The 71922-nt window shown below is 34.0% G+C and overlaps 6 protein-coding genes, 1 long non-coding RNA gene and 2 other non-coding genes across 10 annotated transcripts in view; 5 read left to right on the top strand and 4 right to left on the bottom strand.

Annotated features, from left to right (window-relative positions):
* LOC147409202 (PI-PLC X domain-containing protein At5g67130-like) overlaps positions 1-2826 on the bottom strand; it is a 4252-nt gene extending 1426 nt beyond the window's left edge. The window contains exons 1-6 of the mRNA XM_086426394.1: positions 2698-2826; positions 2538-2615; positions 2332-2454; positions 2085-2222; positions 296-394; positions 1-213 (exon numbers count right to left, since the gene is read on the bottom strand). The exon at positions 1-213 is cut by the window's left edge and continues 91 nt beyond it. Coding sequence (XP_086282520.1) covers positions 1-213; positions 296-394; positions 2085-2222; positions 2332-2454; positions 2538-2615; positions 2698-2703 — 657 coding nt within the window. The 5' untranslated portion in view covers positions 2704-2826. The remainder of the gene's footprint in view (positions 214-295; positions 395-2084; positions 2223-2331; positions 2455-2537; positions 2616-2697) is intronic.
* Positions 2827-13095: 10269 nt separating this feature from the next.
* On the top strand, positions 13096-14578 carry LOC147409201 (uncharacterized). The gene is made up of 3 exons (XM_086426380.1): positions 13096-13676; positions 13821-14006; positions 14112-14578. The coding sequence occupies exons 1-3, from the start codon at positions 13227-13229 to the stop codon at positions 14394-14396; spliced, it is 921 nt and encodes a 306-aa protein (XP_086282506.1). The 5' UTR covers positions 13096-13226; the 3' UTR covers positions 14397-14578.
* A 2969-nt stretch (positions 14579-17547) lies between these two features.
* On the bottom strand, positions 17548-19046 carry LOC147409200 (mitogen-activated protein kinase kinase kinase 20-like). Its single transcript, XM_086426369.1, has one exon. The coding sequence runs from the start codon at positions 18876-18878 to the stop codon at positions 17736-17738; it is 1143 nt and encodes a 380-aa protein (XP_086282495.1). The 5' UTR covers positions 18879-19046; the 3' UTR covers positions 17548-17735.
* A 4614-nt stretch (positions 19047-23660) lies between these two features.
* On the bottom strand, positions 23661-28085 carry LOC147409199 (uncharacterized). The gene is made up of 2 exons (XM_086426362.1): positions 27708-28085; positions 23661-24302 (listed from the first exon to the last, which is right to left on the bottom strand). The coding sequence occupies exons 1-2, from the start codon at positions 27946-27948 to the stop codon at positions 23983-23985; spliced, it is 561 nt and encodes a 186-aa protein (XP_086282488.1). The 5' UTR covers positions 27949-28085; the 3' UTR covers positions 23661-23982.
* A 1919-nt stretch (positions 28086-30004) lies between these two features.
* Positions 30005-31647, top strand: LOC147409198 (BOI-related E3 ubiquitin-protein ligase 1-like). 2 transcript variants are annotated; one of them, XM_086426353.1, is made up of 4 exons: positions 30005-30177; positions 30329-30426; positions 30521-30831; positions 31030-31647. In XM_086426353.1, the coding sequence occupies exons 1-4, from the start codon at positions 30062-30064 to the stop codon at positions 31555-31557; spliced, it is 1053 nt and encodes a 350-aa protein (XP_086282479.1). In that variant the 5' UTR covers positions 30005-30061; the 3' UTR covers positions 31558-31647. The 2 variants fall into 2 exon arrangements, with proteins under 2 accessions (XP_086282479.1, XP_086282473.1); XM_086426347.1 differs by having other exon boundaries at positions 30007-30177; positions 30512-30831.
* A 7020-nt stretch (positions 31648-38667) lies between these two features.
* LOC147409197 (U6 spliceosomal RNA) lies at positions 38668-38775 on the top strand. The gene has a single exon (XR_015175710.1). It is a non-coding gene; the product is annotated as a U6 spliceosomal RNA (small nuclear RNA).
* An 11937-nt stretch (positions 38776-50712) lies between these two features.
* On the top strand, positions 50713-52346 carry LOC147409196 (heat stress transcription factor B-4-like). The gene is made up of 2 exons (XM_086459168.1): positions 50713-51252; positions 51399-52346. Exons 1-2 carry the CDS (start codon positions 51004-51006, stop codon positions 52200-52202), a joined length of 1053 nt encoding a protein of 350 aa, XP_086315294.1. The 5' UTR covers positions 50713-51003; the 3' UTR covers positions 52203-52346.
* A 4445-nt stretch (positions 52347-56791) lies between these two features.
* TRNAR-UCU (transfer RNA arginine (anticodon UCU)) lies at positions 56792-56864 on the bottom strand. Its single transcript has one exon. It is a non-coding gene; the product is annotated as a tRNA-Arg (tRNA).
* LOC147409194 (uncharacterized) lies at positions 56854-69372 on the top strand. The gene is made up of 2 exons (XR_015172942.1): positions 56854-57131; positions 69030-69372. It is a non-coding gene; the product is annotated as an uncharacterized LOC147409194 (long non-coding RNA).
* The last annotated feature ends 2550 nt before the right edge of the window (positions 69373-71922 follow it).

Here is a 71922-nt window from a genome sequence, read left to right as displayed (position 1 = left end):
CTTCTGAGCCATATCATCAACTGTGGGCCAGTCTTCACCATTTTTGGGCATCCGAGACACTGGAAACCAGTATTTCCTTAGGCCAGCAGCGTTGAAGACATTGGTCAAGCCCTGTGGAGATGTTACATAGTCCTCAATGATGATTGTGACGATCTCTGAAGGGTTTGCTTCGAGAAACACTTGAATCTCTTTCAAAACGTTAATCGCAGGTTGCTGTTAATCAAGTGAACTTGTCAGATTCAAGAACATTATGTAGATAATAGAATTAATTGAATAATGAAGGACAAACACTTACAAATGCAGTAAAGTTGTAGCATTTGCCACCGAAGGAGTGACACAACCAGATGTCATTGTTGAAGTCATACATATCGAGCATCAAACCTCTAACACCATTCTGCACACAGAAATGCACTTCTCAACAGAAAGTATTTAATTTAATAAAATTACATCTAACAGGTTAATTATTTCGAAATAGATTTGAAGTTCATCATCATTATTGCCTAATCCCAAACATAGTCACCAAGTCGGGATACAGGTTTAAAACAGCAAGAGAAAATTTTGGAAAAAATGAGAACAAAACGGGAAAATCTTGATAAATATATATAAAAAAATGTAATGCATATAATACATTTAGACATTTATTCTAAGTTTTCAATATATTTTTGAGCAAAAATAAAGAAACACTATTGACTATCTATGCATGATAACATGTATCCACACATAGCTATATAATAGAGTTCGCTCGTGCCTATGGCACCGAAATCCTCTTTGGGGGGTAAGCCTTAAGGGGGTAAAAGCAGATAAAAAAAATGGAGGGATATTATTAAAAAAAATTGAGGTCAGGGGAAAAAAAATGGAAAATAATAAAGTGAATTAAAGAGGTGATAAAATAAAATGAGAGAGAGTGAAAAGGAAAGATAAAAAGTATAATGTAGGTCAACGGGACATTTGTCCTTCCACAAAATTGTATTTAAAGGGACGTTTATCCCACTTCACTCAAAACACAAAACTGTAGCAACTTAGTTGTGTTTTATTATATTGATTTTACGATGCTTAAAACAAGTTTAACCATCAACGAATCTTTTGAACAGAATAAGACACTTTAAAAAAAAATTAAAAAATCATAACATCAACACATTATCATCAAATCCCATATTAACTAATATTAACTAATATTTATGAATAAAAAACAACCATAAAGCTATAGAAATAAATCATAGGCCTATAAAATCATAGGCCACGCACCGCTCCACGTAGTGGGGTATAGCCTGAGTGCGGGGCGTAGGGACTAGTCTGGTGCGCGCAAGCTGGCCCGGATACCCTTCGTTATAAAAAAAATAAATAATAAATAAATAAATAGAACTCTAAAAAGTGGGGCAAGTCGTCATGTTCAAAAAGTGGATTTGAAGATCATAGGTGTCTCAGATCTGGAAAGTGGCATCACAGGCCCACCGATGTCTATTACTGCTAGAGATGGTTTATACTTTATTATTTGCGAAATCAAAAAGACTAAAATAACCTTTTCTTTATAAATGAATTACATAAATAGAAACGCTCAATATAATAATAAATAATATAATAAATGTGCAATAACATTGGTAGGTATTAGGTAAGCTTTAATGCTTGGATTATAAGCTACCCATATCAGCCGCTCCTGAGAAGCGAAAGTTTTAACTTTGATTGATTTGAAAGTTTTAGCAAACTTCCCCAAAAAGAAATGCTGGAAAGAGTAATAAGTTTATTTTTCTTATTTGATTATTAAAATACCCTTAGTTTCTTCTTTAATCACTGAAGTTATTCCCATTTTCTAATGTTTTTTTTTCTCTTAGTTCTAGAAAGAGACAAAGATTCACCACCCTGCATTCAATTTGGGTTTTTCTTTCAATAAAAAGGCTACAATACCCTTTCCCCAGAAAAGGTCAATAAAGTACATTTCTTTTCCCAGAACGAGGATATTTTCGTAATTTTACCAGTGAAGAAAACTGGGAAACTAAAATTAAACCGTCCCGGTTGGTTCCGAATCCGTTCAGCACCTAAAACCAACTATTAGTTTGTGCAAGAAATTAAGGAAATCTGAACCTTACGTTGAGCTGACTAGTGATGGAATCTTGCTGGTTTGTAGGAGCGACTATAACAGATCCCGTCTGCGACTTCTGACCCAAAAGAGCAAACGCGTTGTGTGTCGTCAGCCATGAATACCGATTGAAGGGTAGCCCTTTTACCTAATCCAACAAACACAAAATCGATTTTAGAGAAAGAAAAAAAAAAAAAAAATCAGACTCGTAGATCAAAAAGAGACTTTGCCAGGAATGATTTTGTTATGTTTGATACCTTTGATGTGGGATTGATTGGTTGGATTCGAGTACATCTCGGTCGAACATTTCCGTTTGCGACACAAGTTTCGCAATGCAAACCTTGGTCGCAGTTTCTGTCTGCAGCACAGGTTTGTCCTTCCTGGTAAGGAGTAGAACATTTTAGAAAATCGAAACATATCTGGAAAAAGGTTTTTGTTTCTTTGATTTTGGAGAGAGAAAAACCTTGAGAGCAGAAGAGGTGTAGAGATGGGTTGCGAACAACAGAGATGCAATGAAGATATTTCGAATGAAGTATGTTCTCTGCAAGTAAATAATAGAGACAGAGAGAGTTATTATTAGAGTTTTGAGTTGAAGATGAAAAGAGAAGATGAGAATTACATACCTTCATTTCTTCTGATTGACGATATTCTATGTCGCTCTCTCGCGTTGTCTGAGTTTTGTAAGGGCTTTTAAGTTTTAAGTACCCCTTTTCAAGGAAAGGAAATGATAAGGAAACACGGAAAAAAACGCCGTGTTTCCTCGATCTCCGTTATATTTTATTTTATTATTTTGGGGACCAACATAAACTTAGTTGGATCTGGGCTGTCAATTTGACCCGCTAACCCGATTCGACTCAAAATATTTTAGCTCAATAAATTTTGGTCAATCCATGACCTAACCATACTTGGGTTGACTTGATTTGGTCCACTTCCATATTGCATATATGTAATATGATTTTATTAAAATAAAAAACTAATATTCATCATAAAATAATAAGTTAACTAGATTTCTAACTATCTTTCACTTGTGAGGGAGATTGAACCTTTATTTTGATAAATAAATAAACATCAAATGAAGGGTAAGTGGGTGGTTCAATGGCAATTTCGGATCTAATATCAAGCGATGAGAGTTCGTAAATTGTAAGTTCGATATCTAGTATGAATAATATTTTCTTAAGAGCCACCTATGGGAGCACACCCTCACTTACCCGCATGTGATGTGCTGGAGTTGCCAATGCTCGGACATAAGTTTGGATAAAAAATAACATCAAATGATTTTAACCAACTTCCAAAAATACATGAATTTCATATTTTTTATAAAATCCAAAATACCACCTAAACAAAATCCGAGTTTCTTAGGATCGGGCTTGGACTTGGACTTAGTCGAGTTGAACCCAGTGGGGGATTTGGGCAGATCTAAGTTACTGTCCACTTCTTTAAGGCTAGGTAGGGATCATCAAAGCTCACCCTGAGCCCATCCATACGACAGTCCTAGGCGGGATTGTGACTGCGGACGATTACATCTTTTTTTTTTCTTTCAAGAATGGTGATATTTTGTCAAAAGGGCAGTTGACAACCGCGTATTTGATTAGTTCTCAATTTGGAATGTGTCAAAAATATTTACTTTGACTAGTGATACAAAGGTGTGTTTGATTGCATAGAAAATATTAGTTGGCAAATGATTTTCTAAGCGAATGATTCTATTGTTTGGGCACAATATAAAAAAATTCATGAAAAATTAATTTTGTTGTTTGAATTATATAAAAAATTTGTTATTTTAATTTATCTTTTTTAATAATTATACAAAAAATAATGATAAAATCATCTTTTTGAGAAAGATTTAAATTATTACACACCAATTTCTTAAATTATTAGAGAACTATTATTGGCACCTTATGTTTTAATTATTCCACTCTAATTACTTAATTAAAGATTAAAATACATTCTTCAAACATTACAAAGGTTTGGCTCAAATTATAATCTCAACACTATAACACTCATTCAAACAATTTTAGTAGTTGCTTACAATTACGATTAGGCTCATATAAGATCCTAAAAAAAAAAAAAAAAAAAGAAGATCAAATCTAAGAAATAATGAGATAGTCTCTTTTGGCACCTCAACTTTTACTTATTATTTTCTTTTTTATTTGTTGTGTAATTAATAAAATTTGGGGTGCCAATAGCAGCTCTCTAACTTTATTTATAAAATAAATATTGATATAATTTAAAATTAATTATTCAATAAAAATTTTATAAAAAAAAAAAAGCAGATTGATTTAGATAATTTTAAATTTTTTGATAAATATAATTAATTTTAAAATTTTAAATATTTATTTTATAAATAAAATTATGATTTTGTTTGATTTCATTTTTTTGTATGCTTTTTCATTTTGTTAAATTTATTTATAAAAAAATATTAATTTTATTTGATTTGTCATGTGCTATCAAATCATTTTCCAAGGGGGAGGGGGTAAGAAAATAATTAACTATTGATGAAGGAAAATTAGGGGTGTTGGCAAATCATTTTCATGGCAAATTTAGAGTTTTTTACGTGTCAAACACTAGAAATTGTCATTTTTCATAGAATTTTAATTTTCTCTGAATTTTCCGTGCAATCAAACATACCCTAAATATTTTTTATTTTACCTAAGGAAAATTTATTTTCATGGGTTTTGTTAACATGTATCCTAAGGGCACGCATTAAATTACATTAAATACACCTGAAAATTAATTTTTGTACCAATAATACCTTGAAAAAAGAAAAAAAAAATCTTTCCTTTACCAAAAATATCCACAAATGTTTATTCCCAACATGTATTTATTGCAGCTCAACTTGTACCCTTAAGGGCACACCTTAACAAAACCCTATTTTTATTTAAGAAATCAAATTAGATGACAAGTCAAAATTCAAACAAACCTAAGCTGTACACAATGGAAAAAACCTTTTTAGTGGTCATCCTGCGACAAAATTTCAGTAGAACCCTCTTTGTTGGATTACACATGGCATTTTTGAGGAGGTATTCCAAATATCAACAAAATTTGAAGCAGCGGCCTAGCCTCTTCAAAGTTGGACTAGTAAACAATGGGTGAATGCATATGACACAAAAGGTGAATTATTAAATACTCAAATGATTTGTGAATATGAGCGTATTGGAGAAACAAATGAGAACTTGGTGGATTCACTCAATTTAACAATTCATTAAAAATTGTGAACTAATTAACCGTAGTAAATAATTCACGTACTAAACAAAATGAACAATAATTAGTAAAATTATCAATCTAACACGATTCATCCCTTCACTGGTCATCTTGTACTAATTCATGAGATCAATGATGGTTGTTTTCCAATTGTTCATTCCTCATTCTTCATCCATCGAACATGGTTTTCCATTTTTAAATTTTATTTTCGCAAATGATTTTAAATTTGTCTTTGAAATACTTGTATACCCAATTATTTTTTAAATTATATACTTTACATGATTTTAAATTTCTCTCTCAAATGCTTGTATTATAAGATATTTGAACATTTTTCCAGGAATAAAAGTCCTTCACTAACTTTTTATTTCATAAGTCCGCATCGTTGAAGAAGTCTTCCTTTTCTTTCTTCTTTTTTTCATTGGAGAAGTTTCCCCATTCAATCATATTTTTTCCATTTTTGACCAAGTGGGAACCATGTTACCGTGAGGCCTTTTTCAACCACTCTCATGTGAGAATGATTCTTGTTTTTTATTTTTTATTTTTTATTATAGATATTATATTATTAAAAGCATTACAGGTCTGAAGGTGTAATTGTTTAGTGGGCAGTTTGTGTGACAAAGCAAGATTAGTGGACTGATCATGTTATTTTATTTAATTACTATTTTTTGGAGCTACACTTCTAAACTCTTTTCAAAAGAATGTTTGATTTTTCTTGGGACTTACACAAATGAAGCAATAAGGATTAGAAAGACTATGGGTACATATGCCTAACCAAGCACCCCAACCTAATCATGTTGGAGAAGAATCACATGAGCTCCCAACCCACTATGTGACCACACTCAAGTTCACTATGATTTCACATCCTTACTTGTAATCTTTGTAGATTTAATCGAAGAATATGTTATTATGAGAATTATCACAATGAATCCTAGGACTGGCAATGATTCGAAATATATCCAATGTTTGAATTGGTTTGATTAGAAAAAAAATATGAAAAATTGATTTTGGATCTATCCCAATCCATTCTAAAAAAAATTCGGTCCAAACATTTTTTTTAATAATCTTTTTATTATTCTTAGTTTCATATAAATACATATAGATAAAACCTTTTAATCTATTTGATTTCCTTCTATATTTGTAATTGGAAAGTAGTTTTTTAAAATCTTATAAAATTTTAAATTTTTTGAATATTGATCATTTGAAAATAAGGTATGTGTTTGGATTGGATTCGGTTCACATATTTATTAATTCGTTTAGATCGGATCGAATACATGTTTAAAATTTTTCTAATCGATATTGAAATGGTATTGATTCGGTACTTGACAGATCCGCTGCTAGCCCTAATGAATTTAGGTAAATTTTTTGGTTTTAGTCTTCTAAACACCTACTTTGATGTATATTAATGTTGGGGTGATATTGGATTTATTGCGATTCTCACATTTCTGACGTAGAGGTGCACACATAACCGTAAATGCTTTTACTCATATCTTGAGGAAACACATCTATGGTTATGTTTGCACCCCAAGTTAGAAATGTGAGAATCGCAGTAAATCCCAATGTCACCCCAACACAACTCTTTCATGTATTAATTGTTGTGAATTTAAAGATTCTTATTTCAATATAATTAAGAAAATAGTAAAGAAAAATAAAAAACAAATCAAAGAACACAACTATTTACATGATTCAACAACGATGTCTACATCCACTGATAAATCCAATCTTTTTCAATAAAAAATAAAAAAGAGTAGTACAAGAAAACTCAAACCCCAAATCAAACCTTGGAACCCTTGTGCACCTCTCTTCGTGTCTTTATAGAAGAAGAAAACCCCTATCTATCTAAAACATTGCATAACTTTATTATTTATAGGACTCCTACATAGGAAACTTATGCTGACCATTAGATATATTAAAGCCTAATCTAACGACTAAGATAAATGATACAAATAAATAACAATAATATATCTAAATTTCTGAGAATTAATTGATTGATTTTGATTTTAAATTCAGCAACTTATCAAATCCTAACCATCAAGAAATATTTGCAATTTTCACCTGAGTTCATAGCTTGGGTAATTCTTCATCTGAAACTTTCTTTCGTTCCCATACCAATGTGGTATCTACCAATTGCACAGGAAAAAACTTTGTAGCGGCACGTTCAAAATTTTGGTAAAACCATCTTCTTTAGATTACACGTGGTGTCTCCAAGGAGGTCTCCCAAATATTAATGAAAATGTAGGGGTGTGAAATAAAATACAGAAAAAACACGTGTCATGCTGTAAAAGGGTTCTATCAAAATTTTGAAACGGTCTGCTGGCTTTAAAGTCAGACTCAAATGCACAAAGCAATAATATATATCCATAAATAGAACAACTTGAAGAATTTTCAAATTAGATGACAAGTCAAAATTCAAACAAACCTAAGCTGTACACAATGGAAAAAACCTTTTTAGTGGTCATCTTGCGACAAAATTTCAGTAGAACCCTCTCTGTTGGATTACACATGGCATTTTTGAGGAGGTATTCCAAATATCAACAAAATTTGAAGCTGCGTAGCCTCTTCAAAGTTGGACTAGTAAACAATGGATGAATGCATATGACACAAAAGGTGAATTATTAAATACTCAAATGATTTGTGAATATGAGTGTATTGGAGAAATAAATGAGAACTTGGTCGATTCGCTCAATTTAACAATTCATTAAAAATTGTGAACTAATTAATTGTAGAAAATAATTCACGTACTAAACAAAATGAACAATAATTAGTAAAATTATCAATCTAACACGATTCATCCCTTCACTGGTCATCTTGTAGTAATTCATCAAATCAATGATAGTTGTTTTCCAATTGTTCATTCCTCATTCTTCATCCATCGAACATGGTTTTTCCATTTTTAAATTTTATTTTTGCAAATGATTTTAAATTTCTCTCTCAAATGCTTGTATCATAAGTGAAACTTCTTATTAATATTCGAACATTTTTCCAGGAATAAAAGTCCTTCACTAACTTTTTATTTCATAAGTCTGCATCGTTGAAGAAGTCTTCCTTTTCTTTCTTCTTTTTTTCATTGAAGAAGTTTCCCCATTCTATCATATTTTTTCCATTTTTTACCAAGTGGGAACCATGTTACCGTGAGGCCTTTTTCAACCACTCTCATGTGAGAATGATTCTTGTTTTTTTTTGTTTTGTTTTTTTATTTTTATTTTTTATTATAGATATTATATTTTTAAAAGCATTACAGGTCTGGCAGTTTGTGTGACAAAGCAAGATTAGTGGACTGATCATGTTATTTTATTTAATTACTATTTTTTGGAGCTACACTTCTAAACTCTTTTCAAAAGAATGTTTGATCTTTCTTGGGACTTACACAAATGAAGCAATAAGTATTAGAAAGACTATGGGTACATATGCCTAACCAAGCACCCCAACCTAATCATGTTGGAGAAGAATCACATGAGCTCCCAACCCACTATGTGACCACACTCAAGTCCACTATGATTTCACATCCTTACTTGTAATCTTTGTAGATTTAATCGAAGAATATGTTATTATGAGAATTATCACAATGAATCCTAGGACTGGCAATGATTCGAAATATATCCAATGTTTGAATTGGTTCGATTAGAAAAAAAAATATGAAAAATTGATTTTGGATCTATCCCAATCCATTCTAAAAAAAATTCGGTCCAAACATTTTTTTTAATAATCTTTTTATTATTCTTAGTTTCATATAAATACATATAGATAAAACCTTTTAATCTATTTGATTTCCTTCTATATTTGTAATTGGAAAGTAGTTTTTTAAAATCTTATAAAATTTTAAATTTTTTGAATATTGATCATTTGAAAATAAGGTATGTGTTTGGATTGGATTCGGTTCACATATTTATTAATTCGTTTAGATCGGATCGAATACATGTTTAAAATTTTTCTAATTGATATTGAAATGGTATTGATTCGGTACTTGACAGATCCGCTGCTAGCCCTAATGAATTTAGGTAAATTTTTTGGTTTTAGTCTTCTAAACACCTAATTTGATGTATACTAATGTTGAGGTGATATTGGATTTATTGCCATTCTCACATTTCTAACATGGAAGTGCACACATAACCGTAAATGCTTTTACTCATATCTTGGGGAAACACATCTATGGTTATGTTTGCACCCTAAGTTAGAAATGTGAGAATTGCAGTAAATCCCAATGTCACCCCAACACAACTCTTTCATGTATTAATTGTTGTGAATTTGGAGATTATTATTTCAATATAATTAAGAAAATAGTAAAAAAATAAAAAACACAAATCAAAGAACACAACTATTTACATGATTCAACAACGATGTCTACATCCATTGATAAATCCAATCTTTTTCAATAAAAAATAAAAAAGAGTAGTACAAGAAAACTCAAACCTTGGAACCCTTGTGCACCTCTCTTCGTGTCTTTCTAGAAGAAGAAAACCCCTATCTATCTAAAACATTACATAACTTTATTATTTATCGGACTCCTACATAGGAAACTTATGCTGACCATTAGATATATTAAAGCCTAATCTAACGACTAAGATAAATGATACAAATAAATAACAATAATATATCTAAATTTCTGAGAATTAATTGATCAATTTTGATTTTAAATTCAGCAACTTATCAAATCCTAACCATCAAGAAATATTTGAAATTTTCACCTGAGTTCATAGCTTGGGTAATTCTTCATCTGAAACTTTCTTTCGTTCCCATACCAATGTGGTATCTACCAATTGCATAGGAAAAAACTTTGTAGCGGCACGTTCAAAATTTTGGTAAAACCATCTTTTTTAGATTACACGTGGTGTCTCCAAGGAGGTCTCCCAAATATTAATGAAAATGTAGGGGTGTGAAATAAAATACAGAAAAAACACGTGTCATGCTGTAAAAGGGTTCTATCAAAATTTTGAAGCGGTCTGCTGGCTTTAAAGTCAGACTCAAATGCACAAAGCAATAATATATATCCATAAATAGAACAACTTGAAGAATTTTCACAAGTTCTTCGGACTTGTTGTTTCTCTCTTCCAAAGAGGTTGTCCCTTAAATATAGGTTTTCAGAGGCACTCAATATTGCTCCTTATTCCTAGCAAATCTTCACTTTTAGATTACCTTCAATTTTAACTGGGCTAATTTTTAGTGTTCTTTCTAGGTCCCTCCTTTTAAGGGGTTTGGTAATATTTTTCCATTTTAACCCTAGAGAGGTATCTATTTTAACTCTTAATTGGGGGAGATTTTATCACAAAGAAGCAGAGTTTGAAGCTAGGCCTAGGGTAATATTATCCCAACATGATTAAGCACATCTCATGATTAAAGGTGGCTTCTCACTGTGCCTAGAAGACTTGCAATACTTGTTATTTCAAATTTTAATTTGAGTGTTGGAGGACAAATTCACAACTATATATCAATTTATTCTCCCAAACTAAAGGAATGAACAAGAGAGTACGTAATTATTAATGAATATTCAAAGAATAATATTTGCTTCGAGAATTAAACAATTAGATATCGGATTCTAGATTGAAATAAACTAAATGCAGACAATTTTAATAACCCAAATAAAGATCAACCCATATCGAATCGACTTCACACCTTTCTATGTTGTCCTTCATCATGATATAGCCCTCACCGAAATCACCTTGAGGCATCTCGTAGCATTTAAGAAACAGTTTTAGTGCTTGTTGAAAGATCAAAGTGTATTATTATGTAAATAAGGATAAGAAGAAAGGGACACCTATTGCCTGGAAAAAAGACTTCTTGAAATAATGAGCTTTTATCGTTACATATATATTTTATTTATGATAAAAAAAACTCAAAAGATATAAGTACTTTATTTTATATATTAATTTGTATGCATGATGGGTCTTTTTGTGTGTTTTTTTAATGTAAGTGAATTTTTATAATATGAAAAATTTATTAATAGTTGACCCCTTGTTTAATTATATTAATTAATAATAAGTAACGGATTGATGTGTCTGATTTGGTTTTAAGCACTGTGATCTAAACATAGTCTTAACATCTAGTAGTATATATGTTTCATTTATATAAGTCTAACGGACAACTAGACCAGATTTTATTTTAATTTAGGTGAGACTTGGCTTCGGTTTTAAGTTGTTCCTGAAACGCTTCAAATCTAGAATAGACTTGTATATGTTACCAAACACCCTCTCGTGGAAGCAGCAACATGTCCTACTACCACATGGGTTCACATGCTGCCTTCCCATATCTAAACAAACACGAGAGTCGACACACCTGGTCTCTGTCCTGTTACAGTACAATTACAGACGTGTGTTTGTGGGTCCCTGCGTTTTCATTTGCCTCGTAAAACAACTATCATTTATCCCCTTTGGATCAAACTAATTGCCCCAACCTTCTCATTATTTAATGTAGAAGAAGTAATCCATGTTAGTCATAACCAAATGAAAACTATCTTCGACTTTTATAGAAGGAGCATAGTAAATTTATGAGCCGTGATAATTTGATGCCCCCTCTGTTACATACACCTCCACCATAGAATCGTAGATCATTTGCCTCGATATTCACAAGAAAAAGATTTATGATTTTATGTATCCTAATGCAAATGATCTACGATTTGGGAGGGGAGGGGAGGGGAGGGGAGGGGGGGGGGGTAATAGGCGTTGTAAAATCATTATTTTAAATTTATATATATATATATATATATAGGGGGGGGTAATAGGCGTTGTAAAATCATTATTTTAAATTATATATATATATATATATATATATATAAGGGAAAGCTAACGTCCAAGATCTAATTGAGACATTAGCATTATCTAATACTTTTTTTTTTCAATAATACCCTTTATCATTTTATTTTTTAGTGAAAAAAAATAATGATATATTTATCTTTTATACTATAAATATTTATTTACATAATAAATGCTATGAACATTTTAATATTTTAAATTAAATATTTTTTTTATAGTAAATATTTTGGCAATCAATACCAACATAATAAATGCATTTACTAATAACATAATAAATATATTTATTGTGTAAAAAATTAATATGTCTTAGTCTTTTTCACTAAAAAACAAAATTAAAAGGAGTATTATTGGGAAAAAAAAATAAACGTCCCCATAAGATCTTGAATGTTAGCATTTTTCATGTATATATATATATATATATATATATGTAAGGTAACGCTCTTTTGACAAAATCCTAGACAAAGCATTTTGTCTTATATGGATTAAATTTTTTGGAATAGATTGATTTTTTGTGAGAATGATCTCTATAGTGAGAAAATCATCTTTACAAAAAATCAATCAATTCTGAAATTTCTAACCCTAGTTTATAAGTTGAAGAATCGTGAACTGTTAATTTTTTACCATTAGTTTGTAACCATTTTTCCTTGAATTAGAAATTTTAGAATTATTTGATTTTTTGTGAGGATGATCTATTTACTAAAGATATCATTCTCACAAAAAATCAGCCCATTCCAAAACATTTTAACTATATAAGACTAAACTTTGTCCAAAATATTATCTAGGATTTTGTCAAAATATCCGACTCGTATATATATAGTTTACTTAGACATAACTATGAAGAACCTTGAGGGGAGCCTCGTAATTATTCTTAAAAGATGGTGTATTTTCAATTTTATTTACCCTTCTTAAAAAATTTAGTAGAAAGAACCCTAATTAAAGTGATGTATAATTATAGTAATATAGGAATGTTAATGTAACATTTAACGATCGGAGGAGGAGAGTAGTGTCTATTTGTGTGTCTTCATAAACAGACGGTTGAGATGGGAGAGTACTCCTAGAGATACCCAACAAAATGGATACCTAATCTCTAGGAAATCTGTATTGTCCTCTCACCTCAACAGAACTCCAATTCAGATTTCATAGTAGCCACAGTACCCTGACTTCATCTTATATTTGCTTGAAAGATCAAAGAAGTAGAAGAATTAAGAAGAATGCACGCGAATACAGACTCAGAGGTGACGAGCCTCGCTACTTCGTCCCCAATCAGATCTCCTCAAAGACACGTCTACTACGTCCAAAGCCCATCACGAGACTCTCATGATGGAGAGAAAACCACCACATCTTTTCAATCCACCCCAGCCTTCAGCCCCATGGGCTCACCTCCTCAGTGTCACTCTTCCTCACTCGCTCACCACTCTCGACAATCCTCGACAACTCGAATCCCCGGATCACGCACTAATGCTGGATCTTATCGAAACGCCCAGAACCCATGCGACACGATCGAAGAAGAAGGTCTCCTTGAAGAGAAGGGACCCCAGAAGAGTCTCCCTCTTCGGTATTACTTTCTTGCTTTTGTTCTTGGGTTCATTGTTCTGTTCTCTGTGTTCTCTTTGATTTTGTGGGGAGCGAGTCGACCTCAGAAGCCCCAGATCACGATGAAAGTGAGTCAATTATGATTGAAATTCGAAAACCCATCTGCTCATTTGCTTATTTTATTCCATAGTTCAACAACAACAAAAAAAAAGTTCCCTTCTAGAGAGGGATTGTTCTGACATGGGGATGTTGATTTTCTTTCTTTCTTTCAGAGCATCACTTTCGAACGATTCATGATTCAAGCAGGTTCGGATTACACAGGAGTTGCGACCGAAATGGTGTCCATGAACTCCACTGTGAAGCTCACGTTTCGTAACACTGCTACATTTTTCGGAATCCATGTGACGTCAACACCTATAGATCTTTCATACTCTAAGCTCACAGTGGCCAGTGGCACCGTAAGCAACAATAATGCCCATCGTTGCCTTTATAAATTTTTTCCCCTAATTTAACAGTATTTGATTGATTGATTGATGTTCTTTGTTTCTGTGTGTACTTTGCAGATAAAAAAGTTTTATCAATCAAGAAAAAGCCAGAGAACAATGAAGGTAGTGGTGGAGGGGAACAGGATTCCATTGTACGGAAATGGAGCTAGTTTGAGCACTTCTATGGGAACTACGACCTTACCTGTGCCTTTGAAGTTGAATTTCATGGTTCGATCGAGAGCTTACGTACTGGGAAAACTTGTCAAACCAAAATTTTATAAAACGATGGAGTGTTCAGTCGTTCTAGATCCCAAGAAGCTCAATGTTCCCATTTCGCTCAGGAACTTGTGCACATACGATTAGTTTAAGTTTTATATCTTTTGCCAAAGACGAGTAATAATCTTCGGTTAATGAAACACTTTTGAATGTTCGTTCAAGTCAGATGATTTTGGTCTCACATGAGATCTCATTGAACAAAGAAAAAGATTGGTACAAGTAGCTACATAATTGCATAATTATCCTAAATTCCTAATTACATTATCTAACCCATTAAATATCATCCTATATCTTGATACTTTTTTTTTTTTTTTTTTCACGTCCGGGTGTTCAGATCCGTTGGCCCGACTTGTTAGGGATGACAATAAAGCACCATATCTCACCCAAATTCCCCGCGATATATCTTTCTAAATGACCAGCGAGCGGACTTGAACTAAGACCTCTACCTTTTTGAAGGAAATCCTGACTAGTACACTATAATACAATTGATCATAAACTATTACTCTAGCATGCTTCAATAATATAAGTTCCCTTTAATAATGATCAATTTGAGTGATTGATTACATTTTAATATTAGCAGCTCTTGATGTTAGTGATGAAATAATTGATGGATGCGCAACAAATTTTTATTCTGCATATTGGAGGTCATCCCTTGTTTGTTGAAGAATTTGATTGCATTTTATGTGCTATTGATGAAAACAGAGAATTCATCGTAAGTGATGTGTGAGGAAGATGGTGTGCTCGTATGTGTAGGCAAGACCAAAATTATATATATTTTAATCCAAAATTGATCTATCAATCAAATAATCTCCAATGGATTCAATTCCACCTCTATCGTGGTCTTAATCGTCAATCATAGCTTTGATTGGGCTTTAAAATGAGTTTGGTTCTGTATGGGCCAACATGAGCTTAATTATGAAAGATTCAGTTACTTAAAATAAATATTTTGATCAAGTTGGTCTCACCAAGTAGGCGATCCATATTTTGACTGTATTTCATTTGATTAGTTGCTTGGCTTGACTAGTATCACCCATTGTTTGTTCAACGGTACTTATTAGTGGTAATCCTTATAGTCCATATCGCATGCACCCATGGTTGAGGATTGAAACCCTCCTCACGCCTCAACACTTGCCATGTAAGCCACAATCCAAGGAAATTTTCTGATGGAGGATTTCTTGAATTGTTAATTAGGAGGGATTGTTTTCTCACAGACTAACACCGTTTTGACATGTAGCGCTAATGACATAAGTAATAATAAGAGATTTTTTCTCTTTCTTGTCCATGGTAAAAAATTGAAATTTCTTGATAAGATCATCTTCTCGTAGCATTCAAAAATATGATCCAATACAAAGGTGTTGTAGAGGATGAAATCCTATGAATTTTAACAAAAAAATAATAATAAATAAAAAATTTTAAAGTTATTTTTCAATGTTGTATTTTTATTTTAAATTTGGATGCTTAGTAACTGTCCATTTTTAACACCATTGATTAAGCTCGATTTTTTTTTTTTTTTCATTTTTTTTAAACATGAGTGTTTTCATGAAATCTAGAAGTTTGTAGTGTTCAATTGTAAATATGATAATTCATGTGGACCCCACAATACTTTTTAAGATTTGAAATCTAAAAATAAAGATTTATGGACAATGGATATACAAGCAAGAGAGAGAAATTTCCCTTTTATTACTTACATTATGATCATCACATGTCAAAATGGTGTTGATATGTGAGCAAACAATCACTCTGTGACTTACATGGCATGTGTTGAGGTGTAGGAGGAGGGTTTCAATCCTCCACCCCGGGTAAATATGATCCGACCTCCTAAAATATCTCCTTTATAGAATTTCCTTGGATTATGACCTCGATAGTGCCATTCTCTGGTAACTCTTGTTCTACGACCCATAAAATACCACATTCAAGGAAAATAACAACACAATCATCCTAGATTCATGGTTTAGATCAGATTTGAAAACAAATTATCAAATAAAATCTTTTTTTTTTTTTTCCTTAATCAAGTCATTGAAAATGGACTGTCACCAAGTTCCCACATTTAAACGTTTGGATGCAATCATCTTGATGCCGTTGCATACCCTCAAATGTTGATACGTGCTACGGAGGGCTACAGAAGAATCGCACTATAAAGGATCTGCTCCAGTGAGAGAAGGGTTTCAATCATCCACCCTAGGTGCATTTGATCTGGATTTTAATTATTGATGTTCTTTTAACATTTTCTTTATATGTATGTGTGTGCGGCAACAGAGATGAATGTAATTAAATTCAAGTTTTTTTTTTTTTTTTCTTAGAATTGAATTATATGCGTCATCTATTCAACACTTGGGATCGCCAATCGGTATACTATGATGTGGGCTTGGGCCAAATAAGGTCAGTTGGCTCAAGAGATTGGGTCATAAGGCATTTCGTCTAAAGAACCTTCCTAATAATCCACTGCATCAGATTCCACGGGAATTATTCGTCCAAAAATACTTCTAATACTTTATTTATTTATTAAAGATGAAACTCGAGTTGCCTGCATTACAACGCAAGCAAGATTTTGATGTGGATTATTCCTTCCCAACTCTATAGGGCTGTATATAATTAATCCCAAGAGATCATCATTGGAATGAATATTGTTCCTCCTTTAAATTATGTCTACAATCATGTTTTCTTTTTTATTCAACTTTACTCTCACCTTTTTTTTTGTCTTCCACTATGTGTTAGAATCTTCAATTTGCATTTTTTATATTCTAAGCTACGATATCAAAAGTTAGCTTAACGAGGGAAATAAAAATGAAATCCATTGTACTTTAAAGGGCTAAGAATCTTGATTCCACATTTGCTGAAGTGTAAATGTAGAGGAAGATAAAAAAAAAAATTCAGCATGCCCATCAAAGTTGTAACAATAATAAAGAACACTGGACTCTTTATGCCTCAATCAAGACTGTTCAAAATTCAAATTTGCACCTGACCAACAAGGTTTCAAAACTCGTCCAAGTCTGAGATGTATCGCACAAGACGTTCTCGGTATCAGGCATGGACGAGACAGATGAAAAAGTTAATTTTTTGGATGAGATATAAAATTTCATGTTCATTTTTCAAAATTTTGAACGAGGCATCTCAAATATATGGGAAAATTCGTCCGAGACCATTCAGTATCTGGCATGGACAAGACGAGATGCAAAACCGAGTTTTAAGACTATGCTGGCCAAATCATTTAAATGGTAGATAAAAGATGAGAGATTTTTTTTTTTAAATTGAATTTCTTGAACCTAATAGGGTTCGCAGCAGAATATTTATATTGAGAATTACAAGAATTAACAGATCAAAATCTTAAAGATTAAAAACTCTCTAAGAATTTCTGTTTCTAATCATTTACAGCTTGAAAATCAAATCAACTTCCAAGCAAAAAAAAATAAAAATAAAAAAAGGAGATCAGGATCGTTGGAAGAACTGACTTCCTCTTTCTAACTGAAAAACAGGGGACTCTGCTTCTCTTACTATGATCCAACTATCTGAAAAGGACCAATTCGACAAATTCCCCCTTGCCATCTCGCTAAGTCGATCAACCGGAGAAGGAGAAGAGATTGTAGATGTTGAAGAACAATCTAATCGATCCAATTCTCTCTCGAAACATGTATAAGAATCCGATGTAGAAGGGCTGATTGAACTCAATAACGACGAACTCCAATCGGGAAAATCAAAAGCACTTCTTGGTGATGGAGATAGTTTCTCGGCTTCAAGAAATGTAACAGTGTCATCAGAAATAAATGGATGATTCAAGAGCATTTCAGCCGTCCATCTCTTAATAGGATCCCTCACAAAGCACTTTCTCAAGAAATCCTTCCCTTGTTCCGAAAACTCTTCAGGAATCTCTGGCAATTCTTCACCAGAACCAATTCGAAACAACAAAGCACCGAAATGGGCATCCGATCGACACCTCCACGCAGGCTTTCCAGTCATCATCTCGGCCACAACGCACCCGAGAGCCCATATGTCTGATGGGGCCTCGTGTTCGTTACAGGCCACCGATTCTGGTGACATGTAGAGAGGAGTACCAATTAAATCCAACACCCCATTAACTGAATTCTTCTTCTGATTTGCCTTCTTCGCTAGTCCAAAATCGGCGATTTTTACTTCAGTTTGCCCATCAATAGAAGAGCAGACAAGGATGTTCTGAAGCTTTATGTCGCAATGGACGTAATCTTTCTCATGTATGTGACGAAGGCCTCGAAGAATCGATCTTGTGTGACGTCGAACATCGTATTCCTTCATTTTACCTCCTGAATTCTTGATTAGCTCTGCTAGATTACCTCTCGAAGCTAGTTCAAGGAAGATATTGTAAATTTTTTTACCATTTTCAATGGTGAGATCGTCGCCGAAACATTGAAGAATTTGAGGGCATCCGCTCAGATAGGTTAGTATTTCTTTCTCCTTTTGAAGCATAGATGATTGAGAAACTAAGGCAGATTTCACAGCCATTAATGGAGGAATTTCACAGCAATCTGTTCTTGGGAAGGCTAAATTTACAGTGCTGAAGCTTCCCCTTCCGATGATTTCCCCTCTCACCCACTCCATCAGATCGATTGAATTCGATTCTAATCTCTCGATTTGAAGTCTTTTTCTTGTTCTCTTTGTTGATTTCTCTTCGAAGAGAAGAGAATACTAGGTACGACTAACTCTCTAACGCCTTTGAATCTCTCTCTCTAGAAATAGGGAGATTTGGTTGTGCTTTCGAGCACGTGAGAGTCAATGAGGTGGCTGTGCCCTTTCTTTATTTAGTTAAATTTGCGTTCCCATTTAAAGACACGTTTTGTTTACTGAAGTTACGCGAATTGTATTCTAAATTTTTGGGTGGAACTGATTCTTCCAGAGCACTATTCAAATTCTCCAGGTACACGATATTTTTATCAAAGTAGCCAAAATTACCTGAATTTAGTGATGATTAGTCTGAAGGAATCGTTGCTTTAGTTTGTACGACACATTCAAAACGAGTCTTACGTGTTTGCACATTTTTAATTCGTCACCAATTCTTCTTTTAAACCGTTCAGTAAATTTTACTATTTAGTTACTAGAAGTTATTGTTGACCAAGACCATTAAAATTCAAGGGACGTCCTTTTTTGACTTGGGTCAATGTTCTAGAATTGGTTAGATCCACATTTGCCTGGTTCCTAGAAGTGTTAAACATATGACCCTATTGACAGTTTTAATATGCAATTAATATATGAGTCGTGATAATATGACTTCCCAGGTGGCATATTAAAATGACTCCATGACTTGATAAGTTTGGGTCCATGCTACGATTTCCAAACTTGTTCACGTCATGGAGTCATTTGAGTGTGTCACTTGACGAGTCATATTACCAGGATTCTTAATATATTAATACGAAGAAGATTGGGATAGCTTTTCTCAATACGAACGCTGAATTATCCAAGTAGACCAGAAAAGTTTCAAAATTAGGATCATCAATTAAATATTTTTGTGAAACCCTTTTCTTACTAACATAATAAGATTTTAAGTCATACTAAGATTGTTTTGCTATAATGGGTTATCACATAAAAAATCATGCATTGCAACCCTCTAAGTTTCATTGAAAAACTCATATACGAAAAAAAAAAAAAAATTATTTTGAACTGGATCCAAGGGTTTGAAAATGAACGGTTATCAAAGTTTCATATAACTCCCAAACTTAAAGATGGAATTCAACCTTGAAAAATAACTTTTTTTTTAAAAAAAAATTATTTTTTTTTAAAAAGAATCGGATCATGTTTTTGGATGCTAAGAGTTAAACCCAAGGACCCTTAGTAAGACTAGAAGAACTCAAATTTTTACTATACATTTATATGGAAAAAAAAAGTGTAGTTAACACATGGTAAATATCTTGAACATACCATTCGCTCTATTACATTTGAAGCAGGTGTTCACACGTCTCACCTCATGTAATAAAATTTGAGCGACGTTTGAGTTGTTAAGATTCAATTCCCTGGAGCTTGGGTTAGTGAGCTCAAATTCAATGGACGTGTTGAGTTGATCTCAGGTTGAGGGTTCTACTACATAGGTTGAGCGTGAGTTTACCCTCCAACTGGCCCAAGATGCAATCCTAAGTAGAAGTATTAAACATATGACCTTATTGAGAGACTTAATATGTAATTAATATATTAATGTGTAGAAGAGTGACATTGTTTTGTTCGAGTCTTGATATAGAAGTTGGCGGCCCGCTTCAAAATTTCGAAGGAATCCTCTTTGCAACTTGACATGTGATTTTTCATATTTATTTCACACTCCTACTTTTTCATTAATATTTGAGATACCTCCTTAGATACATCGAGGGTTTCTTTGAAATTTTGAAGCGTCGCTTCAAAGATTTTTCTGTATTATTGAATACAAATGCGAAATTATCCAAGTCAACAAGTAAAGGTCCATAATTAGAGTTAGGGGTGTCAATGGGTACCCATTTAACCGAAACCAAACCAGAATCGGAATCGAAAACCCTGATTCCAGATCCCTTTTTATTGGAACCGATTATAATCAAGTATAAAATGGAACCAAACTGATAGGAACTGAAACCGTTAGGTCCCAAAATAAATGGAACTGGAATCAAACTGTAGGTACCCGAAATCGATTTATTTTATCATTTATTTCCATACTATAAAAGATTTAAGGTATTTTTTTATTTCAAAATAAATGCATGTTATATATAATTCTTCAATTTTTCATATAAATTATCAATTGAAGTTTAAAATGAATTATTTTTCTAAAAATTTATTACTTTTAACAAAGATAAATTTTTTATTTTTGAAAAAAAATCATTAATTTGTATATTTAGTATAACAAATCATAATTAAGTTAATAATTTTGTTGATAATATATTAATTTTTTGAAGAAATTTTTTTATTATAATGATTTGAAATAATTTTTTTCTCATTCGATTCTTGAGAATCGAAATTGATGAGTATCCATAATTTTTTATGAGTTCGATTTCGATTCTATTTATTTTAGAATCGGACTTAAAACCAAACTAATATGAATGGTTATGATTCTAAATTCCTTAGGAACCGAACTGAAACCAACCCATTGACACCCTTAATCAGAGTCATCAATTAAATATTTTACTACATTTTTTTTTTTTGTGTGAAAAAAAAAAAGCGTTAGTTAACACGTGGTGAATGTACGAAATAGACCATTTCGGTGTGTTACATGTAAAGCAGGTGTTCACACGTCTTACGTCAACACACGTAATTAAAATATGAGCCGCGTTTGAGTTGTTGTGATCCAATAATTCCCACGAGTACTGGAGTAGTGTGGGTTTGGACCCACATTAGGTTTTGGATGTATATCATGTAAAAATCCCCCTTTACACAAAAAGTTGAAAAAAAAATAAACTCTTGACCAAAAATTCTAAATTATAATGAACGTTCGAGATTCATGGAAAGACAAGTCAAAGTGCCAACTTTAGCTGACCGACTCTCTATTAATACCAAATGATTTTAATTTTTTTTTTAAATAGTGTCCACGGAATATAGGCAGGTCATGTGTCACAGATTTGTAATGAAAAATCTCTCTCACCAGCATTAAATCAGAGAACAACTGTGTTGTGTTGTCCACATATTAGGTTCTCATGTGACATCAACCGCTGATGTTACTTTCTACCTTAGAACCGACGCTAGTGTGTGTGCCTGGAGTGGTGCCTCAAAGGCCAAATAGTACCATTTGAAGAACCCAACACCTACTGTGGGCCCGGAACATAATAATTATAATAATAATAAACCTGTTGTCAAGTGGACTTCAACAATCTAATAACACCATCGGGGGGCCATGGGTCATGCGTGAGGTCTGTTTCCCGTTGGTTTTATTAGCAATATACGTCACGTAAAATCTATACATAGAACCAAAAATTGAATTTGGGCATGTACATCCAAAATCATCACAAGTAACGGAGAAGAAAAGCAGCAGCCTATAAATGAAGTTGATTGATTGAGTATGACTACCGTCATGATTCATGATCATGTTCAAGGGTTTTTAGAGTTTTAAACAAATAAAATGATTATATAATAATTATATATTATCTTAGACTGTACACATGTCCAAATCAATTAAGTGATACCTTGAGTAAGTCAGTAAATCCAATCCTACCCAATAACAGATTAGACCTAGGTAATAGTATCTAACCTGACCGATAGGATAGGACAATGCAACTGAAAACCTAATCTGCTTGGTAGGATAGGCCTAATCCGAAGATTTGCATAATTTCATAATACACCGTATTGAAGCCTAAGATCTTAGAAGAAATCTCCCTAAGATCTTGAACTCAATATCAAAGATTCTTATTCCGTTTAAGATTCTTAAAATCAAGGATTTTCCCGTAATCAAATCCTGATTAAGAGAAAAATCTTGGTTTGAAGGAAAAATCTATAAATAGAGAAATCAATGAAAGAAGAGGGGTTCAAATTTTTTGCTTCTTAACTATTGTCTTCTCTACAATTCTAATTTAAGTGTCAAAGGATTATTAATAGGTATCACACCGGTGCTTATAAGAAGGATAAGGGAGTTACTTTGGCTCAATAGAGAAGAGTCGATCGAGGCATCACCAAATTTTACCTCTACAATGGTGTATTAGAAGGTGAAACTCAAAAAATCTGTGTAATCCATGTCTTAAATAATATTGATCTTTGTTAGCCAAGATTTTACTCAAGGAGGGGGAGGGGGGACCAAGAGTAGAAATTTTTTTTTTTTTTTGTGGGGGACAATATCCCTAATCAATTTTACCACAAAAACATCCCTCTCATGGATGTAGTTTTGTAAATTCATGTAAATACGATTGTAACATGAACTTAATGTATTGTTGTAATTTCAATAGTTTCTTTAATGAAAAGTATTTTTGTAATTCTAACATGTAGTTGTGATAAGGATATTTTGTAAATTCATATGTATATTATTGTAGCAAGTTTTGAGGGTATATTTGTCATTTGACTAATTTCTTTGATGAGGATGAATAAGTTACATTATTTTCATGTTTTATTTCAACAAGAAATCACAACTATATATTTTTTTTAATTGAAAAAAAAAATGTTTATGTCTAGAAAGCAGTTACTTAAGTACATTTCAACAAGAAAAGAAATCGTCCCAAATTTAGGAGAGGTGCATAAGAAGGATGTAACAGGTGAAAAACCCAAGTCAGATTTTTCAAGAGCACAAAACTAAAAGGCAATAAACAACTAGTAACATAATTTTCTCAGCTTCAATTAAAAAAGACCAATCCAATCAAGTTGCTCAGCTTTTTGTTTGATTAATGTTCCCAGCAAATTACATTTATAATATGGAGTCCAATTCATGTTTGCAAAAGATGGAAGAATTGATCATACATGTGTAAAAATGTACATAGTGTTGAGGTGTAAGAGATACAAGAGGGTACAAAAAGAAAAGAAAAGAAAAGAAAAGAAAAGAAAGGAAGCCAATCTTACCCAATAAAAACAGATCAGATCAGCTCCCATGACAGGACAATGCCCAAGGTCAAAAGCATAAACGTATAAAATGAAAAAAAGAAAAGAAAGAATGAGGTGATTCCCCAATTTAAGGCATACAAAAAGGTATGAAAATGTACAAAAGCAGTCAATCTTACTAGTTCAATCCAACTCATCTGATAACCCTGTAATCCATTGTAGAAATCTTAGATGACCTCCCTTATGAGGCAAGGACCTTCTCAATGGCTGCCGCATATATGTGATAGGGCATAGTACCAGTCATGGAGTCTCTTTTCTCGCCATTCTTAAACAGCACAACCACAGGGACAACCTTGATACCATACTTATCAGCAACTTCCCTGTCTTCATCTGCTTTAAGCAAATAACAATTGATCCTCCCAGCATACTCTCTTGCGATTTCCTCGATCTCCCGGTGGACCATCCTGCACGGCCCACACCAACCAGTCCAAAATTCAACGAGGACTGGAATATCACTGTTCAGAACATATTCATCCCAGGTGTCTGCAGTAACTGTACCCACTGCAAATATCCAAAATAAAATGGTTAAAAGGACTGTATATTTCATCATAATTAGGGTTGTCAATAATACTTGAGGTTGGACTTGAAACCTGACTAGGATAATTTAGGGTCTGCAATGAGGTTTTTTTGGGATCCAGTAAGGACCAGGCAGATAAGGATCGGATCACTACTGGAACAACTATACTCCAATTCATTAAGGTACAGATCAGATCCGACTGTTATTGATCAGGTATGGAGCAAGGATTTCCAATAATGATCGGATCAGATATTATTGGAATAGATCTCAATCCAAACTTGATCCATGGATAGACCTGACTTCACAACACACCAGCAAAGATAGCTGAGCCTAGACGTTCTATTTTATTACATTAGAAAAGAATAACAACATAATACATTGAAGAAAATAGCAAATAAAAAGAAAACTCAAAACCTAAGATTTATTTCTAGACTAGATTTTAACAAATTGTGTGTGTAAATGTTGGCATGGGGGGATGGGATGGGATGGTGAGATAAGTTAAGCATGAGTACTTCAGTAACATGTGAAACAGGAATACTTGAAACAAAGAAACTCATACCAAAGTTCAATTATTCAATGCAATGTGTAATGATCACCAAATTAAAGAAAAGAAAAGAAGTAAAAATAAATAAAAATACGTTCAAGGATCTGATCCAAGAGTCTCAACACCAAATACACTGTCTCGATAAATGAATAAACCTGTGATAATCGTCTTCATATAGAAACTTACCCCAACTATATGAGAACGGTAGCAAAAAACCTACATGGCCAACCAAATCTATATCTATACTCAACTACATATAATGTGAACTCCATTTTATCTACACTGAAGAATCGAGCTTTCTGATCAGTGATCACACCAATCTTCTACTGGATAGAAAATGACTCCCATCTTAGCAAAGAAAGCACCAACTCTCAAACATCTCTTTCATTCTTCCTCTGCCCCATAACCAGACCAATAGCTGAAACCAAAGTCCTACCTAGGTTGAGTCTACAAAGTAACACATGGGTTAAAATTGGACGTGTTGGGTGGGTTTTGGACCAGTTGAAGCCCAACCTAACCTCGGGACTAAGATGGTCAACCTGAGCTAACCAAAGCTACTCAACCTTCAATCCAAAACCCAGCTCTGGCCAAGTCAGGTTGATTGGATCGAGCTGAGTGGTAGACACATAAACTGTTTTTTTTTTTCAATCTACGATAACATATACATGATAGTATTTTAAGTAGGCAGGTAACTAATTGTAATAGATAGCTGCCATCCATAAATACATAGATATTTATTATGGTAGTGATTGAGCTACCTATATGCCAGTAAATTACTAATTTAATATAAATGGCCAATAACATCTATATATATGTAAATAAATCAAATAGTTGTGATTAACCTACCTACATGATTGTAGTAATGAACAAAATAAATGATGTCCAAGCAAAATTCCAACCTCTGGAAACCACCCTACAAGAAAGACATCTCTCCAAGGCCACCTTCAGTCAGTTTAATTCAGAAAAACATCCCTTTTAGAAACAAATTCTAGGAATTCGTATTTGCATCAAGGGGAAAAGACACTGAATTCTTCCATCTTAGAATGCTAGCACATAGGGATAGGAACTCAACCGAGTGGTTCAAATCCATTGAAGGAAGTTGGCTTTCCTCTAAACAGGAAATCAGGGTTGAACAACCACAACATTTCATAAAGGTTATTGAATGAGTCACCAGAGTAACACCATAGATCTGGGATTTTTATCCCACCTTCACCTGCAAAACTATCCCCCAAAAAGAAAAATCAAGGAGGTAGCAAACATCCAAACCTTATCTGGATGAACATATACCATCTTTGACAAAATTCCTCATTCCATAATTTTGGAAATAAAACAAAATTATGTTGTGTTCTACTGTGGGTTGAGGCTAGAAAAGTCCTTTAAAATAAGGCTTGACATTATACTATATTTAGGAACATTTCTGCCTTTTCAAAAATGTGAACTTTTGAAAATTTATTGCCCAGCCACACATATCAATAAAAATTTGGGGTTCTTTATTGCTATTTTTTGCTTAATAATAAAATTTCCGATAGAAAAAGAAACAATCATCCGCAAACAAAGGTATGATAACAGGAAAATCAATTATGATCAGCAAATTTTGATCCCATTGATTATGTTGTGTTCTTCTTACTTTAGAAGCTAGGCCACACATCCATACAGATAATAAACACCTAATTACCTATACATAAACTTAAAATATTAGTTAGGATAGGAACTATCCAGTTTGACCATTAATAGTTGGGTCATTGGATCTTTTCCTCGTTCCAGAGTCTCCTCCCTTCTTCCTCTCTGTCCCAAAGAGTAACTATGACCAATTCAGTCATGTTTTCATGTTCTAATTGAACACTTCACAATTTTTTTTTTTTTTAAATTCTCAAAGGAGAAGATTCATCTTTTTACCAAATATATGCGGATCCAATAACGATCTGAATCTTATAACTTATAATAAGAACAAGAGATCTTCCTCAATCAACCCCTTTGTCCCTCATTCCGCAAGAATAAAAAAGACCTTTTCGAGTTTTAATTTTTTATTTGGAATCCGGATTCTTTTCTTCTACTTAATTTCATATTTAACTTATTAATTTTTATTCACCTTGTAATTCTATGTTCTTTCCCTCTCTTTTCTTTTTATCTCCTTCCATCATTCCTTAAGGCTCATAGGTTTGATCATGTAGAATCTGATGCATTTTCTCATCGAGCGAAAGGGTCTAAGACCCTGCTACCATAGGTCCAGACCCATTTGGACAACAAAAAGGCACTTAACTAGTATATGCAAACCATCAATGACATCTAAAGATAAATATCTAAAGGTACAACAATTAGCTATCCTGATATTTTCTTGTCTTTCTTGATTAATTGGGCAAAAAAAGTTCTATTTTAGAGGAATAATCAGCCCAGATTCTAAAAACTAACCAATTATGGGGAACAAGTACGTTTATTGAGGCAAAATAGTTTATCGCTCATTCCCATTCAGATATAAGTATCTTTCTACGCATTTCAGATGTGTAAACATGTAAAGATTGAAAATCTGAAACAAGCATGAAAATCCCAGAAACACAACATAAAAAACCCAACTCAACATGCAAGAAAATAGTAATTCGAGTTCCGAAACAAAAGGAAATTAAAGAAACAAACGCAATTTCACATGTAGAAGAAACAAGGAGACTCCAACAATAGAGAAAACCTAAAACCAAATCTCAAGAATTCAACAAAAAACTTAATTGATTAAACAAGAAAAATCCTATTAAAAAGAAACCCTAAAAGCTTTCCCCGAGACAATTTCGAAACAGATTGAAACATATAACAAGAAACAGAAGGATTTTCGGTTCTTGAGTAAAAGAAAGCTTACGTTCTCCACGACGAGTGCTGGTCACCTTCACGGACCGAGGGGGGTTCTTCTTCTCGGAAGAGAATGAGCAATGGATCCCTGAGATTGGAACCCTAATCTTCTTTCGTGGCTGAAAATGCATAACAGTTGAACCACTGAGGCAGGTTTGATGCCATGGAGAAGACAACGAGGAGGGGCAAGCTTGCTTCACAATGGAGCGAGCGCAGGATAAGGAGAGCGGTGCACAATAGCTATACGCCATGTATGAGAGAAGCGAGCAGGGGCGCTAAACTTATTCGATTTCTTGGAAAGAAAGAGAAGGAAAAGTTTTGGAGGAGAAGAAAAAAGAGGAGGTCAATTTCACTTAACAAAATGATAAAAAAAAAGAAGAAGTTTTCAATGGAATAAGGCGGGTGTTTAATTCAGTCTGTCAGTTATCTATTCTTTCGAGAATCTTTTTTAGTAGGCAGACCCAACCAAAAGTACTATTTACATAGTTTCCCCTAAAAAATGAGAGAACTCTCTTCAGATCTTAGTTTTTAAACTTCTTTACAAATTCCCCATGTTTTTTACATTAGAGATTCTATTTCCACACCAACTTTTCCTAACACCATCCCATTTTATACCCTCGTTTATTAAGATGAAAATAAATAAATTTTAATGTCAAATTTTTTTTTTCAAAATAAGTGAAAATACAAATGGAAATAAGTAATCTTTTTCAAATTTTTAATTTTTAATTTTTTTTTTGTTTGTAAGATAACATAAGGTGATGGTGAAGTATGGAAGATCACTTGGGAAGATATACCTACTAGGATCAATAATATGAATAAGATTTAACTCTACTATGAACTAAGGGTGCAACCATGGCTTTAAATCTTGTCCGAGAGCAAGAAAACTCGTCCAATACGTCTCGTTATTGTCCACCAACGAGACGTATAGATAAGTCAAATGTATCGGACGAGATTTAAAATCATGGTTCATTTTTCTCATTGATGAACGAGATGACTCAAACGCATCGGAAAACTCATCTGAGGCTATTCGGTCTTGTTCATGAATGAGATGAGACATCAAAATGAGTTTTAAAATCATAGGTGCAACTTGGTTCGGTTTTGGACCAAATTGAAATTGAACCAACATAAGTCGGTTGCACTAAACAAGAAGCATGATGAACCGAATTGTTTGAACCAAACCGACTAAAGTTAGTTTAATTTGGTTTTATGGATTGCTAATATCCGATCGATCTGCTTGGAAATAACTTATATTTCAATAATAAATAAATATTAAACATGAAATATTTTACATCCTAACTCGTAAATAATAAGAACATTAAAAAAATCAAGGGAGAAAGAAAGGCGAGAAGAGCAACATAAAAGTGTAATTCTTTTTGAAGTTTTCAATTTTAATGTTGGCCATATTCCTTTTGCATGAATGGCTTAAAATAATCTATAATAAATATATAAGGCCATGTTCGATACACAACATTAGGGAGACAATGTTTGTCCTATATGGGTTAGAAGTTTCGGAATGGTCTGATTTTTGTGAGAGTGATCTGTATGATGTGAAGATCACTCTCACAAAAAAGTAGCCCAATCTGAAATTTCTAACCCCATCAATAATGGTTTAGAATTGTGGATTGTCAAAATTTTACCGTGAATTTATAAATCACTTTTGATGAGATTATAAATTTCGGATTCAGTTGATTTTTTGTGAGGATGACCTTTATAGAGAGATCATCCTCACACACACACAAAAAAAAAAAAAAAAAAAAATCAATCCAATCTAATCCAAAACTTTTAAGTCATATCAGACAAATTTTGTCTCTCAACGTTGTTGTCCCTCCTAATGTTGTCTATCGAACGCTACCCATATACACACTACAAGGCTTCAGTTCTATACAAGCCTTGAATCAAGATTCGAACGTAATCAATTGATTATACATTTCTTTAACCCAGAATCGAATCACAACTTATTCTAAGTTAAATAAAAACTAATCCAAAGCTATCGATTTGAGTAAGTTCTCGGTTTGAACCAGACCAAGTTGCACCCCTACTATGAATCATATATTATTAAGATTAGTTTCATGATCATTCAAAAAAATATTATAACATCATTAAAATACAGTCCAAGTCCAGGCCCATCCTCACTATACCTCAGGCCCATCGGGTTGATCCAGTCCCTTATTTTGAGACGCGGAGAAAAGGTGAAGTAGGAAAGAAAAGTACTTCGAAGGGACTCTTTTATCTATTTAAACAACGTTAGGGACCATTTTGAAATTTTTTGAAGTACTGGGGGGCAAGGAAAAGAAAGATCCCCTCTCTCAGTCTCTCTCTCTCTAGAGTTGGACTAGACGCATTGGATCGCTTCTCTCTCTCGCCATGGCGATGCAGCAGCACCAACTTCAGCTTCAACTTCAACTCCAACTTCAACAACAACACCACCACCACCACCAACAACAGCATCAACAACAGCAACAAGAATCCAAACCTTTCAGGTAAGAGAGAGAGAAGAAAGGATGCGATCTCTCTCAAAAACCCTACAAATATAGATTTTCCCCCCCTTGAATCGTCAGTCACCTTTTTTTATTATGTTTCTTCACTCACCGCTCTCTCCTGAATCCTGATTTATTTTTGTCTATTTTTCAGTAATCTATTAAAAGCTGATGGTCAGATTACCTCACCGATCGCTTTCTTCAATCCTGTTAATTTCATCGATCAATCTCATGCACAATACACCCCTCCCTGTAATCTCTCTCTATTTGATTTTCATTATTCTTCATTTTTGATGTAATTTTTAATTGAATTTGTTTAATTTTCATATTTTATTAGTTCATGTAGTAGGATTCGCCCCCTATCCGAATCCTGCAACAGATGGTGGTGGCGGTGGAGATCTGTTCTTGGATAATAGTTCTGAGCCGAAAAAGAAGAGACTTAAAGAAGAAGATTTCTTAGAGAACAAAAACAATTCGCAAATATCGTCTCTCGATTTCTTGCAAACGCGATCTGTTTCGACAGGGCTAGGGTTATCTCTCGATGATAGACGGATCGCATCATCTGGAGATTCCCAAGTTTTCTCACTCCTCGGTGACGAGATTGATCAAGAGTTGCAGAGACAGGACGAAGAAATGGATCGATTCGTCAAAAATCAGGTTCGATTTCTTTTATCAGATTTATTCAATCTTATCCGTATTAACTTGTTTTATTTAGTTCTACTAAAAAAATTGTGAATTTTTTTTGTTGTTATTGTAGTTCTTGAAATATCTTTGTAGATTCAAATTTCAATTGTTTACGTAAAAATAGGGTTTTTATTAGATCCTTTTCTTTATCAATTGTTATGGAACTATTAGAGTGAGCAATTGAGGCAAGCAATCCTCAAGAAGATTCAAGCAAACCAACTCCAAACTCTCTCATTAGCGGAAGAAAAGATCCTTCAAAAGCTTCGCAAAAAAGAAGCAGAGGTGGAGGACATAAACAAGAAGAACTCAGAACTCGAAGAACGAATGAAACAGTTGAGCATAGAAGCAGGTGCTTGGCAGAACCGAGCTAAGTGCAATGAGAACATGATTACTGCTCTCAAGTTCAATCTACAACAAGTATTTGCACAGAGCAGAGGCAGCAAAGAAGGGTGTGGTGACAGTGAGGTAGATGATACAGCGTCTTGCTGTAATGGTGGGGCTATCGATTTCCAACTTGTTTGCAAGGAGAACAAAGATTTGAAGGAGTCGATGACTTGTAAGTTTTGCAGAGTTAATGAAGTTTGCATGCTTTTGTTGCCTTGCAGGCATCTCTGCCTGTGTAAAGATTGTGAGAGTAAGCTCAGCTTCTGTCCTCTATGTCAGTCTTCTAAGTTTATCGGTATGGAGGTTTATATGTAATGGAACTGTTGTTTGTGATGTTCATGTTATATGCATCGATCTTGCTATACTGATGAGGGCTCAATTTTAGTTGTCACAGTTTTTTCTCAACTTCAAGCTTGCAATAATGTGATGGTTGTATATTCTTCATTGGGTTTGATAGATTTGGGTACTTTACTGCGTAATGGATGTCTTCCTTATAAAAACTTGAATTTTACATATACCATGTTGTAGTAAAATAATAAGTAATTGTGTGGGTTTTAAATGACACAAAGTGTAGTTTGTGTTATTGCTATTTTCAAATTAATTGTAAGTAGTGATGTTGGGGTTTCTGATATAAGTTAAGCTTGGTTTGCTAATTATTCTCGTTTTAGGTAAAATAGCCTGATTTAGTCTGGATGCTTTGATTTGCTCGTTCTCTAGAATGATTGTTGATTCGAGACCATGTAATAATGTCAAAAATAGAACTTGAATTGGGTTGTCAAACCCCTATCATAAATATCTAAGCTCTTTTTTTGGTTGATTGAATTTGGTGTCATTAGGCTGCAAGTATATTATGTGGAAGGTAGTTCACTTGTGCTTATTAAATATATATAAAATGAAACCTTTGCATCGGTGTTAATTTGCAAATTGTATTCAAGAGATCTCCACAGTTTAGAGTGTTCAACTAATAGTTTAGAAACATTGTCGTCAACATATTTATAACAAGATTAACTTCTTGAATGAGCTTGGAGAACAACTCTTCATTTGAACTTCACAAGAGTAACTAACATGGATTTGACTATTGTGACTGGGAAAGTTGGAAGTGCCTCAGTTCTGGATTGACTTATTAGCCTTAGGATCCAAAACTGATATGTATATCCAAGATCCCTTTAACTGTCTTTGCCAATCCAACTAGATGGATTAATCCATTTTGTGGTGATTAATGATCACCTTCTACAATAGGTGGACAAAAGAAGGAAACAAAAGATATGGAACTTATGATCATATATTAATTCCTTTTCTTTTTGTACTTACTTTATAACTCTTTCTTGCTATGCTTGTTTTTTTTTTTTTTTTCTTCTTTTTTTGGAACTCTGTTGAGTACACATTTGAAAATTTTGTGATTTTTCTCATCTTAAGTTGTTAATTGATGGAGAATGTTGATAGATGCTTGGAAAACTTGATTTTTCAAGTTTTTCATATATAGGGCCTATGTTTGTTGGACGTTAATATTAGCTTGAGTCTGATTCAGTAAAATATGTCTGGATTCCAAAATGAGGTTTAAACAAATTTCGATCTTTTATGAATCGGATCAAATATGTTTTTTTGTACAATGTTTACATACTTCTTTCGTGTTTGATGTTTTCTCTGCTTTAGAGGAAATGAAACTGCACCTTTAAAATAGGGTTGTTTCGTGTATTTCTCTCTTGACAAATGGAACCCTTGTAGAGGAGAGTGTATGCATGTGTAATTTTTTCTTTTCCCTATTGATCATTGATATGAGCATTGTTACCTTTGTGCACTTTAGGTTCATGAATTTTTCCGTGCTAATACTAGTTGGTATTTGGATGTTCCTCAACATAGCACAACACTTGTAGATTTGTATAAAAAATTTAATGTGATATCATCAAAGTGCCTTAATAGGATGAGGTAGGATTGAGTGTCCATTAAGGAAACACTATCAAAGTATCACTAAGTACTGCAATTTATAAATAAATACACTTGGATCCTCATAAACTCGTTATGATATCGAGTAATTTATGTTAGATTGACAAACATAGTTTATCTTTTCATCTTTTTGTTAAGTAGGTTTTTAATCACCTCTATAAGATATGTTTAGTTATGTTCCGTTATTACATAATTCATTTCAAACAATATCCATATCTTAATCCTTGTCATCTTATATTGTGCTTTCTCTATTTTGAAGAAAGTAATTGGGGCTCATGTAAGCATGATCTCTAAAATTGTGTTTGGCACACGAATCACCTGTCACATCTTGACGGTTGGCAATTGTGCCATGCGTCTAGTTAACATAGGAGATGATGTAGGGTAAGACACACAAATCTAGAGTTTAGGTTAAAAATAAGGTTCTAGGGTGAAATCCCAAGAACTAGGCGTAATGAAGAATCTCTATGTCGAGCAAAACATAGTAGAAACTTCAATCTAGGTTTGAGATTGATGGGAATCAATCGCAAACACTAAAAGTAATAACCAATATCAGGTTCTTTTGCTCAGAAAAAACAAAGAAAGGGGAGAAAAAGTCTTTTCTTTTTCTTTTATTAATCAATCTCCAAAAAACTGGTTGTTGAATTTGTTTATTGGAGCTCCTTATATAAATAACTCTCCACAACAAATTAGAAATATTTTAAAATACTAAAAAGTAACTTTTTAATCTAGCTATAATATCTTACTAACCTTCTAATTCTATTAGGGCCCAATTTGGACATCTAAAAGCACTTCTAATTATAACCAGAAGAATAAAAATTAATTTAGAGAAGAATAAAAACATAAAATAAATTAGAAACTAACTAAGAAAACTTAGGCAACTTAAAAAATAGAACTCAATAAAAGAAAGAGCTCTAAGAGAAGTTGAACCAAGTATTGTGGACCGGTCAAAGATTGGATCAAGTTTACTCGGTCAAAGATTGGATCAAGTTTACTCAGTCAATGTTGGTGATTTCTTCAATGCATCTTAACTTGATCATAGGCATTGAGATAAGTGTCGGTAAACCTATCTATGCCAGGAGATAGGAACTTTAGATTAATCAGATTTAGGATGCTGTTTGTTAGGTTTCAAATTTTTGTGAGCCCTATGCCTCCTTGCTTCCTCATGTCATCTCTAATTTTGTGATATTTATTTCTTAGGTATTGATATGAGCAATTTAAAGTCTATTATTTGATCATGGCAACTCATTTCTCAGAGCAAGAGATACTTTTGGGCTTGGTTGCCTGGTGATCAAGTTTGTGGTTAATTGATTTGTACCTGCTATTTAGCCTGGTTGGTGTGTCTATCATTGATCTAGAGCCCTAGAGATTGCTTGTGACCATAAATTGTCATAGGCAGTCCTAGCTCATGAATGCTACTGGCATTAATTCTTAACAATTAACCTTTTTTTATTTTTATTTTATTTTTATAATTAAAAATATATGATAAAGAACAGCAATATAACTATTTCAGTTTTTTTATCCATCCATCTTTTGGCTCAACTTTATCCCAGTTTTGCCAAGGGAGCAACCCTATTTTTCACCTTGAATTGGTCAAAATATGCAGAATTTCTTACTTTTTGTGGAGGATTAGATCCATAACTTACCTGGTGTGTGGTGGGGATTGCACGAGCCCCGAGGATTAGTTGGGTGCTATAAGAGATTTGAATACCTCGGTTCCAATAAATAAAAAATGTCATTTACATTTCACGTGGTTAAAAAATACCACTGCAGCCTGGCCTTGTTTTTTTTTTTTTTTCCTTCTGATTCTGATAATGCAGAAAATATAACCAAATATTGGTTCTGGAACTGAATTAGGGCCAGAATCGAATTCTAGATTATGAACCAACCACCTCTGATCCAGGTAGCAATGCTGATCCAGTTAGTAAGGCAAGCTGGTACTCCACTGGAAATTAGGAGAAGAGGTTTGAATTTCATTCAAGTCACAGGGTTGTTAATAGTTGGGTCGTAATTGTGTACCCACATCCGCAACATCAATTATTGCATAAGGCGTGTCAAATTCATGTAAATACATATTTATCCTTTTAGGTCATTAACATTCTCCACAACTTTGAATTTCACTGATGAATGAATTTCACTAAGGAAAATGCTAAAATGACTAGATGCCTTTCATTAGTTAAAGCAATGTCAATCACTCTAGCATGATTCTTTCAAGAAAGAGTCTGACCATCCTTACTAAGTAAGAGTCCTTGGACTCAACTCATGGCATTCAAAACCATGATCCAATGTTTCAGGGTTGTAGAGGACAAAATTCTATGTACTTTGAAAGAAAAAAAAAAAACTCAAAAAAGGTTACTTTTTAGTGTCAAATTTAAAATTTAAATTTGAGAGTTAGGAGGAAGTTCGGTAACCATCCATTTCCAGAACCTTGGAATAAATTCAAAAGATTTTTTTTAATCTGACTTTTGCCATGGAATGTAGAGGGTGGTTGTGTTGGATTGCCAATGAGGTAACCCATCTTGGGCAAAAGGATCCTTAGAAGGCTTAAAATCTTACTAAGGAAAGTGTGTTCGAGAAATACCCTTAGCATTTTATCTTTTACTACAAAAAAAAAAAGAGTTAAAAAGTTACTTTGATATTATTTATGAAATGATGTTAAATCTCAATGAAATTCTTGAAAAAGCATTTATCAAACAAAGACTAAAATTTCATCGAAAATTATGATAAATACCACAATACCATTAGAATGTGTGTTAAAATACCTCTTTCCTTTTTGTATTAAAAGATAAAAATGCTAAAAACATTTTGAAAAGTCCCAAGTTGTGGAGAATGCAAACATCCCAAGAGGTCTTGAATGTAAGCATTCCCTCGTGTGTGTATGTGTGTGGAAAATGCAACTCCTTATTATTTCCATGATTGCCTCAAGATTCCCAATAGAGAGAGAGAGAGGTGATACTCATTTCCAGATTGCTTGGAGACATGCATTATGGTACCTGAGAAGTTCCTTATCACAGGAGGTCGTGATTTCAGAATCAAAAGTTAAAAAGGTAGAATTGATGGGAATATCGCGTTGATGCATGATCAATGACTAGAATCTTGAAAAGGATGACGGTCACAATCATCAAAAATCAAAGAAGTAATATGAATGCGTCAATGTTTATAGAAACAAATTAGAAAAAGTTCTGAAAAGAGAGAGGGAGGGGGAGATCCTATATTAAAGAAGGTAATTTTTTACTTTTTATGTGATTTTGGTAAAAGATTAGGAATGAATCTGACTTGGACATTAAAATTTCTTTAGCAAATACCACACTGGTGCATTTGAGTAGTAAATAAGTTGGATTGATTGTTCTAAACATCTCGACGTATCAAATTGATGGAAAAATCCTATACACACAGATAGAGATAGCTAAAGTCAATTGTACATGAACAAGATTTCGAATCTCACACTAAATGATACAAATCTAGAACTCAAATAATCATCTTTGATTCCATTCCAATTGGGTATCAATTAAAATTGGATATCCATTGTCAACTTTCTCAATCTTGCAGAGAGAATTGGACGAGAGAATACAATAAAAAGGGAATATCAAGATCCTCATCTATCTCTTCTCCTCTACCAGTCCTAGAACCTTAGACCTTGTCCTTGTAGTCTTGTGGATGTAAAACAAATGCAACAAACCAAGGCCCCCACAAAGAGAAAATGCATTAATTTGGTTCCAAGAATAAACCCATCTTCACATGGCCTTGCCTTTCCTCCACCCCTTTTTCAAAGATCACAACACTCACTAATAGAATCACTTCAATCATCCACAGCTTCCTTATTATCTGTAATATAGCTTTTCTTGTGGGGTCTCTCCCACTTCTTCCCCCCCACTTTGTTCTGTTGCCTCCTTTTCATCAATAGACGATGTACGGCTCATGGATTATGCTTGGATTCTAAATGATTTCATTTACATGGCAATCACTCTCTGCTCCATTATCCACATCTTTGTTATCATTTGGCGATAAAAACTTTTCAAAAAATTTTCCCTTTTTTTGTTGGTAAGGTTTTCACCATTTTCATCATTATCATTGTCTGCACTTTATCCAAATTTTGGGGTCGGCTAAATTCGCATTAATGTTTTTTTCCTCTCTTTTTTGGTAAAATCTTTTTGTGTCTCAACTCTGTGAGTGCAAGCATGCATAAATACTGTATATACATGTGCATCGAATAATGTTATAGTAGGAACATATGTGATTGATATAAACTTTTGATTGAAGAAATAGTGCAAAATTTAAAATCTTTTCCAAACATAGTCCATGTTCTCCCATCATTGATAGGAGTTCATATCTACTCGCACTGTCTCCATCAAAGTTCTCTGAAGTCTTCCTATCATTTTTTTAAGAACTTCAACTTGAATAATTCTTCTAATTGTGGTCATAATCAACCTTGTTGACCAAGCCCAAATCATGTCAGTAACTTTCTCTTAGTTTTTCAACTATTGGAGTTATTCTTACTTTTTTCCGTCAAATACATTTGTTGCTAATTTTATCTTTTCTAGACTTTCCATGCATTCATCTCAACATCCATATCTCTATCATGTTCAATTCATTTACACTTGCTCAAAAATTATTCTACATGTTCACAACAAAACTTATTCTCAGTCATAATAATTGGTAAATCAATTTACTAGGAGGGGTCTAAGAATTTGATATTAGAATGTTCATAAAGTTTATAATTAGTTAATAATGGATATCATTAAAGTTTCTAATGAATCCAATTTCACTACAGAATAAATGTTATGAGTTTTTTTTTTTTTTTAAAGACCTTCATAGAAAAAGGAAGAATTACATATAGGTAAACTATTGAAATTTAAAAGAGAGAAAATAAGAAGGACCAGGGCTTTTCTCTATCGAAGACGCTTTTTCGATATTCTTAAAAGATTACTTTGCCTTTACTTACATGGCCATTACAAAATAGATTTAAGAGAAGAAAAAAAAGTTATTAGCTTATTTTGAAAAGAAAATAGCTAAAAGTGTTATTTACACTTGAAAGAGTTGGCTCAAGGACTTGGTTTTTAGCTATAAAATATGTAAAAGTTATTATGTCCCCAATATAAAATTAGGGTTCTTTATAAATATGAGGTAACTTTAGTCAAGGGCTGGAGACTTGCTACTAGATTGAGGAACCTTCTTATATAAGATTCAAAATTGTGAGTTGAGTTATTATGGAGTGATGATCCTCTAGTAATTTATGGATTTGAGAAGACCTATATGAACATATAAGATTAAACTAAGGAAACAAGAATAAAGAAATGTCAACATAAGCACTCTCAAATAATTACATTATACCCATTTCCAATCTAAAAACAAAATTGAAGAATTAGGTCTTGGAATTCCTTGAAGTGCTTGGGCCAAGTATGGATGAGGACTTTGACAAAGAGGACAAAATTGTGCACCGAAAATTCTTTTTGATCAAATGCTCTCTAGTTTCTTTTCTATGCAGTCTCTGGGCAGACATTTACTAAAATTAGAACGATACAAAGAAGATTATTAACATGGCCCCTGCACAAAAAATTGACAAGAACGAAACAAGAAATGGTCCAATTTTATTTTAATTTTTAATCTGAATGAGTTCTACACGATAGGGGTTGGACCCAGATGGCTCGGTTCACATAAGCCCAACTTGCCCATCAAAAAGAAAATATTTCTCCCCTTTCAAACTATTTCAAATAGCCACACAAACTATGAATGAGATCATACACCACAAAATAGCTCTCTTAAATTTGTAGGTTGTGGTAATGCCCATGGTTTTCAATCTCCATTTCCTGTTTTGTCTCGTTCACAAAAAGATAACGAGATGACTTGGACGAGTCATTTTTTTTAAAGATCTCTTGACATAAAAAAGAAGTAATGACGGTAATGATGTCTTGTCTCGTTCACAAATAATATCGTAATAACTTGAGTGATTCATCTGTCTCGGATAATTTTCAAGACCATGGCAATGTGTATATCCACATAAGAACACTAATCCTTTGAAGGATAGGTCCATTGGTTAGGTCGTCTATTAGTATATGTATATCTTGATTTTGTTAGTCCATAACGTATCATCTTTTTTTTATTATGGGTAAGCTGGACTTGAACCCACGATCTCAAAGTTGTTTTGCAATGTGTCAAACCAACTGAGCTATGGGTCTAAGCCCATCCTTAATGTATTATAGCAAAGCTTAGTTTCCAAAAGGTTAATTTAGTGACTATTTTCTAATCGATTTGGTCCATGTGTTGGTAGAAATATCTTACAGAAATAAAAAAAAAAGAATCAAATAGTTCATTAATAATACTCTTTCACAGAATATCTGAATTATGCTTTTAAAAACTCATTTGGAAGAATTGGACGTGGGGTCTCATAAATATGCATGGAATGATGGTATGGATGATGGGTGGGCCCAAAGCTTAGTTTCATCTCCACAGAATCCCTTGGATTGAGGAACAGCAGCCTTGAATGGTGGGACCATTCCCCCTTCCTTCTCTCACTCTCTCTCTGCACACTTTTCTTTAACGTTATTGGGCACAACATCAAAAGAAGAGAATGAGAAGACGAAAAGAAGGTGATGTGCATGTGATCCAACAGCCTTTGTGTTTCCCCTTAACACATAATGAATATACAAATCACAATTCTCTCTCTTTTCTTTGCTTTGCTTTCCTTATCTTTGTTGACATTAGGCCACCTCACTTTTTTGCTTAATCATGTTTAGCTCTTCCATACAATTAATATGTTTGTATCAGTTTAGCTGTCAACCAAAACCAAAAAGAAAAGATTGGTGATTGATGGGCCATACCCAACAACTATTTGAATCGGATGGTCGTAAACGTTCCATCGGTTGGGGCCACTTCCATCTCATTGGTGTAAAGCCTCACATTTCATTGGGAGTTACTTTATACTATTAAGTCTTCTCTTCACGTAGACATGAATTGGGTGTCTTTAAGAAAGCATGGATAGAAAAAAGAAGGAAAGAAAGAAAGAAAGAAGGATTATGGAGAAAAGACCTCTCTTGATGTTCTCTCCTTTTAATGCATCTATAAAAGTGTGTTAAAATTAGCTTACTTTTATTATTGATGGAAAACCATAGGTCATACCAACTCCAATATAGGGAGAGGTATAGAAACTCTTATTTGGACCTTTGCCACCAATGGTTGATTCTCGAAGCTGCTTTTTCATGTCTTTAAAAATAACTTTTGCTTGCACCCAAGTCCTCTATTATTGTAAAAAAAAAATTTAATTGATTTATTTTCATTATATAGAAGACTTGACTAGCGACGAAGTGGAATGGAAGAATAAGATTCGTTTAACCAACCCAAAACTTTTAGGATAAGACTTTGTTGTTATTTAATTTCTGTCTAATCATCAAATTGATAGTTATTTGAATATAGAAACTTAGGACTTAGAAAATACATTCTATTTAATATGAATTTTATTGAAAAAATATCAATTTTATGATTTTTTTTTTTTTTTTTTAGTAATGAAAATCATTGGAAAGATCATCATCAAATTTCTTTAGAAGTTCTATTTTTTTCTTCTTACTTTAAACTAATTTAAAAATTAAAGGCACGGGGACATGGATTAATCATGGGCTCCTGTAAAGTCACCTAATAGAAATTTTGGAATCGATGATTAGATTCGAGGAATCAGATAGAGATTGCCCCACATTCGGTGTTGTATGCATAGATGAATATTATTTTTTATTTTTATGGATAAGCTGGCACATATGAGCATTATTGGGAAAGCTTTAAACTCTGATTATGGTATCTCTTTTACCTTTATAAAGTTGATTGAACTTTGATTGCAAGCCGAAGACTAGGGAATTTACATAGTTTTAAATCAATTAGGGCTTTTTTAATGCATGGGAAGCAGCTAAGATATTAAAGTGGAGATGTGTTGAACATGATCCAGATATATATTAGGACACAATTATCATCCTCATCAAAGCCTTATCCCAAAATGATGGTAACAATAATAAAGGAAATGAATATATTTATTCAAGAATATCGTCAATGAGATTTTCTTTATGATCGATCCAAAATACTATCATCAAAAACTCTTTTAAAAGGGATTTTGCCTTAATTATCTCATAATTAGGCATATTTGACATGACTTGCCCTCAATTAAGAAAAATTGAACTTGCGTCCTTGACTATGGACCTAAGGACTGTTTGGTAATGCTGTTAGTTTCTACGACTGAAGCACGTTTTGATAACCATGCTTGAGAAGTATTGTGATGTATGCAGAAGTTGTGATTATTATTATTTGTTAAAAATTAACTTCAAACTGCTAAATATTATCAAAATTATAAAAATACCCTTATATGAAAAAATGAAACACCATTTGATATTTTTGGATCTTCTAAGATACTAAATTCTGAAAAACTTTTTGTGTGGTCCATTAATAAAAGTAAGGGTGAATTACTATTTTGTGAGCTGAAAATGAGTTATTTACGATTCTGGATCACTGTTCATTTTAATTACCAAAATGTGATTCCTTAAAAAAAAAAAAAATCAGAATGAAGTGACTATTTACGGGTTTAAAGTGACAATTTCACATGTTTAAAGTGAAATTGTCACTTTAAAAACCTCCATATTCGTTATTACTCACATTTTGGTAATTAAAATGAATAGTGAACCCAAATCGTTAGTTCATCAAAAGTTGAACACTTTTTTTGTAAATATCTCTAAAAATAATGTAAGTTATAATTTTATATAAAAATAATAGAAATATAACAAAAATAAAATAAAACTTTGCCTCAGGATATGCAACATCATAAATCTGTTTCCGTATCCAAGGCAAATGATCTACGATTCTGTGAAGGGGGCATATGTCATATAAGGGCGTACGATTATCACGACTCATGAAATTATTGAAATTTAATGAGTGGAATCATAAAATTGCAACTTATAACGGTTTATTTTCACAATGACAGAAAGTTGGAAAGAAGTGCAAAATATCAAACTTCACATAATCACAAGAATTGAAAAAAACAATTGTCCAGCCACTGCACAAAAGCGCTTTTCAGCAAAAGAAGCACAAGAAGTACGATTTGGTTGTATTAGTAACAAACAGCACCTTAATTAATAAATAAAAAATTTAAGTATCCACACACTATTGCACGTGCCAGAAGCGTACCCTTATTCATCTTCAAGAAAGACAAACTCCTCTGTTGTCCTACTGATTATAATCAGAGTGCCATTTAATTTCCTCGTGACCCATCAATTGTTTTGTTTCAAAGATAGAAACCGACCGTGCAGAGAGGTCCAACACATGTTTAAGAGAGAAAAATAAATCCAAATTTCATGTTGGAAACTATCTCTAAGTAGATCTACACATCAAAAATCAGCTTAATTGGTGATTCATAATCTTGATCTAACGGCTACAAATCATTGATCAACTTGATATTTTGTGTATGGGTCCACCAAGAGGTGGGCCAAAATTCATGTGTCAATATGGACCCAAATAAGTGCCACTTGGCATTTCATAAGGGTAAGATTATAAATTTGAATAGCTGTATGCAGCTGATGTGGTAAAGCATAGAAGCATTGATCTCTTTCTTTGGGATACACAAGGAAAAAAGATCTACTGTTACTTACCCTTGCCACGTCAGCCACATACGAACGGTGTATGTGTCATTAGTAAATAAATTTTTGTTTCCTTGGGTTCTATCAAATATTTGGAATCCTTGTGTACATGTTAAATAAGAAAGAAATGGTAAGATATAATATGTGTAGATGTGTTGTTTTTGTCGCCCTGCAGTGACCAGTGGGGAAGGTTAGAGAAAAGACAAAAGAGAGTGGGGGGAAAGAGACATAAGAAAGAAACTTTGTAGGTTGTAATAAAATAATAATAATAATAATATTAGAGTGAGAGAGAGAGAGAGATTGATTCCTTTGGAAAGATATATTTGGATTTTAATATCAATCTGAGATTATTTTATAATTTTATAATTGTTTTTCGTTCCTATTTGCTCTGTTTTAACTTGTCTTTCTCTGTGTTACCTTGAAAACTCCATTTGGATTTTTATTATAAAGTTAATTTGAAAGTCATTGGCGGTAGTGATGTTAGGGGTGGGGGGGTATGGGAGGTGCGTTTTATAGAAAGTAGAACAGAATCTTCTTTGCTCCTCTCTCTCAGTGTTCAGAGTTTTTTTTTTTTTTGTTGTTTGGTGGTGGTAGGGCTCTTTAGGATCTGTGAAGGTGCTGACAACTTGTGTGGGATATCGTCTCTCTCTCTCTGCTCTGCCCCAGAGTATGTGGGTCCTACCAGCCTCATGTACAAAATTAGGATTAGCTAATGTGAAAAATTATACAAATAAGTTGTTTGTATAAGCCTACATAATTAACTCCAAAATTTTCTCTGATTGTTACTTAGTAGTTTTTTTTATATCAAATGGACTTTATTTTTTTATATATATATATATAAATTTTAATGTGGTGGGTTCACTCTCTCTTGTAATCAGTTTCGTTATTTACTAATCGTATATAAATATGTTCAAAACTTGTCCAAGCTATTTAACCACAATGCGCGTAATTCCACAACAGAGCATAGTGTGAAACGTAATTACTCAATTATGATACAAATATGAGTGATTTAAAAGAGTTGAATGTAGGAACGAAATTCAATCCCAAATATTTGGAGCAAGACTTGTTGATGGGTGATTTACATAAAAAAGACATTAATGACATTTTGGAGTCATCATGGTTAATCACATCCCTCGTGATACAGGGTCTATTGGCATATAGTGAATGTACGAGTCTAATACCCAAGTCTAATATGTCATCAATTCTTCTTAAGAGTGACCTTGGATAGGTACATAATTCAATATGAAGTCATGATTATATGACTCGTCAGTGGCATACTCAATCGACTAACTGATGTGACAAATTCGAAAATCATAGATCTTTACGTTTTAAAATACACAATTGCACTTTCCCATAAAAAATATATTTTTAAGGAGATGTGTATCTTGAGACGTATAAATCTATGATTCCCAAACTTATCCATGTCAATGAGTCGATTGAAGATGCCAGCTAGCAAGTCATATTATCAAAACTCTTCAATATGGGGCTTAAGTAACATGTCCTCATGGTACACTAACAATGTTTCAGATGTTTGATTCAAAAAGGGCGTAAGTAATCTATAAGTGATAACTATAGTTTTATAAATGGCCTCAATGATTTAACTTTGTAAAGACAAAGCACTTTACAGGTGTCCACATTTAAGGTAACGAAAGTGATCTCTCATCACCATTTTGCTAATGAAAGTCTTGTTCCAAATATTTAAGAGTCGGCTTACAATTCTCTTGTACATATCTTTAATTATTTCATATATTTATTTTTGACACTTTTTTCACACCTAGTACGCACTAAATTTACTCTTTTGTCACATACTTAATTCAAATTTATTAAAAAAATCACCTTTTTTTTTTCTCTCTAAATTTCATGGATTTTGAAATTTTATCACTCAATTATTATGCATATGAACTCAACAAACATGTAATCATGTCAAAATATATCATTGGTCGTTAGTATCCACTTTTCCAAGATGGGACTATCTTCTACCTCCATAACTTACGGATCTTTACTTGGAATTGTTCCCAGTTCATCTTACTCAACTTTACTTTCACCCATAAATGTGCTCTTACTACTTACAGGGAGGAGTCAGGATTTTGCCCATATGGGGATAAGTACGGGTGAAATTTTTTTCACGAGGGTAATAGTGATGGATTTTTTTAATCCGGTACTGATATCTATCATAATAGTTTATTATTTCATAGATTTTGAAAATTCTTGTTGGGGTACTGTAAATCCACCTCTAACTACTCAAATTTTCATTATTCTTTTTATTTGTCATCAAATTGATGTCTACTTGTTCTGAACTTCCAAATGTATGATCTCATATTAATTGAGGAAATAAATATGTGGTCAGAGTAATCTAATGGATAATTGTGATTTTGGTTTACTTTGATCTACTGATGCGCGTTGTAGGGGATGAGAGAAGATCCGTACAACATTTTATTTAATGTTAGCTCACAGGAGAGGTGTACAATTGGAAACATGTATACTTAATGACCCATATCTGTACATGTATGTTTCAAAAGGGTAGTGAGGAGTACAGTAATATATAAAAAAACAAGGATCACGAGGTGTGGTACAAACAAATAAAAACGCATCAACATTCAACTCTACTGTCTCCGTGTCAGCCGCTGCACCTGTGTAGATTTGCAGTAGGGGTGGGGATGGCGAAGAGAAAAGAAGGAGAAGGAAGATTTAGAAGGTTTTCTTCTGTAGTTCAAATGTTGAATATTGGAACTTGAAACTGACAAATATTGTTCAATTTTTATTTTTATTTTATTTAAATACAGCACCACATGCATCCTCCATTTTCTATTCTCTCTCTAGAAACATGTTACCTTAACTGGGTGAGATTTATTTTATAAGGATGGTTTATCTCTAATGAATAAAAACGAGTAAATTTAACTTTTTTTTTTTAAGCTTTAAAATAGTTATTATCAATGTTATTGTGGGGTTGTTTTCTTGAGTACATTCTGGCTCACCTTTGAATAGTTTTTTAAGGATGTTCGGCCGAGTTTGAGGTACACTTCAATGTTGGAGTTAATCCACAATTCAATTGAGTAACAATGTAATTTAAATCCAGGGGTTGGCTCAATGGCAAGTTCAGAGCGATAAGTGGTTAATGTCTGTAGGTTGTGAGTTTGATATCCAGTTTGGGCATTAATTCTTGGCCACCCACGAGGGTGCACTATCACTTACCTGATTTCCCAGTCCTGTATCCTACCTGATTTCCATTCATAGCTAGCCGTACAAGTATGGTTTTTTCTCATTCTCCTTTCATGATTTTGTAGAAGTCTGATTTCCATGGAATTGAGTCAACTCAGTTGGTTTGACACATTGCAAAGCAACTCTGAGGTCGTAAGTCCAACTTACCCAAACAGAACGAAACAAAAAAACATTAGAGTTTTACTATGTTGAAGTGCATCAAATTGTATTGTTTGCTCTATGAACCATTGTTAAACTAGAGTAGCTGACGCATTTTAAAAGAGACATTTTATTTCAATGTGGCATCCAAAAAAGATTATGGGACGCTCCATGTAGAGCATCAAATATTAAGAATTCTAAAAAATAAAAAGCTTTTTTCATAGTTGAATTTGGCTTTTTAAATTTGAAAGTTTAATAGCCATCCCCTTTTTTTTTTTCAAAGCCTTTGATGAGATAAAATAAAGATATTTTTCTCTATCTTTTTAAAATCTAATCTAGATTCTAGACCATGAGACTCAGATATCATTTGGGCCCACATGACAGTCCACATATTCCAAATGAAGACCTGAGTCCAGACTTTACATGGTCCGTCCAGTCCATGAAACCTTTTTCATATGTGTATTTATTTATTATTTTTAAAATTATTGTACATAATACAGTACATGGTCCTGCGGATTTAATGGACTCATTGAGTTTTCAAGTGAAAATAAATCCAGCCTTTTTGGGACTTATATATGGGTAATGAATTTCTGACTCACCCAAAAGGCATACTCAAAAAATTCCTCTGATGTGGCATGTGTTAGAATCATAGATTTTGTCTCATGATGACACATCTACACATTCCCATAGATTTTATGCAAATGTGTATCTCAGGACATATAATCTATGATTCAAGCACATGTTACGTTAAGATAGTATTTTGAATATGTCACGTGGGAGAGTCATATTATCATGACTCTTTATATATATAAAGTAATGATTTTTTGATTTCCCCATGTGGCATACTCAAAATACTCTCTTGATGTGGCATATGCTAAAATCATAGGTCTTTTTCCTTCACGATATACAATTGCACATATTTATGAGAATATATATCCCGAGGCATAAAATTTATGATTCTAGCACATGTCATGTCAAGAAAGTATGTCATGTGGGGGCGTCAGATTATTACGAGTCTTGTATATATGTGGAGTGTCATAAATTTCATTCAATTTTATCTACTGGCCGAGTTTCAAGGGTAACTCACTGAATTTTTAAACTATGGATATGATCATGACATGATAAAGATAATCACTTAGGTGTATCTTTGGGAAATAATTAGTCATCATTTTCCTCTTATTTCACTTTGAGATCTTATGTCCCTACACCCCAATATCTCACTTATTGAAGACATAATGGCTTTAAGTGAGAGTAGACCAAAATGCCATGCATGACAAGATGACTTTTACCTTTTAAGTAATGGGCATTTTCGTCAATTCGAAGTATTAAAAAAAAAAAGAAAAAAAATGACCTGAATATATTGTTTCTTTTTCAGTTATCCAAGACACTTTTAGGCTCAATAATTCAACGAGTCATCTAAGCCACGTCAACAGATGAGTCAAACCGAGTCAGAGCCTAGCAGTGATGAAGAGTGCTCAGTCAGAGAGGTAAAGCTGTAATAGTCAGTAAAGTTGAGGGGATGGAGAGCATATAAGATATTGAAGTTTGGAATATATGAGGAGAGAAGAAGAAGAAAAAAGAAGAAGAAGAAGAACGGAAATGTCGTCACTGCAGGCTTTAAATCACATCACGAAGTTCTATGTATCATTGTTGTATATATCTTCAAGTTAAAAATGATGGGTGATCCGAAGTGGGTAAGTCATGAATGCTGTGGGGACTTCAAAAAAAAAAAATGTTTCTCGAACATAGTTGGATGCTTAAATTGTCCAACCAAAATAAGATAATGACACGTGGTATAAAAAAAGAGTAAATTATGATTTTCTTTTTCTAATACCACTCTAATTCTTAAGTCGATCATTGGAGTAACAATAGAAACTCTCTTGAAAAATGATAAATTATTTTTTTTTCCATGAAAATGTATTTGATTTTGTGATTAAGTAAAAATCAATTTTCTTTATAATATTTTTCTAGAGTCGTGATAATCTAATGCCCCCTTCTAACCTACGCTCTCATCATAGAATTGTAGATCATATGTCTTGGGATATATATATATATATATTTTTTTAAATTTTACATATCTCGAGACAAACGATCTATTGTTATATGACGAGGCTGTATGTTTGAGGGGAGCATCATAAAATCATTTTTTCATTTTTCTTAAAGCACTCAAACGTTTAAAGAGAAAATCTATTTTCTTACTAATAAAATAAATTTTCTACCATCATAGATACCATGTGAGGAAAAGAAAGGTAGAAAAACCAGTTGCTCAGGTTCTGAGGTTTCTAACACACACGTGGCAAAAGTTCATTGGAGCAGGCTTTATGTGAATCACAACACCACATGTGTACAGTAAACCGAAGACCTTGGTAACATGTTCTTTTCTATCTGTCTTTTTTAAAAAAATGAAAAAAATACTATTTAATTTTATATATAACTGTTTTTTCGTGTCACGTGTCAATATATCACTGGAGTACAGGTTTGAAGCGTCCAAGCTTTGCTGCAATAAGAACTTAACCGAACTAAATAAAACATTTTTTTTTTATTTATTAAAACCACTTGGATAATATTTATCTCACATTCTCACCTACCTTTGTGTAAGGATGAGAGGATCAAGTTAGATTTGATTCAAAATACAGCATTTTCTTAGTTCTGCACATTAAAATATTAAAATAATATAATACAAGTTGGTTGGACCAAATTGGTCCCTCGTCGAACCCGGTCCAACCAATTTGACAAATATCGGTTCAAACCTCAGTTCAATTTTTAAAACGTTACAAAAGGCCATTGGGGATGATCGTACAAGAAACTTTTAAGTAATAAGAGAAAGAAATTGAAAGTTCACAGACATTAACAAGTCAAGTAAAAGAACAAGAAAAGACAAATGGTTGAGACTTCCAATCAGCTGATCATGTTTTATTATTTTAGTGTCTATAAGGATGGGTGAGCAAATTCATATTGTCTAATCATGTCAGCATAGAAAGTTAAATAAAAAGTAGAGAGATTATATTGCCGCACCAACTTTTGTTGATGCCACTCCAATTCATATGTAATTCAACAAAGAATTAGTAGTCTTGAGGAGACATTAACAATAGTTGGGATGACAATAGCTCTTTAAATGTAACTAAAATATATTTATTTGGATCAAAATATTTATACCTTTTAATTCATGGTCAAAAAATTCAAAATACTTTATAAAATTATGGGAGGATGAATGATACGCACGTGATAACAACATCAGTGGTCGTGATCTAGTCTTGACATACTTACCATGTTATGACAGGCAAAAGAAGTAAATATCGACACAAGCATGACATACACAAGAGAGTATGGAAAGAATCTTCTCTACGGTCTTGTTCTAACAAAATGGTTGACTTGACATGGCCTAATAACAAACATCATTCTAATAAGGAAGTTAACTGAAAAAATAATTAATATGTCAAAGTAAGGAAAACTAACTAGGACGTGCAAAGAATTCTTAGAATGTCTATCCACATCATTAAAGTGTGAGAACGATAGACTTAGTGAGATGCTAAAATGTTTTCATATGACCATATGTTAGTTTTTGAGATGAACTCACGATGCATAAATTTACGTCAGAGGTCTTGATATATAATTGATCAAGACGTCATTTCACTATCTTATATGAAAATCATTGATACCTCATAGAGATAGCTAGCATAACAAAATCAATTGATTTGTGTATTGGATTACAAATCAAAAGGAATCACGGATATCATATGAAAACACCAAATAACACTCAAAATGAAAGTTATCTTATATATGTTGTATTTATGCCTCTTTGAAATGCAAAACACAATATTCATTCTTATGGGAATGGGAATGAAAAATAATAGATGTCTTTTTCTCGAAATATGGATTGAATAACGTCAAACCAAATGAGATTGTTGCTAATACAACATAGCACATAAAAAAATTAATTAACCAAATTTGCCTAATGTAGAGACAATCAAGAAAGCTGCATAAGTGAATATGTATATATATATATAACCTACAGAAAAGTGGGTTAATCCAACTAATCTTGCTTGCAAAATGGACAGAGCCACCTATTCATATCTCTATCAAATCAAATTACTTGAGATATAATCAGACATCTTAACTTTAAATACGATGATATATCGAAGGTAAATGTATATAATCTTTTTCTCTTTGAATTCTTAATTAATCTTCTAAAATTTTAACTAATTTAATCGTCGAAATACATTTGAAGGCCCCCCAAAGCATCCCATGGAGAATGATAGATACAAATGTAGCACTGAAATTTGTACAAACAAAAATTATTAAAATCTTAAAAGAAACTGTTCTCCAAAATGTTTTTTTACTGTTTAAATATAATTTTCACAGTTCTAATCGCTTTGCCCAAAATGTTAAAATAGTATCTCAAAAACACTGTTAATTTAATTATTTTCTTCTATACTGGATCAAAGAGGGGAGATACTAAAATATTTTACAAATTTAAGTGGGTGTGCGCGGGAGGCAGTCAGAGGAGAGAGACAGAGTCACGGGGTTGTCTTGAATTTCCCCTATTTCACAGACTTAGACAGACAGACACATATTCTCGTCTCTACAATACCGAGGAAGTTTAAACCATTAGGAAACTCATACATTAACACGGCCCTACACCCTCTCCCTCTCTCTCCTTCGCTCTACATTTCTTTACACATTTTTTTTTTTTAATAGTTTTTTTTTCACAATCTCTTCTCTTCTCATCTCCACACAACACTCCCCCCTCTCACTTCTCACTTCTCACTTTTTCTCTCTACTGAATCTCACAGTTTTTCTCTCCTCAAAGCTTCTTCTCAACTCTAACAAATTAACAATACAGTAGGAGGAGGCTTCAATGGCACTTGTGCTTGACAACTGCGAAGGTATATTACTCTCTCTGGATTCCCATAAATCAGTTCCAGCTCCATTCCTCACCAAAACCTACCAACTCGTCGATGATCCTACCACTGATCACATCGTCTCTTGGGGAGAGGATGACTCCACCTTCGTCGTCTGGCGTCCTCCTGAATTCGCTCGTGATCTCCTCCCCAACTATTTCAAGCACAACAACTTCTCCAGCTTTGTCAGGCAGCTCAACACCTACGTATACTCTCTCTCTCTCTCTCTCTCTCTCTCTCTCTCTCTCTCTCTCTCTCTCTCTCTCTCTCTATAGAACAACATAAATTGTAAAAATTTATACTTTTGTTTACTGGGTTTTTCTTTTTTTTGTTTTTTTGGGGGAAAAAATAGGGTTTCAGGAAGATAGTTCCAGATAGATGGGAGTTCGCGAACGATTTCTTCAAAAGGGGAGAGAAGCATTTGTTGTGTGAGATTCATCGAAGAAAAACAACTCAACCCCAAGTCTCCATTAATCACCACCACCACCATCCTCATTTCCCAGTTTCCAGTGCTGCATCGGGTTTCCTTCCATTCACCAACCGAGTTAGTATTTCTCCATCAGACTCGGATGAGCAGGCCAATTGGTCAGACTCACCACCGTTATCTTCTCCAAGAGGTTATGGTAGTGGTAGTGGTAGTGTCTGTAACAGCTCAATAACGGCGTTATCAGAAGATAATGAGAGACTCCGTAGGAGCAACTCAATGCTTATGTCTGAACTTGCACATATGAGAAAGCTTTACAACGATATAATCTACTTTGTGCAGAACCATGTGAAGCCTGTTAGTCCCAGCAATTCTTATCCTTCTTCGCTTGTGGTTAATAACCCATCTACACCAATCCCACAAACAACTATGCAAAAGCCACTAAACCAGTTTTTAGGGTTTTATCAGTCTCAACCAAAGCAAGCTCATCAGCATTTCAACAACTCTTTGAGTTTGAACTCTACTACTGCTTGCTGTTCTACACCTATGATGGAAGAACCCAACAACAACAATAACAGTCGAGCAAAGCTGTTTGGGGTGTCTCTCCACTCCAAGAAGAGATTGCACCCGGAACCTACATCTCATCCATCGAATATGGAGACCAACAAAGCTCGGTTAATGTTGAGTAAAGATGATCTAGGGTTGAATCTTATGCCTCCTTCTCAATGTTAGCTCTATTAAAACATCCATTCAAGGATCTAAGCTTAGTATTTCATCTTGTTTCTTTTCTTCATTGATTGTTGTGTGTGTAAGTGTGTGTGTGTGTGTGTGTGTGTGTGTGTGTGTGGTGTGTATATAAGAACAAAACAAGTTTTAAACTTTTAAATCTTTTACGCAATCTTTTCTCTTCCGGGTTTTTCTTACTTTCTTAGTAGTATTAATTTATTGCACTCTGATTGTCTGATTTCTTCTTCTTCTCCTCCTCCTCCTCCTTCTTCTTCTTCTTCTTCTTAGCCTTTTTCAGTTAACATTAATGTTGATCAGAGGGAGAGAGAGAGTAAGTTGTAAATGAAAAAGCTGAGGAAGGAAAGTTTTAGGTTCAGAGGTCTCATTGACTATTTCTCAGCTTTATTTGTTTAACTCCATTCATTAATGGTGTGTACGTACACATACCTATACTGCTATAGGGTACCAAAATACTTGCATGAAGGTCTGGTCTGGAGAAAAGAAAATTAATCTAGAAAAGTGTGTATTTAAGCTGACACCCAAATGATATTAGTCCCACAAAATCCTATTATTGTTATCATCATTTATTGTATATTTCCCCAAAAGGTTTACTAAGATTTAAAGGCTACCATGTTCTATGATGAAGGTTATTAGCTATTTCCAATCCATGGACTGTCAGCTGCGCATAGAGAGAAGAGAGAGAGAGAGAGAGAGATTCTTCACTTTATTGATGGATGACAGTAAAATGTCTGACAGACTAAATATGTGTGTTTGTGGTTTGAACTTTGAAACGTTTCTATCAAGCATTCTACTTCTCCTTCTCATCACGAAAAACCTCTGCCTTTTCCTACTTTAAGCATTCGATCAAACCTTCAAAACCCAGTCTCGGATCTCTCTCTCTCTCTCTGCTTCCACTTATTCCAACCATTTCTTGTCTTCCAAACCAAGTTTCTTTCAGAGATAGGAGACAAATATATATGGTGAGAGAGAAACTTCTTGACTGTTGGATAAACCTATCATCCTTTGTTCAAAGATCTGTCTCTTTTATAGTTTTGTTTCTCTCTCTCTCTCTCTCTCTCTCTCTCCATCCAACATCCTTCTATAAGAAGTTTTTGAGGTTTATATGTAAGTTTGACCAAGTATTTTTCTTGCTTGACTGTTTCTTTTTCTTCGTTATTTTCCAAAAGTAAAAGACAAGATTAGAGGAGTATTATATAATTTATAGAAGTATTATATTCACTATATTCGTGCAATCATTTCCTTTGTTACAAAAAGAAAAAGCAAAAAACCCTAACCCTAGTTTCGCACCTTCGATACCCGTTAGGCCTAGGCTTTGTCTTTTTCTGGCAGCACGTGATTAGAAGATTGCACGTGTAGTGCAGAAAACATCGAGTCGAGTCGAGTCGAGTCGATGGAAGGGGAAAGATGACGATGGGCTCAAAAGGGTCGCAAACGGTAAAGGTGCTTTAGGGAAGGTGGGTGCTGTGAGCTATGAGCTATGAGCCTGTTTTGAAATTTTGAAACCAAATTCTTTTTACTAGCTTTTAACTTTTTCTTTCTCATCTACTTCGTTAATATATACATATTAGATATACCTCCCTAGAGTAAAAAAAATTATATGTTCTGTCCTTGACATCTTGACTTGACAAGCTTTGACCAAAAGTGGCAATTGATCTGTTTTGTATTTTAATTACTTTCAATACATATTGAATAATGATTAAAAATGACTCCCCTGCGTGGCATACTCACCTACAAGTCAGCGCACCAGAACCATAGACTTTATGCCTCGGGATACCCAACCATACACCACCCCCATAAACTGTGCAGTTGTGTATCCTAGTGAAAGAGAATCAATGATTCTAACACACCCCACGTCAGGTAAGTATTTTGAGTATCCCATGTGGGGGAGTCCTTTTATCACGGTTCATATGTATTACAATCATATTAACAAAATTCAGATTCAGTAAATATTCCGTAGGGCAATCAATTAGATTAATTCACATAAATTTGGGAAAGTTTCCAAAACTTATTGATTTTTATTTTTTATTTTTTATTGAGGAGAATACAAAATGATGTTTATGGATTTCTTATCAAAACCCATCATCTTTAACCTCTCAAGAAATCGGATCTTTTTTTGATATTTGAATATAGAACAAGATAAAATTTCGTGGGTGAAAGATAAAAATATTATCATATTCCATGATCAATTGATAATTCCTCAATTTGCCAGTTTAATTGAATGGTCATTTTTTGAAGTATTTTTTTTTTTTTAAATCAAAGAATTTTATGACTTATAATTGCATCCTACAAAGGTAATTACCAACTTATAATCAAAATTTTCAGTGTCAATATTTCAAAGGCAGTCACTGTAATATGTCTATGCTAAATTACCATAACACCCAAATTTACATGCATCTGATGCTTATCTTTTTCCTCTACCAATCACAAATCAATGTAAATTTTGTGTTATGAGAGACTCCATCAAGTGTCTCCATCTTAGTACAACTGCTATATATATGATCAACTCCAGTCAATACTATGGTATAAGGTCTACACTAATGGGATCCACTCCATCCTACCAATGTCTGTGTGTGTGTAAGAGCAAATCAATATCCATTTTTTTTACTAGTTTTTCTTTGTTAGAAATTATGAAAATTAAGATATGATGGTTCAAGCTCCCCCTAAAACAAGAATAAAAATATATTACAAAAATCCAGATTAATTATTCTTTGCTAAACTACAAAATTACTGATCTTGAGTTCAAGTCCCCTGGTTGGCCACTCATTGGGTATGTGTGGTTTGTGGGGTATTGTAGGTACCAGAGGATTTGGAAGAAATATAGTGTTCTAAGAGGTCAGTTATACTGTCATTGCTAGTCAGACCTACGGTTCGAAACCCCATCCTAAATTTTTTTTTACAAAATTACCTTAATTAACATTATTATCATCCACAAGATAACTTAATTTTATATTTATAATAATATAAAATTACTCTAACTTATCCTTACAAACTTTTTTATGCTTATAAGTAATGATATAAACAAAAAGTATTTATATTTATTTTACATGTTTACCTACTCATTGACAATTTATATAAAATCTTATTATTTTATCCAAAAAAGCTCTTACAATCGAGGAAACCCTATTATTGGTAACATAATATATTTAAATAAAAATCAACACTTGATTCATACACTGTCTATGGGACCACTGAGAGAGCAAATTTGACAATCCATTTGTGTTGGCCCCAACATGTTAATCATCGGCTCCAAAAACTAGTTTATGATTTAAAAGAACAGTTTTAGTGGATGACCCAGATATTTCATTTTCAATTATTTTTCATGAGGCTTCCAACATTGGAATGATCTGAATTTTAATAAGTTTGGTCTCTTTGGTGTAGACATCCCCATAGGTCCATATCTTTTTCTTTTTTTTTTGGTTAGCCCAAGGAGTACATCCCCACCTTCTGGTGAGACCAATATTCACACACCATCCCTCCCTGTCACGTTATGATGGGTAAGTAACTATATTTCTGGAGAGGGACATATAAAGATTCGAAGTCATGACCTAAGCGGCACATCCAATTGCCTTTTACCATTTCAACTAACCCCTGATGGGTATTATATTTATAACAAGATAATAAGCGTTTAACTTTAACCTAGTTAGTAGAAAAAAATACTTAAAAATAACTCGCTCATGACCAGCTAATGAATATTTGAGATAGTTTTATGTTTTCAAATTGATTACATTTCCTTAGACCTTCCTCTTCTCTTATAATATAAATTAATGAAAAATGACTTCAAAAATTATCTATCAAACAGACTATTTGATATGTTAAGAATTCCCACGAAAAAATTGTCTTGAAGATATTGTATAATTCCAAGAAATTTGTGTTTTTCCTCTAATCTCAATCATTCAAGAGCCTCAACTGTGGTTGTGGGTTGAAGTTAGAAAAGTCCTTTTGATTTATGAAAAATTACTTAAAGGACTCTGACGGAGGGATTTCTTTTTAATTAATCCCCGAGTTTTGCACAGTAGCTAGATAGGGCATTTAGTAAATTTTCTCTAATGGTCCCTCATAATTGGCGAACTATCACTTTTTATTAGTTCAACAATAAATAAAAGTGGTGAACTTGACCTGATAAAATCCATCCATTTTCGATTTTTGAGTTTTTTTCAACTAAAATACATAAAAAGATTGACTAAAAACTTGAGATAATGGCTTGTTTAGATGATTTCAACCCAAAAAAATCATTTTTGATTGAATTTCATCTAAAATTAAGAAGAAAAAAAAAAAAGTAAAAAAATCCCTAATTTTTTACATATATCTTAAAATATTTGAAAAAAAATCCTTAAAAATGACTTATTCTTCTTTCTTAAATCTTTTCTAATAAAATGGAGTTTCAAAATTTTGATTGAGATGTCAAAAATCTAAATTTTTGAGTTGAAAATGATGACTTAGAACAGTTTGGGCATTCGCGAGAAATGTGGGAGATGAGGTCCACGGACCATTAAGAAAGTAAAGCCCAAAACTTAGGGACAATTTAAAAAGGAGTCCTTCCGTCAGGATTAAAACTAAAAAATTGTATAGCAAGCCACGCCCGGTGGGACTCGAACCCACAATCGCCTGATTAGAAGTCAGACGCCTTATCCATTAGGCCACGGGCGCTCGTTGAAAGAGAAGCGAATTTTTTATAATAATTAATAATCCTACCTGTCTTTGATTTACAATCTTCAGCTTTACTTATTAGTAATGACGAAGCTGATAATCGTTTCTTCTTCTGTAGACGCTCGTATCAATTGTTTTGATCTGCAATCTAGCGAAGACCAGCTCTCCTATCGATCCTTCACTTATCCATCCCACGCCCTTAATTAAGTGAGACCCGAAGCTTTCTCAGTTTCCAAACTCGACTTCTTCTTCTTCTTCTGGAACAAGGTTTCTTTCTTTCCGTCTTGTTTATAATTATTTAATTACTAAATGAATGTGTTTGTTTCATTTGTTTTACATCATATTAACAAATCACTAAGAGTAACTCATTGTGATATTTGTAATTTAATTGACACTTCAACTGCCTTTGCCATCGGATTCCAAATTTTCTAAATCATTCTATATTAGTTTGGTTAATATTTCCCTATTTTGTTGAATTGCTTTTCATTTCATGAAGTATCCTAAAAAAAAAATTTTTTTGCTATTTATTTAGATTTCTTTAATAACAAATTTAACTAATTTTATAAACAATCCTAACTGTTTATGAATTTGCTTTTAAAGCCCAAACATTCTTTTAAGTCTCGGTCTTAGGTTTGTAGGGAAGTTGTGGTACGGGACACAATTACAACTGAAGTAAAAAAGAAAAAAATGATGAATATCAAAATTTAACGTGAAAAAAAACTCCTAAAATTGGAGTAAAAATCTCGGGCAAATTGTAGAAGGATTTTACTAAAATAAGAAGAGCACAATTGACAATATTCTCTTTCTTATAATAGGCGAAAATACATTATCTCTTTAATAAAGATGAGATACGATACAATACAAGGATGGGATTATCTTTAAAGAAGATGAGGCATGTATATATAGAGGGAGGAATGTGGTTCTAATTCTTATCCAGTCGTCATATTTGATTTATCTAGTTGTCAAATTTGACTTATTCAGTCATCATATTTGACTTATCCAGTCGTCATATTTGACTTTTCTTAATCGCCTTCAGCCAACAAAAGTGACTTTATTATCTGACAATCTTCCATTTAAAGTCACTTTTGTAATTCTTCTATCCTTTTTACTTGTCATTTCCATACCATTAGATAATGGTGAGTGCAAAACTCATGTTCAAAATGGGATCATGAAAATAGTCAAAGACGTGCTGGTGGTGATGAAAGCGGAAAGATAGCTGCGAATTTGTACATGCTTAAAGGAAAAACACAGCAAGAAGGAGAAGCATCTTTTGCATTGACAAATTCAGCAGAAGAATTTACGATGATGTGGCACCGTAAACTTGGCCACATGTTGGAACGAGGTTTGAAGATTCTTGCTGAACAAAAGCTTTTTCCAGGGCTCAAAAAAGTTTTATTACCCTTTAGTGAGCACTGTGTTACTAGTAAGCAGCACAGATTAAAATTTAGCAGTTCTAATGCTAGAAGTAAAGCTATCCATTGCCAAGCACCAGTTCTGTCTCTAGGAGGTGCAAGATATTATGTGTCTTTTATTGATAATTACTCTAGGAGATGTTGGGTGTATCCAATCAAGAGGAAGGCAGACATATTTCCAGCTTTCAAAATGTTCAAAGCGCGAGTGAAGCTTGAATCTGAAAAGAAAATCAAGTGTTTAAGGACGGACAATGGAAGAGAATATACCAGTGATGAATTTGTTAACTTCTGTCAATAAGAAGGTATCAAAAGGCAGTTCACAGTGGCATACACTCCACGGCAAAATGGAGTAGTAGAGTGGATGAACAAAACCTTGTTAGAACGGACAAGAGCGATGTTGAGAATTGCAGAGATGGCCAAGTCATTTCGGGCAGAAGCAGTCAAAACCGCCTATTCTGTGATCAATCGGTCACCATCAACCGTAATTGATCTGAAGATTCCAATGGAGATGTGGACTGATAAACCAGCTGATTATTCTCGCTTACATACATTCGGACGTCCTGTGTACGTTATGTACAATGCCTAAGAAACATCAAAATTAAATCCAAAATCCAGAAAATGCATTTTCTTAGGGGTATGCTGATGGAGTTAAGAGGTACCGCCAATAGGATCCCACTGCCTGCAAGGTGATAATCAGTAGAGATGTGATATTTATAGAAGATAAGGTACAAGGAAAAGAAAATGATAACACTTCAAAAGAAAAATCAGAGACTACTATAGTTCAAGTTGAAGAAAGACAAGAACAAGAAGTTTCAGATTCTTCTGAAATAGCACCAGAGCACGAAAAACAAGAGCAAGTTGAGTTTGCAACTCTATAAGTTCGACGGTCAACTCGGGAGAGAAGAGAACCAGCTTGACACTCAAAGTACATCATAGAGGGAAATATCGCATATTGCCTACTAACAGAGGATGGAGAGCTGCCAACTTTCCATGAGGCTACAACAAGCCAATAAGCTTCTTTGTGGATGACAACAATGCAAGAAGAAATTGAAACTCTTCATAAAAACAAGACATAGGATCTGGTTCCACTACCACAAGGAAGGAAGGCCATTTGGAACAAATGGGTTTACAAAATCAAACGAGATGGCAATGACCAAGTGGAGTGGTATCGTGCTACATTGGTGGTGAAAGGATTCACTCAGAGAGAAAGCATAGACTTTAACGAAATATTCTCTCCTGTTCAACTTACAACAGTTCGAGTAGTCCTGGCGATGTGTGCTACATTTGACTTATACTTAGAGCAGTTGGATGTGAAAACTGCATTTCTTCATGGAGAATTTGAAGATGAGATTTACATGTTCCAACCAGGAGGATTTTTAGAAAAAGGAAAAGAGAACTTGGTTTGTAGGTTGAACAAATCTCTATACGATCTCAAACAGGCGTCGAGATGTTGGTATAAGAGATTTGATTCCTTCATCATGAGTCTTGGATACAACAGACTTAGACCAGATCCTTGTGCTTACTACCAGAGATTTGGTGATAGTGAGTTCATTATTCTGTTGTTGTATGTTGACGACATATTGGTAGCAGGCCCCAACAAATATCGTATTATAGACTTAAAGGTACAATTGGTTAGGGAATTTGCAATGAAGGACTTGGGAACAACTAACAAGATTCTAGGGATGCAAATTTACTGAGACAGAAATAATAGGAAGGTATGGTTTTCTCAAAAAAACTATCTGAAAAAAATCTTGCGATGCTTCAATATGCAAGATTGTAAGTTAATTTCTACCCCTCTTCCTATTAATTTCAAGTTATCCTCAAAGATGAGTCCTAGCAACGAAGTAGAGAGGATGGAAATGTCTTTAGTATCGTACGCATCAGCAGTGGGAAGCTTAATGTTTGCTATGGTTTGCACAAGACCAGACATTGCACAAACAGTGGGAACGGTTAGTCGATACATGACGAATCCTGGTAAAGAGCATTGGAGTGTTGTAAAGAGGATCCTAAGATATGTCAAGGGTACCTCAAATGTTACATTATGTTATGGAGAATCAGACTTTACTGTCAGAGGCTATGTTAATTCAGATTATGCAGGTGATCTTGACAAGCAAGTCCACCTCATGTTATGTATTTACTCTTGCTGGAGGAGCTGTAAGCTGGTTTCAAAATTGCAGTTTATCGAGGTTACTTCTACGACGGAGGCAAAATATGTCGCAGCTACACAAGCTAGCAAAGAGGCAATATGGTTGCAAATGCTACTGGAAGAGCTTGGACACAAACAAGAGAAGATTGCTCTATTTTGTGATAGTCAGAGCGCTTTGCATATGACAAAGAATCCAGCATTTCATTCAAAGACAAAGCACATACGAGTTCAGTATCACTTCGTTTGTGAGAAGGAGGAAGAAGGAAGTGTGGATATATATAAAATCCATACTAAAGACGACCTAACTGATATGTTAACAAAACCGATCAACAATGATAAGTTTAGTTGATGTCGATCCTTTATTGGCTTAGTAAAAACATAAGTGGCATGGAAATGACAAGTATAAAGGATAGAAGAATTACAAAAATGACTTTAAGTGGAGGATTGTTAGATAATAAAGTCATTTTTGTTAGTTGAAGGCGGTTAAGAAAAGTGAAATATGACGATTGGATAAGTCAAATTTGACGGCTGTATAAGTCAAATATGACGGCTGGATAAGAATTAGAACCACCTTCCTCCTTTTATATACATGCCTCCTCTTCTTCAAAGATTATCTCATCCTTATGTTGTATCCCATCTTTGTTAAAGAGAGAGTATTGTCAATTGTGATTTCCTTATTTTAGAGAGAAATTATTGTAATTCTTTTGCAATAGTAAAATCCTTCTACAGTTTGCCTGTGGTTTTTACTCCAATTTCAGGAGATTTTTTTCACGTTAAATTTTGGTGTTCATCATTTTTCTATTTTTTTCTTTTCTACTTCAGTTGTAATTGTGTGCCCTGTACTTCAACTTCCTAAAAAGGTTGTGGATTGCCCGAGGCCAATACTGATTTGACATGGGCAATCCGAATGATAGAAGCATGGGTCATGGCGGGACAAAGCAATGGAAAGAACAAGAAACAAAGAAAAGATATCAAGTCAGACACAATTGAAACCGAGTCGGGCTGAGTGAATGATGATCCAATGTGATTTTTTACGACAACTTGGATTATGATCTGGCTCCTAGTGTGTCCAAGATAGCTTGATTGAGTCCACTCGGTCTCGACTGAGGCTTAAAACAATGATCCTAAGTCAGCTCGACTTTGCTCAAAATTAAAAATCATGGGCCTATGCCTGCCCATAATAAGCTTGCAGACCTATATGCATGAGGCCCTTAACTCTTTAGTCTTTTCTTGTCTATCAGGTAAAGTAGCTAATCTTCCTTGGCAAGCTATGTTCCTTATCTTCTCTCATCATATAATCATCAAAGCCTTATCTAAATTATCTAGGCATCTTATTTAGCAAGTTAATTTCTTTAGAATTTTGTCTTTGTAAGTCAAACGGTGAGTCTATTAACCATCTCCTTGTTCATTGTGGGGTAGCCCATCAGATTTGGTGTCTCTTTCTATCTTTATTCATTCTCTCTTGGTGCACCCCTCACTCCGTTCTTTTGTTGCTTGATTGTTGGAAGTCCATAGACCTAGTAGGTATAGGGAGGATTCTCTGGAATTTTATTCCTCCTGCCATCTGTTGGGGCTTGTGGAAAGAAAGAAACGGGCGGATCTTTTAAGGGAAGGAGCATTCGCTTTAGGATGTTATCTTTGGTATTGTGGGCTTACTGTTTTATTTGTGTAAGCAGTTTCAAGAGTTTAGGGGTCTCCGATTTGAAGATTTCTTGTTTAGATGGGAGTTGATCTGTAGTGGGTGAATATGGGAGGGGGTAGGGGGTGTTTTCCTTTTTTTTTTGTTGTTGCTTTCTTTTGTTTTTGTTTGCTTGTGATTTGTTGCTTTCTGAGGACTTCTAGTACTCTTTCAATAAAATTTTGGTTATCAAAAGAAAAAAAAAAATTTAGAATGTTATCTTCTTTTAAATTGTCTTCTTTAGGAAATTAGATGCTCTAACATGTTATTTTCTTTTTGAGTTCTATTTGAGCAATGCCAACAATTTTTTGTTGATAAGAAAATATCTATTCATAACAACAACAAAAAACCATATACATGGACAAGAAGGTTAAGAAGACCATGCCCAAATGGGCAAACCTACCATTTCTTTTATTTATTCGTAATAGAAGTATGAAAAACTTGATGGAATTGAGCAGATATTATTAATTTCTTGTGGTTAATTTTATTGTTGTTGTTTCTTTTAATGTGTGACTACTTACTTTGGGTGGCGTTACTCTATGCTTTTTGAAATGGAGCCCTAGATTGGCTAAACTTCAATCCTAGGACCTGTGTGTCTGTGGTAGTGCGTGTGCTCTCTCTTGGGTTCTTGAAAGGTGTGTGTGCTCTTCATTGGGTTTTTGGAAGGGCATCATGATTTTTGAAGGTTACTACATCATTGGAGAAACTCTTGCAAGTCTATAGAGTTGTTTATGTTGGAATGGAAGACCCTAGAAATAGTAAGTGGGAGTTTTTTCCCATCCATTGTTCATACTGTTGAATATTTTGTTTTCCTTGAACTTTTATATCTCCTTTGTTGAATTCGCATTTTGAATTTTGAACCGAATCTTTAGTTGACCGCCAGGAAACACCATAGTGAGGAATGGATCCCAATCAATCCAAAAAAAGGGGAAAACCCTTTAAAGCCAGGCACCCTAACATTTGTTGGTGTGCCTTGCTCATCCTTTTGTCCCAACCTAGGTGCCCTAGACACCACGCTTTTAGCTACCAAAGGCTCCTATTTTCCATGACCAATAAAAGTAGTGCCATAGTTGGTGTGCCTAGTTAATGCGGAATGTCCTCTTCTTCCCTCACCATCTTGCATCACTAGCCCACCCTAACATTCGGTTGTTCTTATTATCTCCCAGGTTGGAAACACCATCCTTTCAGCCTTTTCTTAGTGTTCTTTTGTAGAAAATAAAAGGGGACTAGTGGCAACTCTAGGGAATACTCACTTGGCATGAGAAACACATGTGTTCATCCATGTTATGTCGGGGGAGCCAGTTGGCCGGGTCTGACACATGGTATTTGTGCTCGGCCATGGAATAGAATGATTGTCAGATTGACACTGACAGTTAAGGTTATTTTCATTTTTTTGTTCCTTTTTTCATTTTTATTTTTTTATTTGTTTAGGTTGTCCTTTAAATTGAGTTCACACAACTCCACCATTAGTAAGGTGAGGTTATATCTTTTTTTTTAATTATAGGCAAGGTCATAACTCAGCTTGGAAGAGACCTACATTAGCAACACCTTGGCCCACGAGGGGGTCATTAGCCAAATACATAGGTAGGTGAGGTCTTTAAAAGAATATGTAGGCTGATGTGTTTTCCACATGAACTAATTAAGTCTGATCTAGAAAGATTCAATTTGAAATTGGTTAAGGCCTTCGTAAGTTGAAATGAAAATAAAAAAGACCTTGGCCAAATGCTGTGACTGAAGTGAAATGTTTGTATGGCAGTTGATTGGCATGATTGGTCTTCTCGGCCAACCTTTTATTCATATATAAAATCTTTTGCTTATAATGAATGGAGTGAAGCTATGAGATGGCATTCTTAGTTATCTTGTCTAAGAAATTGAGTTGAGGTGAAGGGACTACAAGTAGACCTTCACATGATAAGTAAACCTTCACATGAACTCAGCTTAGAAAGTGAGCTGAGGTGAAGGGATGATAAGTAAACCTTATAATAACCTCGGCCAAGAGGAGTTGTAAAGCGAATAGAAAAATTCTAGGTATCTTGGCTAAAGATGCAGGCTGGGATAAAGTAATAAAGGATCCTTGTGCTGGTTAACCTTGGCCTGAAGAGTAGGATGGAATTGGATTTTCTAGTCATCTTACACAGATATCAAGGAGACATGGGTGGTAGATTAGCAGGGTGAATTCCCCCCCACTCCCACCCCGATGAGGACACACATGGTTTGCTTGATTCTAAATAAGAAAGCATGCCAAGGCACTATCATGACTGGTCTTCCTCCCTGCAATGCTCAGGACATATTGATAGTAAGAACTGTTACTGATTGATCAGTCTGGATTATAATCAACAACCCCCCACCACACATCCAAAAAACTGGTGTTGAAATCAGTTTGTGTGTGTGTGTGTGTGGGGGGGGGGGGGGGGGGGGTATTCAGCATGCAAATGTCTACCTGACCTTCACAGAGACTGTATGATATGGCATAAAATTGATCTCGTTTTGAACATCCAGACAAACGAACAAGTTCTTCTTGCTCCCCCCTTACTTTTTTCCAATGCCAAGCTTGTTATATGTAAACACCCTTCTTGAACTTTTGAGGTTCTAGAGCATGCATAGGAATGTTCTTGCAAGCCCACATCTGCAAAACAATCATGCTTGGCGTAGGTCTCCACAAGATGAATACTGTTGAACACCTTCATTTCTTCTTCAACAGTATCCAAGTATAAGTTAGAGTTCCTCAAGAAGATGAGCACCAGATCTAATTTGATGGTGGCCAAACTGGTGATTTAATTAAAAGACTTCTTGAGACAAATCTGAACACGAGAAGCAGTCAAGAAACCAATCTAATTTTGTAACTTGTAACTATATTTAACCTATGTTTTGGCTAGTGTAGAAGTTCTTTTGATTTATGTGTTCAAGAAACAAAATTAATGTATATGGCGGAACTAATGGTAAGAATGAGAATGTTACTGAACTGGTTGTGTACTTGTACTAGCTTAGCCATGCAGTGTTTTAATTGGTATCTTTACTCACAATGATGCTAGCAAAAGCAGAAATGAGAGATTGATAGGGTTCTTCTTGAAGTGCTTCTCAAGTCTGTTAGAGATGTATGGTCTCTCTTATTTACTTCTCTTTGCATTTTGAACCATTTTTAATTATATATCGTGGCATGTATTTTGATATCCCAAGTGAAATATCTACTAGTTTAAACTGCACCTGCTTATAGCATCAGAGGTTACCCCTGTGTTCTTTTAGCTATTCTCCTTGTGTTGGAAAGTTTTTTTGTTGCCATTTTCTTTGTATGATCTTCTTGTTTTGTTGGTTGAGATAGCTTGGAGTTTTGAGTCAAGATGCAACCTTTCCTGATACATAGAGTTGCAATGCATACTTCTTCCATTCCATCTATCAAATATTTTGCAAGTCGGAGCTCTAACGTCATGTAACCCAAAACACAAGAACAATTTGTTCCTCTCCTCCATCACCATTACTTACTGGTTATGGTTCCCATCTTCCTATTCGACAATTTCTCTAATTTATCTCATCCTACAGTAGGTTAAGGATGTATCATTCCAATGGAGTGCAAAAATGTCCTCTCCGATATGCAAGATTGGGTTAGAATTACATCCTCAAAATTGTTCACCACTGAAAGTTTTTTCATACTGATGTCAGAGTTCTTTTAATCAAGCTCCTGATATAAACTAGTTTCTTTGTTGGTATAGCTTCTCTCCTAGGTCCCTTGTGATTTTGGCATCAATTTATCACCATCTTCCACGGTCCCCAACCGACAATGACGGATTTAAGCCTTCCCACCTTGCCTAAGAGCTTTAAAAAAGCGAGCAATTTCTGCACTCCCTCCCAATCATGTCCCCACACTCATTCCCCAAGTTTTTTTCTGGTTGCCTTTTTGACCTGGCTTTATGGGTGATCACTTACATCATATGATGCATGGTACCCCACTGTGATTCCCAGATTTCCCTATCACATCCCCACTCCTAGGAAAAAAAAATAGTCTGATTTGATGGCTGTGTTTGTGAATGTCTTGGGGACCTTGTTGCAGTGTATGTTCAACTTCCCCTTCATTCCTTGCAACCATGTGTTCTAATCTTGGGAATTGGCTGTACAGTTGTAACACAGAGCATAGGTCCCTAATTCGACAAACCAGTGAACAATTACTTGCAAACTAGGAGATACATTTTCTAATTAGTGGCTGGGAACAAGGATCTCTTAATTTGAATGATCATGCGCTTCTAAGGGAAAATCATCCTTTTTGGTCATGGCTTTGGAGATTCGGCGAGGAAATGGGTAGTTTGTGGAGGAAGGTTATTACGGCCAAGTACGGGTAGAGGAGGTTAGGCTGGTATAGTGGTGTGTCTAAAGACTCGTATGAGTATAGTATTTGGAAAGGGGTTCTTAAAGTGAGCGAGGATTTCAAGAAAGGGATTAGGTTCAAAGCGGGTTTGGGAGATAGAATTAGATTTTGGGAGGACAGCTGCTGAGTTACATCGCCTCTGGCAACTCAATTTCCGTCTGTGTACGCCTGTTTTATTAAGAAGAACCGCTCTATCTAGCAGTGTTTGATTTGCAACGAGTCCGGTCCTACTTGGGATTTGGGGTTCAGGAGAAACATTAATGATTGGGAGCTAACTGAGGTGACATCTTTCCTTGATTTCTTGCATATATTTCACCTCAACGACAACAAATAGGATAAGTGGGAATGGACAAGGGCTAAGTATTTGAGATTCTCTGTCAGGTCTTTCTATAAGTGGCTCACTCCCTTTGCAGAGCGATCCCTATTGGGTTCCATCATTTGGTCCAAGTTAGTTCCCTCTAAAATATTCGTTTTTTTCTTTTGCTTCCCTTGGTAGGATTCTTACGTTGGATAATTTGATTGTATGGGGTTGGATCACTCCCAATTGTTGTCCCCTTTGCTTGAAAGATGAGGAATCTGTTCATCATATTTTAATCCATTGCTCATTTTCTTATAATATTTGGTCAACTTTCCTTAATCTTTTCCATATTAATTGGGTCATTCCTCGTAAGTTCTCCTTGTTGTTAGTAGAGTGGACCAGTGATGCTTTACATACCCAAAAACTGATCCTGTGGGTTATGCTTCCCTTAGCTAATGCTTGGGGGGTATGGAACGAGAGAAATAACAAAGTGTTCAATAATAAGATTAGTAGCTTTCATCCAGGTTTCTTGGAGATCTTGGGTTTTTTATACCTTTGGTCAAAATAGAATTGAGTTCGCGGGGACTACTTTTGAAGATTTTGTATTTAGATGGCACTCTTTATGTAATCATTGATGCTGTAGTTTTCTTTTCTTTGTTGCTCTTTGTAAGGCTTTATCGGCCTCCTTGTTTCTTGTTTGCCCTTTTTTAGTCATCCTTTTTTATTCAATGTTTTAAACTCTAAAGTTTGATGGCTTTTCGCTGACCAAAGTGTTGGGGCATAAACTTCTCTGGATGCTTTTTTTTTTTTCTAAATGAATATATAATGAAATGTATAAGTAGATGGTAACATTTTCAATTAAAAAGAAAATTATGAAAGATCCCTAAAAAGCACACTTCACATTCCAAACTTTAATACCCAAATCCAACTCATCATAATTAAATTAATGAAGACATCTATAGTTTCATATTTCCAGCCTTCCATGTTTTTACTATTTAAAAAATAAATGTTGAAAGTAAGATCAATCTTATCTCAGAAAAGCATAATACCATATTAAGATAAGAACATGCTATTAAACTTCGATTTCAATGTCTATTTCGGACTCCTTGAAAATGGAAATATTCGACCTGTGTGGAGATCAATTCAATTCAAGGAAATGATAAAAATAGTATGAATTAATGGAAATGTTGGAGAATTTTTCACTAAAAATGTAGGAAATGATAAAATAAACATGAAAACGAACTCATAAGTCATCAAACTACAATAAAAATAATTTCAAATGTGAAAATGAAGATTAGTAGCGTTTCGCTGCACATTAGCATAAGTATCAAAGAGTCTGTTTCCTAAAACAAATATATGCTTCATGGAAACGAGAATGATAATGTCATGGTAAATATATATATTTTAACCATATATTTTATTTTTTAAATATGTATGAATAAGTTACTTATATATCTAACCAATTAGAACATGGATTATTGTACATGTTTAATTATATAAATATGTTAGTCAAAGTTTATTATTCATTTCTCTAGTCAAGGCACCTCAAGTTGGGGCAGAATGAAGGCGCCTTAATACATGTGAGGCAAGGCAGTGTAAGTGAGGCACACGCCTGACTACGCCTTAGTAAAGGAGCAAGGCACACCCCTCACTAAAAACTTAAAAAAAAAAAATAAATGCATTTTGTTTAGATAAGACACCAATTTCATATTGGATTTACATCTTTACAACAGCAATAAAAGATTGAATTTTATATTTTGTCATTTTTATTGGCCTGAGCCCATTAAGACCGACTTATGACTTAGTTGACTTAGGCCCGATAGTGTTATAGGGCTGGTCTAAGATAGTGCCTACCTTTCTTGGGCCGTGTTAGGGCTCAATCAAGCTCGGCCTGAACCCGGTCATTGATTTGATGGCGCTGGTCATGGTTCAAAATATTTCCACCTAAATATTGCATTTCATTCCTAAAATTTGATTATCTCAATCCAGTTTCACTATTCATCAAAAATTTTTGTGAAATGTATAGTGATTTCCAACGAAATATATACATAATGAAACTGTTGGCTAAATTTTTTGTGTTGGACCTTGTGAAAATGGAAATATTTTAATATATGTAGGGGAAATATGTCAAAATTTAATACTATGGAATATGGATTCGAAGGTTCATGACAGAGAAAGAAATACCATAGTAATAATAATAGTAATTGCTTTTATTAGATAAATTTTAACAATATTAAATGATATATTTATTCTGGAATTATTCTAACTTAGCAGATGAAGTTTTTGTGTGGCAATTCTGCAGACCGGGTTTGGATTCCCTCCGTCACCTACTTGCCTACATATCTTTTAAGAGTGGCGTGTAAGCATGGATGCATACATGTGCATATTGACATCTGATTAACAAAAAGAAATAAAAATGAACAGAGTGACATCTTAAGTGGGATTGGAACTAAAACTATCATTCATGCAGCTTTTATTGATTAGGTTATTGATCATCTTTGGTGTCTGAAACCTCTAGGAAGTTTCGGTGTTTGATGAGATGTCACAACTAATTACAAATTTGATGTTTGTACATGGGCCAAGGCCAATTTTGAAGTGACAAACACTTCCATTTCTAGATAGATTTTCAAAAGGTGGATTGGGAAAATAAAGGAGAATATATTCAAGATTTCCATGTGTGTGGGGTTGCAAGAGTTTCTGGGTGGAGTGATTTTGTAGAATATTTTGATAGAGTTGTTATTTTAGTAAGTCTTGAAACAGGTTTATGTTTGGAAATCTTTCTTTTATAAATAGTCAGGGATGTGTTATGTGTAGTGTACAGTGTTAAAGTTGGTCACCCAGATTAGTTATCACCTGACAACCTTTTTCCTATGTGGCAAGTTCTAGCATATCTTTCTGCCACGTGGCACAAGAGAAAAATATGCTGGATTCTTCCTTTCATGTTGAGAACCCAACCTTGAAGATCAGTGATGAGAGAGAGAGAGAGAGTAGGGACCAGCATCTCATTTATAATGAATAGTGTTTGAGTCTTATAATACTAAATTATGCTCTCTGCAATTACTGATGGAAGCAGTGGTGGTGGGGGAGCTTTTTCTTCTTTGTTTTTGTGAATATTTTTTATGCATTTTAAATGGGGGTGGTGTGGTTGAGATAAGATAAGGTGGTGCTACCGTGATAATGCAAAGTAAAAAAATAAAAAACCCACCCAACAACAATATCGCTTTCTTTTGTATTCTTTTTATCTAAACCCACCTCTTCTTGCAGAGAACATGTCTTCTTGAATAAAAAATATATATATATTATTAATGGCTGAAGAGAGAGAAAGAGAGTTCTGTATAGTATACTGTGTTTTGGATTGAAGTTGCAGAAAAGAGAAGAACAGGGAACACCAAAGAAACACATGGTTCTTTTTCTTTTTTCTTTCTTCCCCTCCCCCACCTCTGCAAAAATACAACTGTCGTGTTTATGATTCAAAGAGCAATGAAATCGAATCCCTTCTGGACATCACCCAATCCCCCCTCCCCCTTTCGGTTTTAGGATTGATGAGCCTTTTTTCTTAGTTCTGCATTATTTCATGTGGTGTGGGCATCATGTTTGGAACTCAAAAAAACCGAGTGTTTTCCAAGCTGGATCGAAATGGATGCCCAACTGGTTCCAATCGGTTTTTGTTAGAAAGTTGGTTTGATTTAAATGAAATTTTCTCATCAGAGAGGATACTTTAATTATCAAATATTCATTATAAAGATTTATGAGTTGAAGCCCATCAAAAAGTTTACGGAAATTCTCTTCGCTCTAGGGATGGAAAATTTAAAAAGAAAAAAAAAATTACATATGGTCAAGGTTATTTTTTAAATAGGTGAAACTATCTGCATTATTGAATCTAGGTCTGCTAGTTGTCTGACCAATTAAGCAAATTTTCAGTTTGGTCTTTTGATCTTACCGTGTGAGTATGTGTTCGGTTCAAAGTGTCTATTTTTATGCCCCTGCACAGTACACAGCACAGGTTAAAATGAAAAAAATTATCGGGACCTTACGATATGCACAACTCAAAAAGCTAATCTAATTTAGTCACATAACTTATGATTTAAGTTCTTGAACCTTTTTTATTTTTTTTTTATGTTGAGTCGTGATTTTCTAACACCCCCTCTGACATACACCCTTTGATGTGGCAAGGGCTACAATCATAGATCTTTTTCCTCAGGATACACAACAATGCATCCCCATAAATATGTGCAATTGTGTATATTGAGGAAAAAAATTTACGGTTCTAGCACACGTCACGTCGGGGGGTGTATGTCAAAGGCAGGCATAAAAAAGTCATCATTTTTTTTTTTATCACAATGAATCTCACCTGAGCGTTAAGAGTCGTAGAGGTCTACTTGAATCTCTTAGTGGTAACAACACAAAAAAAGGGACCTAATTAGAAACAAAGATTCAGATGTCTAATGAGGTCGGAGGCCAAGTTGGAACGAATGGTTGAGATGTGAGGTATTCTCTACAAAATGAATCCCTAGGAAATTTATATTGATCTCTACAAAATTTGTATTTATTTAATATCGAAGGTGTGAAAGTATCTATTCGGTAGCGCATTAGATTAAAATAGAATCCAAAGTAGATACATGCCATGACAACAACAAAAAAATAGAATCAAATTCTTGGAAAGAGAATGAATTCAAAGAATTTGATTCCTTTTTGTGTGTGTGTGTGTGTGTGTGTGAATGATTTTATTTGAGCGTGAGAATGCATTTGGTAGATAACACATCAATTGTAAGAACACAACATCTACATTTATTCATGTTTAGATTTCTAATGATATCTATCATCTCATGTAGGTTCATGTATATTCTACACAATACGATCTGATGCGTAAATCCAAACAATGTTGTCATATTGTTCAAACAATTTTGTCGTTCTCTCTCAATGACCCTGCCTGGTATTTAATTATAATATATTGGTCTGGGTATTGCTGGGTGGGGTTCACCACTCAACCCCCACCCACCCGTCAGACCTTAGGCTCACAAGTCACAGCTTCAAGAGACATAATTTTTCCAGTTTTCAAATAGAAGTTACCTCCAAATTCTATACATAAATAGAGTATTAAACTCATTGAACGCACTCACTGAAGCATTTATGGGCTGTTAAGAGTTACTCCATTTCTCAAGGAAAC

The sequence above is a fragment of the Akebia trifoliata genome, chromosome 2, assembly GCF_017979445.1.
Source record: "Akebia trifoliata isolate Shusen 1 chromosome 2, ASM1797944v1, whole genome shotgun sequence".
Classification (NCBI taxonomy): Eukaryota; Viridiplantae; Streptophyta; class Magnoliopsida; order Ranunculales; family Lardizabalaceae; genus Akebia; species Akebia trifoliata.
This window is presented reverse-complemented; position numbering and strand designations above follow the sequence as displayed.

What these genes read in the sequence shown, in the direction of transcription:
- LOC147409198 (XM_086426347.1), top strand. Translation starts at nt 30,062, where the DNA reads ATGGCGATGCAGCAGCACCAACTTCAGCTTCAACTTCAACTCCAACTT. An exon ending in CAAGAATCCAAACCTTTCAG is followed by an intron (nt 30,178 to 30,328) that starts GTAAGAGAGAGA and finishes TCTATTTTTCAG; the next exon opens with TAATCTATTAAAAGCTGATG. An exon ending in ATCGATTCGTCAAAAATCAG is followed by an intron (nt 30,832 to 31,029) that starts GTTCGATTTCTT and finishes TGGAACTATTAG; the next exon opens with AGTGAGCAATTGAGGCAAGC.
- LOC147409199 (XM_086426362.1), bottom strand. Translation starts at nt 27,948, where the DNA reads ATGGCGTATAGCTATTGTGCACCGCTCTCCTTATCCTGCGCTCGCTCC. An exon ending in CAGCACTCGTCGTGGAGAAC is followed by an intron (nt 24,303 to 27,707) that starts GTAAGCTTTCTT and finishes GGATATTTGCAG; the next exon opens with TGGGTACAGTTACTGCAGAC.
- LOC147409196 (XM_086459168.1), top strand. Translation starts at nt 51,004, where the DNA reads ATGGCACTTGTGCTTGACAACTGCGAAGGTATATTACTCTCTCTGGAT. An exon ending in TCAGGCAGCTCAACACCTAC is followed by an intron (nt 51,253 to 51,398) that starts GTATACTCTCTC and finishes GGGAAAAAATAG; the next exon opens with GGTTTCAGGAAGATAGTTCC.
- LOC147409201 (XM_086426380.1), top strand. Translation starts at nt 13,227, where the DNA reads ATGCACGCGAATACAGACTCAGAGGTGACGAGCCTCGCTACTTCGTCC. An exon ending in AGCCCCAGATCACGATGAAA is followed by an intron (nt 13,677 to 13,820) that starts GTGAGTCAATTA and finishes TCTTTCTTTCAG; the next exon opens with AGCATCACTTTCGAACGATT. An exon ending in TCACAGTGGCCAGTGGCACC is followed by an intron (nt 14,007 to 14,111) that starts GTAAGCAACAAT and finishes TGTACTTTGCAG; the next exon opens with ATAAAAAAGTTTTATCAATC.
- LOC147409200 (XM_086426369.1), bottom strand. Translation starts at nt 18,878, where the DNA reads ATGGAGTGGGTGAGAGGGGAAATCATCGGAAGGGGAAGCTTCAGCACT.